Source organism: Saimiri boliviensis, chromosome 12 (genome assembly GCF_048565385.1).
Source record: "Saimiri boliviensis isolate mSaiBol1 chromosome 12, mSaiBol1.pri, whole genome shotgun sequence".
Lineage (NCBI taxonomy): Eukaryota > Metazoa > Chordata > Mammalia > Primates > Cebidae > Saimiri > Saimiri boliviensis.
The window spans coordinates 21,322,019-21,382,966 of NC_133460.1; the positions used below are offsets into that span (position 1 = coordinate 21,322,019).

General features: G+C 50.9%; 2 protein-coding genes and 3 pseudogenes across 3 annotated transcripts; 3 read left to right on the top strand and 2 right to left on the bottom strand.

Moving 5' to 3' along the window:
- The first annotated feature begins 6,991 nt into the window (after window positions 1–6,991).
- LOC101047897 (trafficking protein particle complex subunit 4 pseudogene) lies at window positions 6,992–7,929 on the top strand (annotated as a pseudogene). Its single transcript, XR_005581746.2, has one exon. The product of XR_005581746.2 is annotated as a trafficking protein particle complex subunit 4 pseudogene (transcript).
- Window positions 7,930–15,151: 7,222 nt separating this feature from the next.
- PRR14 (proline rich 14) lies at window positions 15,152–21,266 on the top strand. The gene is made up of 11 exons (XM_074382027.1): window positions 15,152–15,741; window positions 15,865–16,033; window positions 16,802–16,923; window positions 16,995–17,184; window positions 17,438–17,481; window positions 19,066–19,175; window positions 19,484–20,072; window positions 20,209–20,278; window positions 20,359–20,450; window positions 20,725–20,796; window positions 20,886–21,266. The coding sequence occupies exons 1-11, from the start codon at window positions 15,719–15,721 to the stop codon at window positions 21,148–21,150; spliced, it is 1,746 nt and encodes a 581-aa protein (XP_074238128.1). The 5' UTR covers window positions 15,152–15,718; the 3' UTR covers window positions 21,151–21,266.
- A 2,695-nt stretch (window positions 21,267–23,961) lies between these two features.
- FBRS (fibrosin) lies at window positions 23,962–36,729 on the top strand. The gene is made up of 18 exons (XM_039477938.2): window positions 23,962–25,578; window positions 25,863–26,042; window positions 26,775–26,810; window positions 26,899–26,928; window positions 28,064–28,112; window positions 28,203–28,503; window positions 29,874–30,175; window positions 30,374–30,579; window positions 30,694–30,738; window positions 30,958–31,053; window positions 31,290–31,358; window positions 32,455–32,484; window positions 32,863–32,934; window positions 33,261–33,378; window positions 33,483–33,563; window positions 34,491–34,574; window positions 34,689–34,896; window positions 34,986–36,729. The coding sequence occupies exons 1-18, from the start codon at window positions 25,123–25,125 to the stop codon at window positions 35,566–35,568; spliced, it is 2,946 nt and encodes a 981-aa protein (XP_039333872.1). The 5' UTR covers window positions 23,962–25,122; the 3' UTR covers window positions 35,569–36,729.
- Window positions 36,730–41,880: 5,151 nt separating this feature from the next.
- Window positions 41,881–41,970, bottom strand: LOC120367504 (U2 spliceosomal RNA; annotated as a pseudogene).
- A 2,141-nt stretch (window positions 41,971–44,111) lies between these two features.
- Window positions 44,112–44,210, bottom strand: LOC120367442 (U6 spliceosomal RNA; annotated as a pseudogene).
- Window positions 44,211–60,948: the final 16,738 nt, after the last annotated feature.

Here is a 60,948-nt window from a genome sequence, read left to right on the forward strand (position 1 = left end):
GGTGGCTCAAGCCTGTAATCCCAGCACTTTGGGAGGCCGAGGCGGGTGGATCACGAGGTCAAGAGATCGAGATCATCCTGGTCAACATGGTGAAACCCCGTCTCTACTAAAAATACAAAAAAATTAGCTGGGCATGGTGGCGCGTGCCTGTAATCCCAGCTACTCAGGAGGCTGAGGTAGGAGAATTGCCTGAATTCAGGAGGCGGAGGTTGCGGTGAGCCAAGGTTGTGCCATTGCACTCCAGCCTGGGTAACAAGAGCCAAAACTCCGTCTCAAAAAAAAAAAAAAAGAAAAAAGAAAAAAGAAAAGAACTTTCAACCCAGAATTTCATATCCAGCCAAATTAAGCTTCGGAAAAATAAAATCTTTTGTGAACAAGCAAGTACTCAGAGATTTCATCACCACCAGGCCTGCTTCACCAGTGCTTCTGAAAGAACCACTACACATAGAAAGGAACAACCAATATCAGCCTTTCCAAAAATATACCAAAAAGTAAAGAGCATCAACATAATGAAGCATTTACATCAACTAATGGGCAAAACAACCAGCTAGCATCAAATGGCAGTATTAAACTCACATATATTATTATTAATCTTAAATTTAAATCAACTAAATCCCCCAGTCAAAAGACACAGCCCAAACCCATCGATATGCTGCATCCAGACCCATTTCACATGCAAGGATACACAGAGACTCAAAACAAAGGGATGGAGAAAAATTTACTAACCAAATGGAGAGCAAAAATAAATAAATAAATAAATAAATAAAAAGCAGGAGTTGCAATTCTCGCCTCTGATAAAATAGATTTTAAAGAAACAAAGATCAAAAGAGGTAAAGAAGGACATTACATAATGGTAAAAGGATCAATGCAACAAGAAGAGCTAATGATCTTAGGTATATACACACCCAATACAGGAGCACCCAGATACATAAGACTTATAAAGAGACTTAGACTCCCACACAATAATAGTGGGAGACTTCAACATCAATATTAAACAGATCAACGAGACAGATATCTAGGATTTGAACTCAGATCTAGAACAACTAAACTTAATAAACATTTATAGAACTCTCCACTTCAAATACACAAAATATACACTCTTATCAGTACCACATCACACCTACTCTAAAAGTGAAGTAAATCAGTAATTGGAAAGCATTTCACAGGTTTAAATGAAATATTGGTTGGCTGCTTGTTTGTTATTTTCTTCCCTCGTCTCTTCATGTCTCCATTATTAAGCATAATTATTGGCATAAAAGAGGTTTTCAATACCCATTTTTAGACTGCATTTTAGCCTGGGCAATAAAGCAATACTCCTATTCTCTCTCTCTCTCTTCCTCTTCCTCTTTCTTCCTCTCCTTCATTCTTTTTTTTCTTTCTTTTTCTTTTTTTTAAAAGAATGTTTTGATGAAGCAGTAAAAATTATTAACTTTAATAAATATAGACCCTAGAGTCAACACCCATTCAATATTCTATATGACACCATGGAAATATGCATAAAGCACTCTGATGCACACCAAAGCAAAAAACAAAAAACAAAAAACAAAAAAGTCCTTATGTGGTGGCAGATGACTAGGTAGGTGCTTTCCTGAGAAATCTATTTGGGGGTCTTGTAAGACAGCAAAAAATGGTGAGACCTCATGAGACAATTCTCACGAGGCTGGGCATGAGTGGTGGAAGGGTATGTGGTGACAGCTCACATGACAGGTGACATGACGGGCTTCTCATGGTCGAGCCATCTGATAGAGGTGGCTGTGGGAGGTCCTCACTGGCCGTGTAGCCCACGGGGGCTCAAAGTTCACGGGGCAGGTCTTGGGAAGGTCCCCAGGACAGCACTTCTCCACAGTGGGCCTCTGTTGGAAGGTCGTGTCGGGGGGAACATCCATGGTGGAGGTCTTAAAGAAAAAAAATTAAAACATAAAAACTTAGCCGAGTATGGCAGTGCCTGCCTGTAGTCCCAGTTACTCAGGATGCTGAGGTGGGAGGATTGCTTGAACCCAGGAGCTCGAGTCTTCAGTGAGCCATGAATGCACCATTCACTACACACTACAGCCCGGGCAACAGAGCAAGACCCTGTCTCTCTCTCTCTCTCTCTCTCTCTCTCTTTTTTTTTTTTTTTTTAAATTAAAGCTATCCAAGACCCTGTCTCTTAAAATAAAAATTAGGGCCAGACAAAGTGGCTCACAACTGTAATCCTAGCACTTTGGGAGGCTGAGGTGGGTGGATCACCTGAGGAAGCCATCATGATGAAACCCCATTTTGAAAAAAAAAAAAAAAAAAAATTAGGGACCGGGTGCGGTGGCTCACGCCTCTAATCCCAACACTTTGGGAGGCTGAGGCAGGCAGATCACCTGAGGTCAGGAGTTTGAGACCAACCTGGCCAACATGGCGAAACCCCGTCTCCACTAAAAATACAAAAAAATAGCTGGGTGTGGTGGCTCGTGCCTGTAGTCCCAGCTACTCAGATGAGGCAGGAGAATTGCTTAACCCAGCAGGCAGAGGTTGCCGTGAGCCAAGATCATGTAACTGCATTCCAGCCTGGGTGACAGAGCAAGACTCTGTCTCAAAATAAATAAATAAATAAATTTAAAATGTAGTCAGGCACAGTGACTCATGCCTGTAACACCAGCACTTTGGGAGGCCGAGGTGGGTGAAACTCCATGTCAGGAGTTCAAGACCAGCCTGACCAAAATGATGAAACCCCATCTCTACTAAAAATACAAAAAATTAGCCAGGCGTGGTGGCAAGCGCCTGTAATCCCAGCTGCTCGGGAGGCTGAGGCAGAGAACTGCTTGAACCCGGGAGGCAAAGGCTTCAGCGAGCTGAGATTGCGCCACTGCACTGCCTCCTGGATGACAGAGCAAAACTCCGTCTCAAAAATAAATAAAATGAAATAAAATGCGAATAGTTCCTTATTCTCTGCAGCACTCATTCACTCATTCGCTCGCTTGTTAATTCAACAAACCTTTATGGAGTCAAGCACTGCAAAGCTGGGTAGTCCCCATTTTTCCCCTCTACCTTTTTCTTCCAATTAAGCTGAGCTTCCCTGAACCCCAAATAATCCTTTGACCTCCCAATCCATGCAGATCCCTCCTCAGATGCTGAAGCTCGCACTCTAATTCTGTGGCCTGAACGCAGTGGCTCTCCACAGGGGCAGTGCCACCCCTTAGGGGTTGTTTTGTGAATTTTTAGGAGGGGATGTTTTGGTCACAGTGAGTGATGCTGGACCTCTGGCATTAATGGGGATCAGTTGTGTCCTACACCATGCCGGACAGTCTCACTCAGTGAAAAACTGTCAGTCGTCCACCATCATTTTCAGAATGCCCCATGGCCATCCCTGTACATAAAAACAGGTTAATAATTGAGTAGAGAATCTAAGTTCATTTTTTATATAAACACAAACGTATAAGCATGATTTTAATCCTGACTTTTCCAAGAAGGCAGACACATGTGTAAACTGAAGAAAGATTATATTTTGTTTTGTCTGGAATATTATCAGAAATTGTCGTTTCGCAAAATCTTGACACAGATGGCAGCATTTGTAGAATTTGAATCACCAACACCACTCACCTGTGACACTCTGAAACTGTGGCTGCTATATTCATAGAAATCCTATAAGGCAGTGCAAGCATATGACAACTTCGATATGACCATTTAACCAAATATCCTAGTAAAGCCCTACACAAGCATTTACATACTGACATATACATTACTTAAAATTTTTTTTTTTTTTTTTTTCCGAAACATAGTCTTGCTCTGTTGCCTAGGCTGGAGTGCAGTGGTGAGATCTCGCTCACTGCAACTTCTGCCTCCAGGTTCAGGAGATTCTCCTGCCTCAGTGCCTCTCGAGTAGCTGGGATTACAGGCATGTGCCACCAGGCCCAGCTAACTTACTTTTTAAATTTTTATTTATTTATTTTTTGAGACGGAGTTCCTCTCTTGTTGCCCAGGCTGGAGTGCAGTGGCACAATCTCAGCTCACTGCAGCCTCTGCCTCCAGGGTTTGAGCAATTCTCCTGCCTCAACCTGCCAAACAGCTTGGACTACAGGCATGCGCCACCAAACCTGGCTAATTCTGCATTTTCAGTAGAGACGGGATTTCTCTGTGTTGGTCAGACTGGTCTTGAACTCCTGACCTCAGTTGATTCGCCCGCCTCGGCCTCCCAAAGTGCTAGGATTACAGGCATGAGCCACCTTGTCTGGCCAATTTTCATACTTTTAATAGAGATGGTGTTTCACCATATTGGCCCAGTTGGTCTTGAATGTCTGACCTCATAATTTGCCTTCCTTGGCCTCCCAAAGTGCTAGAATTACAGGTGCGAACAATGGCACCCGGCCAAAAAATAAAAATTTTTTTGAGACAGGTTCTGGCTCTGTTTCGCAGGCTGGATTACAGTGGCACCATCTCAGCTCACTGCAACCTCTGCCTCCTGGGCCTCAGCCATCCTCCCATCTCAGCCTCTGGAGTAGCTGGAACTACAGGCTGACATCACCATGCCCAGCTAATTTTTTTTTTTTTTTTTACTTTTTTTAGAGACATTGCCCAGGATGGTCTCAAACTCCTGAACTTAAGTAGCCCACCTGCCTCAGGTGGAAAGTGTTGGGATTACAGATGTGAGCCACTGTGCCTGGCTGTATTTAAAATTTTTTATAAAGAATAATGTAGCCGGGCGCGGTGGCTCAAACCTGTAATCCCAGCACTTTGGGAGGCCGAGGCGGATGGATCACGAGGTCAAGAGATCAAGACCATCCTGGTCAACATGGTGAAACCCCGTCTCTACTAAAAATACAAAAAAATTAGCTGGGTATGGTGGCACGTGCCTGTAATCCCAGCTACTCAGGAGGCTGAGGCAGGAGAATTGCCTGAACCCAGGAGGCGGAGGTTGCGGTGAGCGGAGATCGCGCCATTGCACTCCAGCCTGGGTAACAAGAGCAAAACTCCGTCTCAAAAAAAAAAAAAAAAAAAAAAAAGAATAATGTAATACAGGCCAGGCATGGTGGCTCATGCCTGTAATCCCAGCACTTTGGGAGGCTGAGGTGGGCAATCACCTGAGATCAGAAGTTTGAGACCAGCCTGGCCAAGATGGTGAAACTCTGTCTCTACTAAAAATACAAAAATTAGCCAGTTGCGGTGGCAGGCACCTATCATCCCAGCTCTCGGTGGGAGGCTGAGGCAGGAGAATCGCTTGGATCTGGGAGGTGGAGGTTGTAGTGAGCCCAGATCATGCCACTGCACTCTAGCCTGGGTGACAAAGCAAGACTCCATCTCAAAAAAAAAAAAAAAAAAAAAAAAAAGAATAATGTAATATGTAATACAGAAAAGTGCACAAATCCTAAGTGAAGGCTCAATGTGTTGTCACAAAGTAAACACACCCACATAACCAGTACCCAGATCAAGAAACCAAAATATTGGCTGGGCATTGTGGCTTATGACTGTCATCCTAGCACTTTGGGAGCTGAGGCAGGGGAGGATTGGGTGAGGCCAGGAGTTCAAGACCAGCCTGAGACCCTCCTCTCTATAAAATTACATATACATATATATATATAGCCGGACGTGGGGGTTCACACCTGTAGTCCCAGCTACTTGGGAGGCTGAGGTGGGTGAATTGCTTGAGATCAGGAGTTCAAGACTGCAGTGAACCATGATCACATCACAACACTGCACTCCAGCTTGGCAACCGAGTAAGACCCTGTCTCCATTTTTTTTTTTTTTTTTTTTTTTTTTACTCTACTTCCCTCTCCAACCAAGACTCTGTCTCTAAAAACGAAACAAAACATTTGTAGCATCCTAAATGTTCTTCACGTCCCTCCTAGTTACCACCCTACCACGAGGGTGACCACTAGTTAAATTTATTTTTCTTTCTTATTTATTTATTTGTGTGTGTGTGACGTAGTCTCACTCCCTCACCAGGCTGAAGTGTAGTGGTGTAATCTCAGCTCATGGCAACCTTGGCCTCCTGGGTTTAAGCAATTCTCTGCCTCAGCTGGGGTTACAGGCACATGCCACCACACCCAGCTAATTTTTGTATTTATAATAGAGATGAGGTTTCACCATCTTGACCAGGCTGGTCTTGAACTCCTGACTTCGTGATCCACCCGCCTCAGCCTTCCAAAATGCTGGGATTACAGGCGTGAGCCACCTTGCCCAGCCTTATTTTTCTTTATTTTCTGGTAGAAATGGGAGTCTTGAATGTCTAGCCTCAAATAATCCTCCCACCTCAGCCTCCCAAGTAGCTGGTATTACGAGTGTCAGCCACCATGCCCACCATGTAGTTGTAATTTTTATTTTTATTTATCTTTTTTTTTTTTTTTTTGAGACAGAGTCTCTCTCTGCTGCCCAGGCTGGAGTGCAGTGACACAATCTTGGCTCACTGTGACCTCTGCCTCCCCAGTTCAAGCGATTCTCATGTCTTAGCTTCCCGAGTAGCTGGGATTACAAGCGCCCACCACCACGTCCAGCAAATTTTTTGTATTTTTAGTAGAGATGTCGTTTTGCTATGTTCGCCAGGCAGCTCTCAAACTCCCAACTTCAGGTGATCCGCTTGCCTTGGCTTTCCAAGGCAAGATCTGCTTGCCTTGGCTTTGTAATGCTGGGATTACAGGCATGAGCCAATGTGTCCAGCTTATATTGATTTTTTTTTTTTTCTTTTTCAAGGTGGAGTCTCACTCTCATCTCGCAGGCCGAAGTGCAGTGGTGGGATCTCAGCTCACAGTAACCTCCACCTCCTGGGTTCAAGTGATTCTCCTCCCTCAGCCTCCCAAGTAGCTGGGATTACAGATGGGTGCTACCATGCCCAGCTAATTTTTGTATTTTTAGTAGAGATGGAGTTTCACCATGTTGACCAGGCTGGTCTTTAACTCCTGACCTCAGGTGATCCACCGCCTTGGCCTCCCAAAGGTCTGGGATTACAGCTGTGAGCCACCACGCCTGACCTATATTGACTTTTTTTTTTTCAAGAGACACTGTTTTGCCGAACGCCAGTCCCTGAGCGGCGGTAGCAGCAATGGCGATTTTTAGTGTGTATGTGGTGAACAAAGCTGGCGACCTGATTTACCAGCTGGACAGCTACTCGCCGCGGGCTGAGGCTGAGAAAACTTTCAGTTATCCGCTGGATCTGCTGCTCAAGCTACACGATGAGCGTGTGCTGGTGGCTTTCGGCCAGCGGGACGGTATCCGAGTGGGCCATGCAGTGCTGGCTATCAATGGCATGGACGGGAATGGCAAAGTACACGGCCGACGGGAAAGAGGTGCTGGAGTATCGAGTAACTCTGCTAATTATCCGGTGTCCATTCGATTTGGCCGGCCCCGCCTCAATTCTAATGAGAAGCTCATGCTGGCCTCTGTGTTCTGCTCGCTCTTTGCCATCGGCTCTCAGCTGTCTCCTGAACAGGGAAGCTCAGGCATTGAGATGCTGGAGACAGATACATTCAAATTGCACTGCTACCAGACACTGACAGGGATCAAATTTGTGGTTCTAGCAGATCCTAGGCAAGCTGGAATAGATTCTCTTCTCCGAAAGATTTATGAGATTTACTCAGACTTTGCCCTCAAGAATCCATTCTACTCCTTAGAAATGCCCATCAGGTGTGAGCTATTTGACCAGAATTTGAAGCTAGCCCTGGAGGTGGCAGAGAAGGCTGGAACTTTTGGACCTGGGTCATAGGCTGAACCTGCGATGGACCCCCACATTCTGAGAGTTCCTGCAACAGGAATACTGTTTCCACTCCGGTGGAGATTCCAGCAGCCTTGTTAGTGCACTTGAAAATGGGAAAATGCTGACCCTGATGACATGTGCTGATTCCTGAGCCTTCACACTATGCTGTTTCCTTCTGTATATATCGTGGTCTTATTTTCCAACTCTGTACAGATTTATTTATGGGGGAGAAAGGTCCATAAATGTTGTAATAAACATTCCTTTGATCTTCAGAAAAAAAAAAAAAGCCAGAGTTTCAGCCATTAGCCAGGATGGTCTCAGTCTCTTAACTTTGTGATCCTCCGGCCTCAGCCTCTACATTGACTTTTAAAAATAGTATTATAGATGTTTTACTTCTCTGTTCATTTATTTCGTCAGAGTAAAAGGAGTGCTCAAAATATCTTTTTTTTTTTTTTTTTTTGAGGTGGAGTCTCTCTCTGTCACAAGTGCAATGCAGTTGTGTGATCTCGGCTCACTGAAACCTCCGCCTCCCAAGTTCAAGCAATTCCCTGCCTCAGCCTCCCAAGTAGCTGGGATTACAGGCACCCACCACCACACCCAGCTAATTTTTGTATTTTTAGTAGAGACAAGATTTCACCATTTTGGCCAGGCTGGTCTTGAACTCCTGACCTCATGATCCACCCGCCTCAGCCTCTCAAAGTGCTGGGATTACAGGCATGAGCCACCATGCCTGGCCCAAAATATTTATTTATTTATTTATTATTTTTTAATTATTATTATTATTTTTTGAGACAGAGTTTCACTCTTGTTACCCTGGCTGGAGTGCAATGGCGCCATCTCGGCTCACCGCAACCTCCGCCTCCTGGGTTCAGGCAATTCTCCTGCCTCAGCCTCCTGAGTAGCTGGGATTACAGGCACATGCCACCATGCCCAGCTAATTTTTTGTATTTTTAGTAGAGACGGGGTTTCACCATGTTGACCAGGATGGTCTCGATCTCTTGACCTCGTGATCCACCCGCCTCGGCCTCCCAAAGTTCTGGGATTACAGGCTTGAGCCACCGCGCCCGGCCCATTTCAGATTTTAACAGGCTGCTCTCCTCATCTTTGCCCTCTCTCCAATCCTCCCTTCTCCCCTCCCGACATCCTCACCTCAGCCCTATCATTTTACCACTCAGCTCCTCCAAACCTGACCCCTGCCAATCATTGCTCCACCAAATAAAGGGGGCAATCACAGAACTGGTGGCAGGTGGCTCTCAACATGGGAAAGAGGAGGTAGGCCATGGACAGGATCAGCTTTCTCACTTCAAAAAACCAAAACAAAATAAAATTTAAAAACTAGCCGGGTAGTGGTTCACACCTGTAATTCCAGCACTTTGGGAGGCTGAGGTAGAAGGATGGCTGGAGGCCAGGAGTTTGAGGCTGTAATGAGCTATGATCACACCACTGTACTCCAGCCAAAGTCTTTATTTTTAGAGACAGAGACAAAGCAAGACTCTGTCTCTAAAAATAAAAATTTAAAAAAAAAAAAAATTAGGCCAGGAGCAGTGGCTCTCACATGTAATCCTAGCTTGGGAGGCCGAGGTGGGCAGATCAGTTGAGGCCAGGAGTTCTAGACCAGCCTAGCCAACATGGTAAAACACAGTCTGTACTAAAAATACAAGAAATTGGGCCAGACGCAGTGGCTCACGCCATAATCCCAGCACTTTGGGAGACCGAGGCTGGTGGGTTACAAAGTTAGAAGTTGAAAACCAGCCTGGCCAAGATGGTGAAATCCTGTCTCTATTAAAAATACAAAAATTAGCTGGGCATGGTGGTGGGCTCCTGTAATCCCAGCTACTCAGGAGGCTGAGGCAGAGAATTGCTTAGGAGGTAGAGGCTGCAGTGAGCTGAGATCGTGCCACTGCACTCCATCCGGGGCAACAGAGTGAGACACCGTCTCAAAAAAAAAAAACTGTCCAGGTGCAGTGGCTCACGCCTGTAATCCTAGCACTTTGGGAGGCTGAGGTGGGTGGATCATTTGAGGTCAGGAGTTCGAGACCATCCTTGCCAACATGGTGAAACCCCACCTCTACTAAAAATACGAAAATTAGCTGGGCGTGGTGACGCATGCCTGTAGTCCCAACTCCTCAGGAGGTTGAGGCAGGAGAATCGCTTGAACCTGGGAGGCAGAGGTTTCAGTGAGTAGAGATCATGCCACTGCACTCCAGTCTGGCGACAGAGTGAGACTCCGTCTCAAATAATAATAATAATAATTAGGCCGAGCGCGGTGGCTCAAGCCTGTAATCCCAGCACTTTGGGAGGCCGAGGCGGGTGGATCACGAGGTCGAGAGATCGAGACCATCCTGGTCAACATGGTGAAACCCCGTCTCTACTAAAAATACAAAAAATTAGCTGGGCGTGGTGGCGCATGCCTGTAATCCCAGCTACTCAGGAGGCTGAGGCAGGAGAATTGCCTGAACCCAGGAGGCGGAGGTTGCGGTGAGCCGAGATGGCGCCATTGCACTCCAGCCTGGGTAACAAGAGCGAAACTCTGTCTCAAAAAAAAAAATAATAATAATAATAATTGGCTGGGCGCAGTGGCTCATGCCTGCAATCCCAGCACTTTCGGAGGCCAAGGTGGGTGGAGCATGACGTCAGGAGACAGAGACTAGCCTGGCCAACATGGTGAAACCCCTTATCTAAAAATACAAAAATTAGCCAGCTGTGGTGGTGGGCGCCTGTAGTCCCAGCTACTCAGGAGGTTAAGGCAGGAGAATCACTTAAACCTGGGAGATGGAAGTTGCAGTGAGCTAAGATTGCACCACTGCACTCCAGCCTGGGCGACAGAGTGAGAATCGTCCAAAAAAAAAAAAAAATTAGCTGGATGTGAAAGCATGTGCCTGTAGTCTTGGCTACTTGGGAGGCTGATGCACGAGAATCACTTGAACTTGAGAGGCAGAGGTTGCAGTGAGCCAAGATTGTGCCACTGCACTTCAGCCTGGGTGACAGAACAACTCTGTCTCAAAAAAAAAAAAAAAAAAAAAAATTTAGCAACCTGAAGTAGCTGGCCAAAGTAGAAGAGCCCCTAGGGAAGTCTTGAAAGCTCCTCAACAGGAGAGTTAAACTGGGCAGGAATGTGCTGAAATGGCTGAACCAAGTACTTCAGGGTACAGAGGGACTGAAGCTCAGAAAAGCAGCAGACCCTGTGATAATCTTGCACACAGGAATATAAATGCAGTGATATAAACTCTAAACTCTCAGGGAGGCAGGCATGGTGGCACACACCTGTGATCCCAGCACTTTGGGATGCTGAGCCAGGAGGATTTATTGAGCCCAGGAGTTTGAGACCAGCCTGAGCAACAGAACAAGACTTTGTCTATACTAAAATTTTTTTTTAGTTATAACATTGGTCAGGCATGGTGGCTCATGCCTATAATTCCAGCACGTTGGGAAGCCAAGGCAGGCAGGTTACCTGACGTCAGGAGTTTGAGACCAGGCTGGCCAACACAGTGAAACCCCGTTTCTATTGAAAATACAAAAATTAGCTGGGCATGGTGGCCTGTGCCTGTAGTCCCAGCTACTCGGGAGGCTGAGGCAGGAGAATGGCTTGAACCCAAGAGGTGGAGGTTGCAGTGAGCCGAGATCATGCCACTGCACTCCAGCCTGGGTGACAGAGCGAGACTCCATCTCAAAAAAATAAAAATAGGACAGGCACAGTGGCTCATGCCTGTAATCTCAGCACTGTGGGAGGCCAAAGTGGGCAGATCACGAGGTCAGGAGATCGAGACCATCCTGGCCAACATGGTAAAACCTTGTCTCTACTAAGAATACAAAAATTAGCGGGGCATGGTGGTGCATGCCTGTAGTCCCAGCTACTCAGGAGGCTGAGGCAAGAGAATCACTTGAACCTGGGAGGTGGAGGTTGCAGTGAGCCAAGATTGTGCCACTGCACTCCAGCCCGGTGACAGAGCGAGACTCTGTCTCAAAAAAATAAATAAATAAATAAATAAATTTAACTTTAAAAATTAGCTGAGTGTGGCAGTGCACACCTGTGATCCCAGCTACTCAGGAGGCTGAGGTGGGAGGATCACTTGAGCCCAGGAGGTCAAGACTGCAGTGAGCCATGATAGCACCACTGCACTTTAGCCTGGACGACAGAGCAAGACCCTGCTTAAGAAAAAAGAAATATGGGCCGCCCCTCGTCTAAACAGACCCTGAGTTTCTGAATCATGACACACTGAAGTGCACCACCAGCCACACCACCAGCCCCACTGGAGGCTGTGTGGGACCTCTTGCTACCGTCGGCACACACTGGGGCATGCCCTTCAGTGTGTCCACCACCTTCATAGGCAATGGGCAAAGTTGAAGTTGTTGAAATGGGAAGTCACAAAAAAAGCAGAGCTGAGACTTCAAGACCACAAGGGCTAACATTTGCTGGCCTGGCTAAGGGCCAAGACTGCCACTGTCTACCTTAGACTTCAATTTGATGAACTCTAGCACCTCAAGTTAGGGTCGCACGGGTAGGCCCCTCCTACCAAATACTCAGGTCCAGGATTTTTCTTTGGACTATATCTTTTGCCCTTGGTGTCATTGACTTCAAAAGATCTAGAGAATTAAAACTCAGATTAAGGCCAGGTATGGTGGCTTATGCCTGTAATCCCAGCACTTTGGGATGCCAAGGCGGGCAGATCACTTGAGGCCAGGAGTTCAAGATCAGCCTAACCAACACGGTGAAACCTCATTTCTACTAAAAATACAAAAAATTAGCCGGTCGTGGTGATGAGCACCTCTAGTCCCAGATACTTGGGAGGCTGAGACATAAGAATCGCTTGAACCCAGGAGGTGGAGGTTGCAGTGAGCTGAGATTGTGCCACTGCAATTCAGCCTGGGTAACAGAGTGTCTCAAAAACAAAAAATAAAACAAACAAAAAAAACAAAAAACTCAGGTTTAGGCCTGCTCTGATTTTGAAGGTTTTTGTGGGGTTTCACTCTTTTTTTTTTTTTTTTTTTTTTTTTTTTTTTTTTTGAGACGGAGTTTCGCTCTTGTTACCCAGGCTGGCGTGCAATGGCTCGATCTTGGCTCACCGCAACCTCCGCCTCCTGGGTTCAAGCAATCCTCCTGCCTCAGCTTTCCGAGTAGCTGGGACTACAGGCATGCACCACTATGCCCAGCTAATTTCTGTATTTTTAGTAGAGATTGGGTTTCACCATGTTGAACAGGATGGCATCGATCCCTTGACCTCGTGATCCACCCGCCTCAGCCTCCCAAAGTGCTGGGATTATAGGCGTGAGCAAGTTTTCTTAATTCGGCAAGGTTGGAAGACTCTCCAAGCACTCACAGCTGGGTGAAACATCGCTGTACCTCCTTAGTCACCGTTATAGCCAGCCCTGAGAGAGAGAGAGAGAGAGAGAGAGAGAGAGAGAGAGAGAGAAACACCACTAGGTGGAAGAACCACCGCCTGCCAACCACCGCCTACTTGCACCAGAAGTCTGAATGGATTTCCAGAGGACTCAGCGGACCTCCTGTTACAGAGATACTGTAGTCCTAGAAGAGCGTCTCTCTGGACGAGTCCTTAGGGACCGACCTGGGGAGCCTCCATTTCCCACAGAAGCTCTTTCCGATTATGCTCTTTCCACATCATCCCTGGTTTGTTTGAGACAGGGTCTCTGTTGCCCAGGCTAGAGTTCAGTAGCGAGATCACAGCTCACTGCAGCCGTGACCTTCCAGGCTCAAGAAAGCCTCCTGAGTAGCCGGGACTACAGGCGTGCACCACCATGCTCGGCTAATTTTTTGTAGAGATGGGGTCTTGCCATGTTGGCCGGGCTGCTCTTGAACTTCTGGCCTCAAGTGATCCGCTTTCCTCTGCCTCCCAAAGTGCTGGAATTAACAGGTGTGAGCCACCACGCTGGGCCCTGTTTTATTACTTTCAACACTCAATGCCCTGAGAAATTATTATGACACCTGGACCAGGAGGTGCCTCTGCACCTTATTTCGGACCTAGGATTCTAGGCTTCAGGATCTCTTGTTCTGATAAAAAAAGAAAATGAGGACTGGGGCTGGGCGCTCAGGCCTGTAATCCCAGCGCTTTGGGACCCCGAAGCAGGAGGACCGCTTAAGCCCAGGTGTTCAAGATCAGTCTGGGCAACATAGCAAAACCCTGCCTCAGGTTAAAAAAAAAAAAAATTTTTTTAAAGAAAGGCCTGGTTTGGACCAGGAAATCTGGGGAAGGAGAACTAGTGCAGGCACGGACTTTGGTTAGGGGGTCTGGGCACCTTCGTAGCACTGCAAGAAGCCACTACATGCACGCCTCCTCCACACCAATAGCCCAGCTCCAGATAAAGGTCCACGACGCAGCCCCTCCAAGCAGCAGCGTCCCACCCTGATCCCTTACTCCTCAGGACTATTTACACCTCCCCCATCAGGCAGGCCTCTCTTAAAAAAGTGGTTCCTTAGAGCTGGGCCCCACGAGCAAGCCAAGGTGTATTCTTGGTCTCCTGCAAGGACGCCCCTGTCCTGAGCCCTGTGCGCGGCCCGCGGACATCCCCACTCCTCCGAGAAGTACGGTAGACAACACTCGGGCGAAGTCAAACTCAGCGCCCCCAGCTTCCTCCCCACTTCGGCTCGGCCCAACCTCTCCAAGACAAGGCGCCAGCAAGGGAGCCACAGGCCGCACCAGCCCGAGCCTTTGATCCCGGGTGTTCAGACTCAGGGCTTCCACCACCCACTCCTAAACTCGGACGCTGGACCGTGGGAACCCCATTGAGGAACCCAGGAAGGTGTGCCGGAACCTTCCCCAAACGAGGCCACTCTAGGAAATTGGGAATTTCACATATCGTTAGCACTCAGTTAACGTTTATTGGCTTAAGAACGAAAGAACCGGAAGATGCCCTTAAAGAACGTGGCGGCACTCTAGCTTCAATCGGTTGCCTCAACATTTCAAGAAACCTGGCACTGTATGTGGCCCTCAAAAGATGACGCCACCCGGTCCACCACGGTTCAACGAGGACTAAGACATCTGCCCTCAAACATCATGGCGGCGCCGCCCAACTTGGCTTCCTGCCCCTAGGGATAATGGCCGCTAGGTGGCTTCACTTAGTTTCTCACCACCCCGGAAGACGGGGATCGGCGATTGGGCGGTGCCCGTAGGCTGCAAGAAGGCCCTCAGCGGTTGGGCAGCGTTGGGTAGGCCTGGTTTTAAACGAGCCGGAGGTGGGAGCTGCGGAAGACCCGGGATTCACGGGAGGCGGCGGTGAGCGGCGCTTGCGGGAGGGCTAGGAGTGGCTGCAGAGGGCGGGAAGGGGGGCGGGGAAGGAAACATCTGAACCTTCTGATCCCGGGCCGGGGAAGACCGCTGGGCGGGGACGCGAGGAGGGAGGGGGCGTCTGTGGGCGGGACCTCCCGGGATTGGCGTGAAGGGGGTATCTGCTTGACAGTGGATCCCTGGGGATCTAGGCTGAGTTCAGAAATGCTCCATCTCGGGCCGCCCCTGTGTGAGCGGAGCTTTGCGGCGCCGAAGCTCACAGGGGAAGCAGAAGCCCCGCCCGGCGTTTGATTGGCGGAACCGCGCTGTAGGATTCTTTTCGCAGGGATCCAGTCTAGGGGATCTGGTGAGGGGGAGGGTCGTGGATGTGTGGAGTATTGCTTTGGAGTCCTCAGCCACTCGCTAGGAGTGGAGGAGTATCGCAGAGGGATCCAGCGGAAATAGCCTCCCAGGACTGGGATTCCCGTAGATCCCGGGCTATTTCGGGGCATAATTTGCAGGGACAAAGGCCTCGAGAGGCTGGGACCGTGGGAGAACTGGGACCGCTGCAGTCCGGGTTCTGGCGGCAGGTGCCGGGCAGGGCGCGAGTGATCCGCTGATCGAGGCGGTGGCACGGGAGGACACCCGCTCCGGGCGGCCGGCCGGGGGCGCCCTTTCGCGCCCCAGGGCTACGGTCGCTGGACTACGGGGAGCTTCGGGTGGACCATGAAGGGCGGAGCCCCGGGGAAGGGGCTAGCCCTCATCCCCCGCTCCCCCGCTCCCCCCTTGCCCCAGGCCTCAGCCTGGGATCCCCCAGGGAACCCCCGGAGCCGCCGCTTCTCCCATGGACTTGCCCGGGGACTCCAGGTGAGAGCGCACCCCGCCTGCCTGTCTTGAGCCTGGGAGATGGGGATCCTGGCGGCCGTGCCGGGAAACTACAGAGCCAGCGACAGGTTCGGGCGACAGTCCTCTGCTTCTTTCACCCTCCAGCCCGCCTGGCCAGCCGCGTCTGTGCCGCCAGCCTCTGACTCGAGCATTATGGGGAGCCACGATCCCGAAACGGCAGAGGCTGCAGCCCCCGGCGGCCCCTTCTCCCCTGGAAAAGGCCTCTCGGCGGGTCCTGGCCGTGGTGCTGGAAGATGTCATGGCTGTTCGAATGGTGAGCCCCCTGAACCAAGAGACCCTCTATTCCCCCATGCCTTTCCTCACTACCAAACTCGGACCAGATCCACTACTGAGGATAACTGAAGTCCAAATCCATCATTCTTGTACCCATCCCTCAGGCAACCTCCCTCATCCTAGAGTCCTGCTTGGCTCCCACTTACTCCAACCTAGAATTGGGCAGTGCCTGTTTCTCCCACCAACCTTTCTGGGCTCAGTCACATCCCTGCAACTCTGAGACACTCTTCTGCTTTTTTTTTTTTTTTTTTTTTTCTATTTCTTTCTTTTTTTGTAGAGACAGGGTCTTGCTATGTTGCACAAGCTGGTCTCAAACTGGCATCAAGAGATCTTCCCATCTCTGCTTCCCAAAGTGCTGGGATTACAGGCGTGAGCCATGGCACCGGGCCGAAACTCTTCCACTTTCTTCCCAGCCCAGCCTCCTTAGGAAGCAGGCTGAGGTCCCTGACTCCACTGCACAGATAAGAAAAACCAAGGCCCAAAAAAGGCAGTGACCACTCTAGTTCACCCTGTCTTTTTCATTTCTCTAAACAGCGTGGGTGAGATTCAGGTCCCACACCTGCAGCTTAGGACTCTTAATATCTGGCCCCTAATTCAGTCCAATTCATCTCTTCTCTGGGGGATCCGAGTGAATTCTAGCCCTCATCTCTGTCATGTTTGTGGCTCAGGGCACTGTTAGGCACAGGGAGACCTTACACAGTCCAGCCTCATTCCATCACCTTGCTCTTGACACCTCTTTCTCTCCCAGGTCCCTGTGGTGCCCCCAAAGGAGACCTCCATCCCACGGCACCAGAGCTACCATCAGGATCCTGTCCACAGGCAGCCGCCTGCCTTGCCACCCCAGCAAGCCATGTGGTCCTCGCAGGCCAGGTGAGCATGGCAGGATGGGAGTAAACCAGGGACCCAATTGAGCCCTTCTAATCTTCCTGTTTCCCCACTAGGCCTCCCGACCCTCTGCATTTGTGCCGGGAGCCCTTGAGCCGAGTCCACCAGACCCCTTCCACCCTGAGGCAGCAATCAAAGACAACCCCTGGCCCAGAGGAGAGCCCTTCACAAAAAGTGGACCGGGCCCCCCAGCCCACCCTGGTGGTGATGCTGGAAGACATCGCCAGTCCTAGACCCCCAGCTGAGGTACGGGAACTGAGGGTACGAATGTCAGGGTTCTGCTGGGTTCCAGCAGGGATAGAATAAGGGCGGGAGGCCTGAGTCTCAGTTGGATTTTTCTCAGACTGAGGAAGGATGGCATTTTAGGTTGCAGACACTGCCTGAGGAAAGACATTTTTGGCCTGAACCCAAGCAGGTATCTGGGAACTGAAAGAGTCAGGATGTGGAGCACTAAGGAGGCTTCCCTGCCTCCCCAGAAACATTCCCTATTTTTATCCAGGGCTTCATTGATGAGACCCCCAACTTCATCATCCCAGCACAAAGGTGAGAGGGCTGGAGAAGGGATTATCAAAGGATCCAGGCAACAGCCTTCATCTGGGTAGCCAGAGCTAGGGGCATCAGGACTGACTGATCCAGTCCTTCTTTGTGTCATTTTTCTTTTTTCTTTTTTGAGACGGAGTTTCGCTCTTGTTACCCAGGCTGGAGTGCAATGGCGCGATCTCGGCTCACCGCAACCTCCGCCTCCTGGGTTCAGGCAATTCTCCTGCCTCAGCCTCCTGAGTAGCTGGGATTACAGGCACGCGCCACCATGCCCAGCTAATTTTTTGTATCTTTAGTAGAGACGGGGTTTCACCATGTTGACCAGGATGGCCTCGAGCTCTTGACCTCGTGATCCACCCGCCTCGGCCTCCCACACCTGGCTTTTTTTTTTTTTTTTTTTTTTTTTTTTTTTTTTTTTTTAAAAGACAGGGTTTCACCATGTTGGCCAGGACTGGTCTTGAACTCCTGACCTCAGGTGATCTGCCCGCCTCGGCCTCCCAAAGTGCTAAGATTACAGGCATGAGCCACCACGCCCGGCCATTGTGGCATTTTTAAAAGCCTTAAGGGGCCAGGCACGCTCACACCTGTAATGCTACCACTTTAGGAGGCCGAGGCAGGAGAACTACTTGAGCCCAGGAGGTTGAGGCCAGCCTGGGCAACATATTGAGACCCTGTCTCTACAAAAACATTGTTTTATTATTTATTTATTTATTTGCTTATGAGATGGAGTTTTTGCTCTGTTGCCCAGGCTGGAGTGCAATGGTGCCATCTCGGTCACTGCAACCTCTGCCTCCTGGGTTCAAGTGATTCTCCTGCCGCAGCCTCCTGGGTAGCTGGGATTACAGGTGTCTGCCACCACACCTGGCTAGTTTTTATATTTTTAGTAGAGTTGAGGTTTCACCATGTTGGTCAGGCTGGTTTTGAACTCCTGACATTAGGTGATCCACCCACCTCGGGCTTCCAAAGTGCTTGGATTACAGGCATCAGTCACCACACCCAGCCAAAATATTGTTTTAAAATAGTTGGAGCCGGGCGCAGTGGCTCACACCTATAATCCCAGTGCTTTGGGAGGCCGAGGCAGGTGGATCACGAGGTCAAGAGATTGAGACCATCCTGGTCAACTAGGTGAAACCCCGTCTCTACTAAAAATACAAAAATTAGCTGGGCATGGTGGCACGTGCCTGTAGTCCCAGCTACTTGGGAGGCTGAGGCAGGAGAATTGCTTGAACCCAGGAGGCGGAGATTGCGGTGAGCCGAGATCGAGCCATTGCACTCCAGCCTGGGTAACGAGAGCGAAACTCCGTCTCAAAAAAAAAAAAAAAAATTAGTTGGATGTGGTGGCCCATGCCTTTGGTTCTAGCCACCTGCAAGGCTTGAGGTGGGAGGATTGCCTGAGCCCAGGAGTTCGAGGCTGCAGTGAGTCAAGATGGTGCCACTGCCCTCCAGCCTGGGCCACAGAGCAAGACTCTATCTCAAAAAAAAAAAAAAAGCAGAAGCAGCAGCAGCAGCCTTAAGGGGCAGAGGAGTTGCTGGCTCAGATGGAATCCCTGGAAGTTCCCCTAGCCTTTACCTTGCCCTTCACCCCAGAGCTGAGCCCATGAGGATAGTTCACCAGCCAATGCCTTCACTCGGGGACCTAGAATCCCCATTCCAGCCATCTACTCTGCCTGCAGACTCTCCGGAGAACCCACCATCGGGTAAGGAACTCGGATAGAGATGGGATGAGACGTGGGGGTCTGAAACATCCTAGTTGAGCTTGGAAGTGTCAGGCACAGAGGTGGGGGTAGGGCTTAACCCCTCCCAGTGCAGGGCTTGGTTTGTGAAGGTGGGGTGTCAATGTCAGAGGCTTGAAGTTCAATTCCTAAATGCAGAATTTAGTGTTTTAGGGGCGGGCTCATTCCTCTGTGTACAAAGTTGAGCATGGGGGGAGGGGCTGAAGCTAGTGAGGAGGGGCTGAGACACTGCAGCCAAGGAATGCCCACCTGTGACCCTCTCCTTTCCTCAGCCCCAGATCCTGCTCTGGAGCTCCCATCCACCCCACCACCGTCCAGCCTTTTACGCCCCCGCCTCAGTCCCTGGGGCTTGGCCCCACTCTTCCGTTCTGTCCGCTCCAAGCTGGAGAGCTTTGCTGACATCTTCCTCACGCCCAACAAAACCTCACAGCCCCCACCCCCGTCCCCCCCCATGAAGCTGGAGTTGAAGATCGCCATCTCAGAGGCCGAGCAGTCTGGGGCTGCTGAGGGCACTGCGTCTGTCAGCCCCCGGCCCCCCATCCGCCAGTGGCGGGCTCAGGACCACAATACCCTAGCACCTCTCCCTAAGCCCTCTCTGGGCCGAAGCTACTCCTGCCCTGATCTGGGGCCCCCTGGCTCTGGTACCTGCACTTGGCCACCTGCTCCATCCCAACCAAGCCAGCCACGGCCACGGCGGCACACTGTGGGTGGTGGGGAAATGGCCCGAACCCCGCCACCCCCTCGGCCCTGTCTCCGGAAAGAGGTCTTCCCTCTCGGAGGAGTGGGGGCCTCCCCTTCTCTCGCCACATCTTGCTCGTCCACGGCATCCACTTCCTCCTTCTCCGAACCAGCAGAACCCAGGTAGTGCTCTCAAAAAACCCCTCTCGAAGCCTGGCTGCAGCCTGGGCCCAGCCTCCTTCCCTGCGTATCCAGCGGGCAGGAGACCGGGATAATGCAGTGAATCTTGTTTGTCCCTGAGCCTTGACCTTCTTGGCAGGTTGGGTTCAACCAAAGGGAAGGAGCCAAGAGCCTCAAAGGACCAGGTGCTTTCAGACCCTGAGACCAAGGTAGGCATGAAGATCAGGGGGAAGAGACCACTGAGGGCCTGAGCCCATTTCACTCTTTCACCTCCTCCCCATTTTTGCAGACCATGGGAAAGGTTTCTCGATTCAGAATACGCAGAACACCAGCCCGTCCTCAGCTAAACCTTACACCAATGGGACTGCCTCGACCAATCAGGTGAGGGGCTCATTGGGCATTGAGCCATCTTGGCCAAACAGATGCAGTCTCATGTCCCCTGAAGTATGACTTTGTCTCCTATCAGGGAGCACAGTCCAGCCTGGAGAATTCAATTCAGTGTGGGCATGGTTTGTGCCCAGAATTGCCTGTCTGCCTTATGTAGCACTCCTGGCCCTGACATGTCCCAGAAACTGAAGTAGAGACCAGGACTTACCTATCCCTTCAGGCCCCACTGGCTCAAGGCTTCTCAGTGGCCTCTGCTCTTTGCTCACAGGTTGAACAAGAAGGAGTTCAGCTTGGAAGAAATTTATACCAACAAGAATTACCAGTCACCCACAACCAAGAGGTGAGACACTTGACAGGCTTGAGGGTGGTAGAGGGAAGCTGGAGCTGTGGGACACGCTGATAACCAGCTCCTCTCCCTGTTTCATCCAGGACCTTTGAGACCATCTTCGAGGAACCTCGGGAGCGCAATGGGACTCTCATTTTCACCAGCTCGAGGAAGCTCCGTCGGGCTGTGGAATTTCGAGATAGCAGCCTTCCTAGATCACGACGGCCGTCCCGTGGGGTCCGGGCTGCAGGGGGCAGGACTGTTCCTCCCAATGTGGCCCCCAGCCCTGATGTGGGCCCCCTGCTGCAGCAGCGGCTGGAGGAGCTAGACGCCTTGCTTCTGGAGGAAGAAACTGTAGATCGGGAGTAGCCCCATTGGACCTAGGTGCGCCATCTGTTAGTCATCCATCCTGAAGTGACGGGAAACCTCCCAGGCCATTATTTTTTTTCTCTATATTTCTAGTAAAGGTTTCGATATGTTTCTGATTCTTTTGTATCTCTAGCTGAGTTCTTTTTTTTTTTTTTTTTTTTTGAGACGGAGTTTCGCTCGTTACCCAGGCTGGAGTGCAATGGCGCGATCTCAGCTCACCGCAACCTCCGCCTCCTGGGTTCAGGCAATTCTCCTGCCTCAGCCTCCTAAGTAGCTGGGATTACAGGCACACGCCACCACGCCCAGCTAGTTTTTTGTATTTTTAGTAGAGACGGGGTTTCACCATGTTGACCAGGATGGTCTTGATCTCTCGACCTCGTGATCCACCCGCCTCGGCCTCCCAAAGTGCTGGGATTACAGGCTTGAGCCACCGCGCCCGGCCTCTAGCTGAGTTCAAGATTGATTTGGCAGTACTACCTGATGTTTCTACATTGGCCCCCAAGGTCTGGGAACTGGGGCTGGTGCCAGGGATGGTGACAGGGGTTGGGCACAGGATACAGGGAAGGTGGAGTGGTCATCGGCTAATTTTTTTTGTTTGTTTTTGAGACAGATCTCACTGTGTCACCAGGCGCCAAGCTGGAGTGCAGTGGTGCGATCTCGGCTCACTGCAACCTCCGCCTACTGGGTTCAAGCAATTCTGCCTCAGCCTCCCAAGTAGCTGGGACTACAGGCGTGCACCACGATGCCCAGCTGATTTTGTATTTTAGTAGAGATGGGGTTTCACCATGTTGGTCAGGACGGTCTTTATCTCTTGACCTGGTGATCCGCCTGCCTCAGCCTCTCAAAGTGCTGGGATTACAGGCATGAGCCACAGCGCCTGGCCCCATTGGCTAATTTTTTTTGTATTTTTAGTAGAGATAGGGTCTTACCGTTTTAGCCAGGATGGTCTCGATCTCCTGATCTCATGATCCACCAACCTTGGCCTCTCAAAGTGCTGGGATTAGAGGCATGAGCTACCATGCCCGGCCCTATTTATTTTTATTTTTTTGACAGTTTCACTCATCACCTAGGCTGGAGTGCAATGGCACGATCTTGGTTCACTACAGCCTCCGCCTCCCAGGTTCAAGCGATTCTCCTGCCTCAGACTCCTGAATAGCTGAGATTACAGGTGCCTGCTACCACAATGCACGGCTAATTTTTGTATTTTTAGTAAAGATGGGGTTTCACCATGTTGGCCAGGCTGGTCTCCAACTCCTGACCTCAAGTGATCTGCCCGCTTCAGTCTCCATAAATTGCTGGGATTACAGGCATGAGCCACCATGCCCAGTCTACAGATACTCTTGATTAGAGAATTCTTCTCTGTGGAAGGACACTTCTGAATCAGTGCCAGATGATACTGTGACCCTAGACCCTGGTCTGGGTTCTCCCAATTCATTTATATAAGGAGACTGAAAGGTCTATAGTGGGCCAAGCCCTTGAAGATCAAGATGGCCCTGAATTCCTGCTAACATGCAGGCCAGGACCTGCTGCTGGATTTAAGAGCTATAGGTAGGCCAGATGTGGTGGCTCATGCCTATAATCCCAGCACTTTGGGAGACCGAGGCCGGTGAATCAGGAGGCTAGGAGTTCGAGACCAGCCTGGCCAACATAGTGATATCCTGTCTCCACTAAAAATACAAAAATTAGGCAGGCGTGGTGATGCACACCTGTAATCCTGGCTCCTGGGGAGGCTGAGGCAGGAAAATCACTTGAACCGGAGAGGCAGAGGTTGCAGTGAGCTGAGATCATGGCACTTCACTGCAGTCTGGGGAACAGAGCCAGATCCTGTCTCAAAAAAAAAAAAAAAAAAAAAAAGTTAAAAAAAAAAAGAGCTAAGCGTAATGGGGTATAATGTAGCACTCAGGACGACTGTCACAGGTACTTGACCGCACATGTCCCTGCGACAGGGAATTAGCCATTTTATGGATAAGAAAGCAAGGCAGGCATGTCGTCCCGCTGTCCACTTTTAAAACGGTAAACCGGGCAACCGGAGGCCAGAAATGGCTTTCTTTCTTTTTTTTTTAAGCCAGTCACACTGAGCACTGGGGTGCATCTTTCATAACTCAGAGGCAGCACAGGGCAGTGGCTGGAACACAGACATGGCTAGGAGACTCCCAGCCTGCCTGTGCGCGCATTCCCGTCCATCCCCGTAAAATGGGGCCGGCAGCATCACCTTCGTGGAATTATTACCAAACGAAGTCACTAACGCGGAAACGCGCTCGGTTCACAAGTTGCGGCAAGGCGTTTTCGAATTGCTAGCGCTCGGGGACCGCTGCCAGCAGCCGCACCTGGAAGGGTAGCGGGACGCGGCTGCCAGTCCGTGCGACCGGCGCTGGAACGGCACGCGGCCGCTCCGGCCACCCCACGCCGCGGAGCAACCCGGGAGCCGCCAGACTGTGGCCGCGTCACGCGCGTGCGCGAGACGCCAGTCGGTCTGTGGGCCGCGCCGAGAGGCGGAAACGCGGCGACGACTCAACTAGCTCCGGAACGTACATCTCGCGCAGCCGCGCGCCTCCCGGCGGCCAACTGCCTCCAACGCCTTGGCTCCGCGTCTCCGCCCCTCCCCTCGACGCCGTCAGGAGACGGACCAATAAGCGAACAGCACGAAAAGGCGGGGCCCTGCAGGGACCGCCCCAAACACCTACTTCTAACCAGTCGAGTCACAAGACTGGGGAAAGGGCGGAGCCAATCTGACGTAACCCAATCTAAGATTTGAGGGCGGTTATATACACCCACTCCCTCGGGTTTGGCTCCGCCCCTCACCTTGGCGTAGCCCTTTCAGCCAATCAGCGACTGCGCCCGTGGAAAGTGAGGGGAAGGGAACGGAGGGTGGGAGGAGGCCGAGAGAGGAAGGAGGCGTAGGCTGAGGAGGAAGAGGGAGGAGGGGCAGGGAAGTCCTGGCGGAGAAGCGCTCCCAAGACTCCAGCGGAGACAACAGGAGTTTGCGCTGGAGCTCCCCCGGTGCCCATCGGCCGTTCCGGACCTCCTAAGGCCCAAGTCGGACAGAGACGGAGGAAAGGAGGAAGAGACTTTTATGTCGGCGGACAGAGAAGCTGTACCCGTCACCGTTGCCTCACATCCGGGGCCTTGGAGGGCTGGCCCCGCGGCCCCGCCCCTCCTCGCGCCTTTCATGGCGTCCGGAGGCGGAGGCTGGAGGAGCTGGGCCCGGAGGAGGGCCCTTTAAATCTCCTTAAAGGGGTGGCCACTGAAATCGGCGGACTCGAACGCCGGCCTTAAAGGGGAAGCCGCCGAACAGACGCTGACAAATTGAGCACTGTGCCGTTGGGAGAACTGGGACGAGTGGGGTTTTTCTTTACCTCCTCCTCCCCCACACGCAAGAAGTCCTTTAAATACAGCTTAAAGGGGAAGTGGCCTCTTGTGGAGGACTAGAAACTAACTACAAGCCTTTAAAGGGACGGTCTACTGTTTGAAGGACTCTGGACTCTAAGCTTAAAGGGGTGGCCTCTTTGAGCCGGAGGACTTTGAGACACTTTTAAAGGGGAGGTCTGCGATTCGGGGCGAGCTTTCGGCCCCTTTTAAAGGGGTGGCCCTTCCTCTTCGGGGAGACTTGCCTCGACCCCTGGCAGGGGGCGGCCACCGCACTAGGCCGCCGGACGCTGTCGGGTCGTCTTAAAGGTGCCAGGGGCTGGACAACTTGGGGCCTCGCCTTAAAGGGACGGCCGCCCCGTTTTCGCCGTCGCGGCCCCGCCGAGCCCGCAGGGGGGGCCCTCGGGCTTGTCGCCCCGGGGGCGGCGCCGGCTCCCCGGGCCGTGGCCTTGGGGCAAGCTTGGAGCCAGCAGATCCGGCTTTAAAGGGGAAGCCGTGGCCCTTTCGTCCCTGTGCAGCCGCCAGCGTCGCGCCTGCGACCCCGGGCCTGCGGACAGGCCGCTTCGGGCCCCGCCGCCTCCGGATGCGGCGCTGAGGGCGGTCGCCATGGAGACGGCAGCGGCCGCGGCCCCGGGCCCGGGCTGGGCAACTGAGGGGGAGCGGCGGCGGCGGCGTTGCTCGCGCCGAGACCGAGACCGGGAGCAGCGGCGCCGCCGAGGTCCAGGCGGCGACGCGCCCCGGGCCCTGTTGGCCGCCCCGCGCGGCTCCTCGTCCTCGTCGTCGCCGCCGCCGCCCGCCAGGCCTTGGTCGTCAGCTTCGTCTGGAGAGCGGCCCGGGGGCCCAAGACGCCGGCGGCCCCGTCCCAGACCTCGACCCCCGCGACCTCGAGCTCGGAAGCGGCCTGCGGGCTCGGGCAGCCGCGGGGAGGAAGAGGAGGAGGAGGAGGAGGGGGGCGCAGACGACGGCGAAGCCGAGGAGGAGCCTGAGGAGGACGAAGAGGAGGAGGAGGACTTGATCGATGGCTTCGCTATCGCCAGCTTCGCCAGCCTCGAGGCCTTGCAGGTGGGGCTTAATGGGGATGGGGGGCTTTGGGGGTTTCCGAGGGGCACCGAGGAGGGTGCAGTGCCCGGAGTGGGTGGAGTTGAGGGGGAATGCTGGCACCCCAAACCAGAGCAACCGGCTCCTCTGGCCAGGCCTCTGCCCCGCCCTGGGGTGGGAGGAGGTAGAGCTCGTCTCCAGGGACCCGGTTTCCTGGCCCAAAGGGCACTTGGGCAGCCTGGTCACTCCTAGAGGACTTGGGAGCCTGCCCCTTTCCATCCACCTCAGCCCCACCTCCTCCTCCACAGAAGGATGCATCTCTTCAGCCCCCAGAGCGACTGGAACATCGGCTGAAGCATTCTGGGAAGCGGAAGAGGGGAGGCTCCAGTGGGGCCACCGGGGAGCCAGGGGACAGTTCTGATCGGGAGCCGAGCAGGCCCCCTGGGGAACGGGCCCGAAAATGGCCCAGTAAGCGGAGAAGAAAAGAGGTGAGTTTGTCCTTTAAAACTCTTTAGGTAGAATGTATTTCTCACGGCCCCGTTTTTCATTAGGAATCCCACTACCCCTTGTAAACAGTGACCCCAGTCTCTTAAGGGCAGAGGCAAGCAGGGCAAATTTGAGCCCTCACCCTCATCTGGTTCTGACAAAGGCCTGTCTACAGTCAGGTGCACCTACTTTGGTTTGGTTTTGTGTCTACTTCAAATGTTTTGATAATTCAGAGAGACGTCACAGGGACTTAGTTGGGACATAAATTAACTGTGGTCTCTGCCCTTCCTCAAGGTGGTGGCAGTCTAGCAAGAAAGAAATAGCAAACACCTAGACCTTAACTTGAGAAGCTACAGAAGGCAAAGATGGGGAGAGATGCTACAGAAACCCACATGAGGAAGCCGTGGTGCTGCCTGGGGGATGGGAGGAGAGTTGTGGTTGGGGAAAGCCCCCTAGGATGTCTTAGTCAGGTCCTGAAGTATAGTCAGAAATTTGCTAAGAAAAGACACGGGGAAAAGTTGTTTTGGGCAAGAGCACGAAGACTTGAGAATCTGGTGTATTTAGGAAATGTCGAGAGCACTGGGACATGGGTGGGCAGTGGCGGGAGAGGCAGCTGGAAGGACAGGCTGAGAGTAAGTAGATCCTGGAGGCCTTGAGTGCCCTGCTGGGAGCTGCGACTTTCCCAGCCGCCTCAGCAGCCACCTCCCTCACCTCTGGACTCTGGTCTTCCTCAGGCGTCCTCCCGTCACTCTCTGGAAGCTGGATACATAGTAAGTGCCATCCACCTGTCCTGGCCTCTCCCCTCTTCACCCCGGGCCTCTTCCCTCTCGTGACGCCTCTGTCTTTCCTTCTCCCCAGTGTGACGCGGAAAGTGATCTGGACGAGAGGGTGAGTGGGGCTAGAACTTGGGTGGGCAGTTGTCACTGCTTGTAAAAGGGACTGCAGCATTAAGGTCTTCTACGTGCAGCAGACAGCCTTCCCTTGAGTAGGAAACATGGTTTAGGTTGAGCCTGGATTAGGTTTTTGGGAGGAAGGGTGGTGGATTGGGAAGGTAAATGGTTTTTTTTTGTTGTGGTTTTTTTTTTTTTTTTTTTTTTTTTGATGACTAGGGCTTAGCTGACTGTGGAATGGAAGGTCCATGCCTTGGTGTGTACCATCCTTTCCAAAGCTTTCAGGCTACTGCTGATTCTCCACAGAAACCCAGAGTGGCTGTGGTGGCACTGAAATGGGCCTTCTGCCGGCCGTCAGCCCTGCTCTTAGAATGAAGATCTCAGATTCAAGTCTGACCGGAGACCACAGATAGAATAGTGAGAATACTAAACCATCGTAATCAGTGTAGGGACTCAGCCCAGAAAGGTCTTTGTGAGTTTATCCTTAGCGGCAATATGCTTGTTGTGTGATAATGTGTCCTAGAAGGTAACGCTCTACCCAGTGGGCCCATGTAAGTAACAAACCCACGTGTGTAACCCATGTGTGTCTTGTTTTTATTTCAAAAGTTGGCTAAACAGGACTGTGGTGAACCAGAGGGTTCTTGTCCATCTCGTTCATCCATCTATCTCCATCTACCTAGTTGGGGCTGATTGTTGCCACAAGAACAGAGGGCCCATTCTTGAGGGAATCTGCAAGCCTGGGTTTTAATGAGGAATCTCCAGATTCTTAAATATCTGCAGTTGGTTTAAAACTTTTACTAACACTTGTGGACCAAATACATCTGTAAGCCAGGGAGGCCTGTGGGCCAGTAGCTAGTGACCTTTGGCGTTTCAGTTTGGTTTGCCTGCTTCTCTGCGCTGCCTCCATTCAGTCCTCCTGGCCTGTCAGATTCTTGGGCTCAGCTGCTCCACTCTGCTCTTTCTCCAGCCTTAGCCCCCTCTAGAGCCCAGTCTTTGATGGATCTCAGCTAAACTGAAGGAACAGACTTGCTACTACCACCGGTTCCTGGCAGCCTCCAGAGGCTATTTGGCCTTCCTGGGTGGAGGCCTGGCCTGCCCACAGCCTAACCCTATCGCTTGCACTTCTTCCCCAGGTCTCCGACGATGACCTCGACCCATCCTTTACTGTCTCAACCAGCAAAGGTTGGTCCCAAGGGATGGGGCTGGAGGCACGGGAGGGAAGTGGGGTAAGCATGAGCCTCAACTGAATGTGTCTGCCATCCTATCCTACAGCCTCGGGCCCCCACGGCGCCTTCAATGGGAACTGTGAAGCAAAACTCTCCGTGGTCCCTAAAGTGTCGGGCCTGGAGCGGAGCCAAGAACAGCCCCCGGGGCCCGACCCGCTGCTAGTGCCTTTCCCCCCAAAGGAACCACCGCCTCCACCAGTCCCTCGGCCTCCTGTCTCACCCCCTGCACCCCTGCCGGCCACCCCCAGTCTGCCACCCCCAACCCAGCCCCAGCTGCAGCTTCGGGTCTCGCCCTTCAGCCTCCGCACTTCTCCCTATGGCAGCAGCCTGGACCTCAGCACTGGCAGGTGAGTGGTCTGAGGGTTTGATGTGGTCCAGAAGGGCCTAGTCAATTTGGTGCCAACCCTTGCTTTCTGTGGTGGGGACACAGGATGGTACCTGTGGGGTGTGACTTGAAAAAGGATTCTGAGGCTGAAAACTTTGAGAAACTTAAACAAATGGAAAGAGATGACCGCAGGACTTACTTGAGTCCGTTATACATTGCCATGCAGGGGAATCCAGGCTGTGCTGTTTCCCAGTCGTATTTGCTGGTGAAAAGGTTTTCTCAGGCACATCTGTTTGGAATAATGTTCTTTGAACATACTTTGGGAAATGCTGACATGATGGTTAAGAGTGCTGGCTTTGGTGTCAGACCCAGATTCAAATTCTTGCTCTGACACTTCTGGCTGTGTGATTTTTGACAAGTCACTTAACCCCTCTGAGCCTCGATCTCTTTTTGTCAAATGGAATGATCATAGTACTTTCATTCTAAAGTTGTTGTGAGGAATAACTGAGTGAATGCAGTGCTTCCCAAAGTGTGTACATTCAGCATTAGTGGTATATGGGATGATTTCAGGTCTTATGTGAGTAAACTTTAAAAAATAGTCATGAGTTAGTGTTTGTGAGCTTTCGAAAGCTGAGTAGCATGCCTCAGCCCCTTGATTTCACACGTGATTGCTTAAGGGGAGGCCAAGTGAAAAAAAGAAAGTAACTGAGTTGAGTTCTCAAAAGAAGGCAGTGGTACAGTTACTCTGCTGGGCAGCAGTGGGGAAGGTGGCATGGAATGTTGGAGACTTGGATTAGCTTTTAAAGCAGGTGCCAGCACTTGGCCTACAGCAGGTGCTCACCACAGGGTAAGAACTGTTGACACTTATTATTGATGCTCTCACTATTACTTTTGTCACCATCATTGTCATTGTTGTTATTATTACTGAGAAAACTAAGGCTCAGAGAGGGGCAGTGACTTGCTCAAGGTCACCCAGGGCATTCATGGCAAGATGGGCCTAGAATTCAGGTCTCCTGACTCCCAGGCCAGGCCAGTGCGGTGCTGCTTCCACTGTTGTAGGGTGGGACCCCAGGTGGCTTGTTCTAATTAAGCGTCAACATGAATGATCTGTTCTGTGCTATGGTTGAGTCAGAAAGGGAAAGTCATCTGACAGAGATGGCAGAGGCAGCTGTGTGGACGCAGAGATCTAGAGAGGGAGAAGTGGGGGTTGCTGGGTGTGGGAGGCACCTCAGTCTTGAGGACGGGTTCCCTGGTGGGGGGATTTCTGGGGCCGGGTTCTGCCACCTCCCATGTTGGAGAACCAGAGTCACGGTATCACCCAGGCGTCTGACCCCCTCCTGTCAGAGCTGGCACCTCCCAACCCCTCACTCATCTCCCCACTTCTCTCCCCAGCTCTTCACGGCCGCCCCCCAAGGCCCCGGCCCCTCCCGTGGCTCAGCCTCCCCCCTCATCATCCTCTTCGTCCTCCTCTTCCTCATCTGCCTCCTCCTCGTCCGCGCAGCTCACCCACCGGCCCCCGACGCCCTCACTGCCCCTGCCTTTGTCCACCCACAGCTTTCCCCCTCCCGGGCTGCGGCCCCCCCCACCACCCCACCACCCCTCCTTGTTCTCCCCTGGCCCCACCCTGCCCCCACCCCCACCCCTGCTGCAGGTGCCAGGGCACCCTGGGGCCTCAGCCGCTAACGCCCTTTCTGGTGAGTTTGGGGTCCTGGCCGGGGGGTGGGGGGCCATGGCCCTGGGCTCGGGCCCAGTTGGCTTTGGGGCACCTGGGCCTCAGCAGACAGCAGGGCTTGAGGAGGGAGTGGCTCAAGGCCAGAGGGAAGGCAGTCACCTGGGCCCAAGGAGGCTGATGTGGCGACAGTATTAAAGCCTTCTCCCCTCCACTCCCACAGAGCAGGACCTGATCGGCCAGGACCTGAACTCCCGCTACCTGAATGCCCAGGGTGGCCCTGAGGTGGTGGGGGCAGGGGGCTCGGCCCGGCCCCTGGCCTTCCAGTTCCACCAGCACAACCACCAGCACCAGCACACCCACCAGCACACCCACCAGCACTTCACCCCTTATCCCCCGGGCCTGCTGCCACCCCATGGCCCCCACATGGTGAGCTCCTCATTGGGCCGGTGATGAGGGTCGGAGGCCTCAGGGGAGGGCATGACTTCCCGGGGAAGGCCCAGGTCTCTGGCTGGCAGCTTATTCTTCCCTTCTCTTCCCTAGTTTGAGAAATATCCAGGAAAGATGGAAGGCCTTTTCCGACATAATGTGAGTGTGCGTGTGTGTGTGTGGGGTGTGTGTGGTGTGGGTGTGGATGCGTCAATCTGTGTGGCCCTGACTGCTGGGGTTCAGTCTTAAGCACAAAAGCAAGAGCCTTGAACCTGGGACAGCACCCTGGGGGGCTTAGGGTGGAGCCCCGTGGACTGGAGGGAGACCACTTGGGCTGCACCTCCACCCCCGCCTGGACTAGTCCCCTTCTCTCCGCAGCCGTATGCGGCCTTCCCTCCCGCAGTGCCCGGGCTGCCTCCAGGCCTCCCGCCGGCTGTCTCCTTTGGCTCCCTGCAGGGGGCCTTCCAGCCCAAGGTGAGCTCCCAATCCAGACACTACCACTGCCTCCCACCTTGACAAACCCAGACACGCTGGGTCCACACACCCTCCTCCCATTCCCCAAAGCCATGCCCATCCTCTCGCCCTGCCCTGCTGCACCCAGGTTTCTCCAAAGCCACGCTCCCTCCCTGCTCCATGTCCCAGCTTGGTTCTGGACCCCTTTGTGCTCGGTGCCAGCTCTCCTGTCTGATCCCTCCACTCCCCTTTCCCAGAGCACGAACCCTGAGCTGCCACCACGACTGGGGCCGGTGCCAAGCGGGCTCCCCCAGAAGGGGACACAGGTGAGGGGGCCAGGGCAGGTCCTGGCGAAGCTGGAAGGTGTGTTGTGGGGAGAGCAGAACTGACTCCAGGAGAGTGAACTACTGATTCCTTCCTTTAATACACAGTTGGGTGTTCTGGGTGTCTAATAAGAGGGAATTTGTGTAAATAACCAACTTTCCCAGGCATGAGGAATGAGAGTTTCATGAGCTTGTCGCAGGAATAAGATGATTAGAACAGTCGTTTTTATAGGGGTTTTCAAACTTTTTTTTTTTTTTTTTTGCGGCGGAGTTTCGCTCTTGTTACCCAGGCTGGAGTGCAATGGCGCGACCTTGGCTCACCGCAGCCTCCGCCTCCTGGATTCAAGCAATTCTCCTGCCTCAGCCTCCTGAGTAGCTGGGATTACAGGCACGTGCCGCCATGCCCAGCTAATTTTTAGTATTTTTAGTAGAGGCGGGGTTTCACCATGTTGACCAGGATGGTCTCGATCTCTTGACCTCGTGATCCACCCGCCTCGGCCTCCCAAAGTGCTGGGATTACAGGCTTGAGCCACCGCGCCCGGCAAACTTTTTAAGTCACAAAACACTTTCCAAATGACATCGTATCAGGAAGCCCTATTTGGAAAACAAAAGGTAAAAGCTGCCCCTTGGTGAAGTGAGGAGAGCCAGAGCCTCCCTCCCCTTAGCACTTGTAGCAGCTTAGACCCCAGGGCTGCAGGAGCACTCTGAAATCAAGGACCAATTTTCTACAGGGGAGACTAGGCCAGAGGTTTTCCAACTTCCTTGAAAGGCATTTTTCCTAAAGAAACCTTAAACAGCCCGAGATAGTCTAAAGCTGGTAATAGGATAGCTTCAGTGAGAAACCTGTCCTGCCTGCCCCTTCACCACCCGCAGCCTCCCAGCAGGGCACCTCCTTGAGGCCTGGTTCAGAAACCTTGTGCTGGAGGAGATGCCCAGAGTGGGAGAGATGGGGAAAGGAGCTTGGGCCTGAGCAGGAAGGGTTTGAGGGAGTTGCAGAGTCTCAGGCATGTGGGTGGGTAAGTGGATGCTGTGGAGATGGAGGCACCTGGCCCAGGACTCCGGTCTGAGTCGCCTCCCATCTCTCCTTTGCCATCCCCAGATCCCCGACCATTTCCGGCCACCTTTGAGGGTGAGTTGTGTGAGGACCTCAGGCTGCATGAAGCTGGGGGCTGGTGTTAGGGTATTTGGCTAAGGGGGGTCTTGCTTGGGAACAAGTGAGAAGCCCAAAACCTGGAGGCAGCCGGGTATGGAACAGCAGAGAGTGAGGGCTTTCAAGTCACAGACCTGGGCTCAGATGGAACTGGCCATGGGACCTTGGGCAAGGCAGTTGATCTCTCTGAGCCTCAGTTTCCTAGGCTGTAAAATGAACCTAGTCATCCCTCGGTTGTAGGGATGATGAGTTAGGGATGTTTTGTGGCGAGCCTGGGCCCAGAGCCAGGCCTGGAGTGGGTGATGAGTGAACGTTCTTTCCTTCCCTTTCCCTTTGGTCATCCTACTGGGGCGGCAGAAACCAGGGAAGTGGTGTGCCATGCACGTGCGTGTGGCTTACATGATCCTGAGACACCAGGAGAAAATGAAGGTACTGGGGCTGGAGGGCTGGGGAGAGTGGGTCTCAGAGTCAGGGGAGGTCTGAGTTCTGGGCATCAACCCTCAACAGAGCTCAGCAGAATCTTGGCCAGAAACATTCTCTCTTGTCCCCCGTCACTGCTGAAGTCCTATGGTTGGCACCTTAGTTCTCTGGCTCATTAGGGGGCTGCTCAGAAAAGGCGCCGAGAGAGGCAGAAGATAGGCATCCAAGCCCCATCTGGGTGCCAGCCAGCCTTTGGAGGGAAACCAGGGAGAGAGAGCAAGAGGAGGACCAGACCCGCTCCTCATGTCCTGCCCCTCTCCCTGTGTCCCACGCAGGGTGACTCCCACAAGCTTGACTTTCGGAACGACCTCCTGCCCTGCCTTCCGGGGCCCTATGGGGCCCTGCCCCCTGGGCAGGAGCTCTCCCACCCGGCCTCCCTCTTCACTGCGACTGGTGAGTCTGGCCAGCCCCCTTGGGCCTGAGGTTCCCTATTTATAGCCCGAGGCCCAGCTCGTGCCCACTCAGCCTCATCAGAATCTCCCACCTCTCTGCCCCAGGTGCCGTCCACGCTGCAGCCAACCCTTTCACGGCAGCTCCCGGGGCCCACGGACCCTTCCTGAGCCCCAGCACCCACATTGGTAAGAGCCAAGGGCATGTTGGGCAACCCAGGCTTTGTCCCTCACTTCCAGGAGATGGAAATCAGACCCAGCAGGCAGCTGGAATGTGGGATAGACCTGGTTCCACTTGCTTGGTGACCTTGGGCAGGTTGTTCTAACCCCTCTGAGCCTTGATTTCCTCATCTGTAAAATGAGTAGGGAAGGGCAGGGCAACTTCAGTCTCTGCCAGCTACAGCCCTGTCTCCAAGTGGCCAGTGGCAGGGGCAGTACGCCACCTGGGAGTAGGTCAGGGGACGGGGCTAGCCTAGGGGAGAGCATGGCCACTGACTCCTAGGATCTTGGCAGGCATCTTGGGGAGGTTTCACCTGGGTTTGGGTGGACAAGGAGGAGTTGAGCCTGGTGGCTTAGAGAATGGTGTTCCTGGCTGGGGGACATGGTGGCGTTCCGGTGGCGGGATAGGTTAGTTGTTCTGTCTGGCTGTGTGACGCATGCATGAAGTTAGGGTCAGGTCGGGAAGGGCCCTGCATGTCAGGTGGGAGGAAGCCAACCAGGTCTTCGAGCGAGTGGCTTGCTATGGAGCAGAGATCTGCTGTGATGGGTCCAGCCGGCTGGTGTGGGGCAGTGGGGGATAAGAGCGTGACGTCGTGTCATGGAGGCCCTGGGTTGGTACCACTCCCTGGCTAGATGACCACTGGCAAGTCATTTCACCTCTCTGAGCCTGTTTCATCATCTTCAAGTGGGCATGATCCTAACCATCTCTTGGGCTTTTTGTGAGGCTAACTGACAAGGTGCTTGTCAAAGCTCAACACCTTCCTGGCCCAAGAAGTGCTCAGCTGAAAGGAGGCAGCTGAGGGCTCCGGGCGCCGGTTCTGCCTCTGCCCGGACAGGCCTCATGCGTGCTCAACACTGGCTGCCTACTGCTCTGACCAGCCCCCTTTCCTCCCACAGATCCCTTTGGGCGTCCCACAAGCTTCGCCTCCTTGGCTGCCCTCTCCAACGGGGCCTTTGGAGGACTGGGCAGCCCCACATTCAGTGAGTGCGGGCGTGGTGGGGTGGGGGGCTGCAGCTGTGGATGACCTGGCAGGAGGCCTGAACGGGGCCTCCCACTCCTGGCCCGTCACTCTCTCTGCTTCACCCTCTGCCCAGACTCCGGCGCCGTCTTTGCCCAGAAAGAAAGCCCAGGGGCCCCACCAGCCTTTGCCTCCCCTCCGGACCCATGGGGCCGCCTGCACCGCAGTCCTCTGGCCTTTCCTGCCTGGGTCCGGCCCCCTGAGGCCGCCCGGACTCCAGGCTCAGACAAGGAGCGGCCTGTGGAGCGGAGGGAGCCCTCCCTCACCAAGGAGGAGAAGGACAGGTGCGCCTCCCACCTACCCCACCCCTGCCCCACCCTCAGCCCCTGTTGCCCATGGAGAATTTCATTCTCTCCCCACACCTGCCTTCCAGGGACCTCCCCTTCTCACGGCCCCAGCTCCGAGTTTCTCCTGCTACTCCCAAGGCCCGGGCTGGCGAGGAGGGGCCTCGGCCAGCCAAGGAATCCGTGCGGGTAAAGGAAGAGCGGAAGGAGGAGGCTGCTGCTGCTGCCGCTGCCGCCGCTGCTGCTGCCGCCGCTGCCGCTGCCGCCGCCGCAGCCACTGGGCCCCAGGGCCTTCACCTGCTGTTTGAGAGGCCCCGGCCACCCCCGTTTCTGGGCCCTAGCCCATCAGAGCGCTGTACTGGCTTCCTGGAGCCAACCTGGTTGGCTGCACCGCCACGCCTGGCAAGGCCACCTCGGTTCTATGAGGCGGGTGAGGAGCTGACTGGACCCGGGGCCGTGGCTGCTGCCCGCCTCTATGGTCTGGAACCTGCTCACCCCTTGCTCTACAGCCGCTTGGCTCCTCCACCACCACCTGCTGCAGCCCCAGGAACCCCTCACCTTCTCAGCAAGACCCCACCGGGAGCCCTTTTGGGGGCACCACCTCCACTTGTGCCCGCCCCCCGGCCCAGTTCCCCACCTAGGGGCCCTGGCCCAGCTCGGGCTGACAGGTGAGGGGAGGGGAGGGGCTGGGGCAAAGCTCCATCTCCCCTTCCTTTAACCAGGTCCTAGGGCTGAGGTTTTAAGCCAGGGCTGGAGGGCAAAGGTCATAACCTCACCAGCCACCTCTGAGGTCATGGAACCTGGGAACAGAAGCCTCAACCCCCATGAGACAGAGCATCACGTGGAGTGTGGGGTCACTGGGAGAGCAGAGATCACAGCCTCTAGAGAGGGAGAGGAGCGTGTGCATGGGAGTGTGGCTCATCTCAGGAGCCATGAGGCCTCATGAGGTGCACCTTTGCCCCTCTAAGGGCCTCTAGGCCCTGGGCCTGCCTCCCCAAGGGCTCACTAAGCCAGAGGCCAAAGTGCCCCTTCCCCTTTTCCTATACCCAAGTCCTCACGCCCTCCGAGGGCTGGGGGAGGAGGGGCTCAAGGAAGGGGGGTTCCATGTACATATTTATCACCCCTTTCACATAGTCCCCAGACCTTTTGTACATTTTTACAGGGGTGCCCCTCCCAACAGTCCCCTTCCTGGTTAATTAAATCCTCAGACTGGTGCTGTGTTCCTAGCCTCTGGCCTCTCTGTGGGGGAGGGGGGACTGCAGGCAGAAGTGCCGGGAGGGGTCAGGCCGGCCTCTCCCTGGAAAGGTGGGGCCAGCAGGAGATGACCAACGTAGGGCAGGACCTAGGGACCGGTGCTGGAGGGAAGGGCAGAAGTTTCTTGCTTGGTTGACAGCCCTGGTCCCCCTTACTGTTCCCATTCACTCTGCCCCCACCCCCAAAGGCTCAGCCTCTTAAGTCTCAGACTCCACCACTTCTTAATGGCTCAGTCCCCCTCACCCCATTTCCAAGTGCCCCCAGGACTCCTGGGCCCTGCTTCCCTGAACCTTGTTCTCCAAAACCCTGCCCCAGGCTAAGGGTGGCCAGAGAAGGTCACCATGTACCACACACCAAAGAAGGGGGTCGGCCCAGGGGTGGGCGACACAGGCAGCTTCTTCGGCAGCCTCACGGCAGCAGCCCCAGCCTTCCCAAAGCAGCAGGCGCCTCCAGGCTGGGGCCCAACCTAGAAGGCAGGGGTCAATCTAACAAATACGTAACGTTGACTTTTTTCCCCGGTGGGGCTTATTCTGTAACATGACTTGCGGATATTTATATAAAAATGAGTGTTACAATGAGGCCCCGGGCTCTTCTTTGAGTGTGTGTGGGGTGGGGTGGGCCAGGGTGGGTTCGGTGGGTTCTGGGGTAAGGGAGGGATGAGGACAGTGCTGTCCGTATCTGGCCAAGGTTTGCCCTTCTCCCACCCACCTGGGCAAGTTGGTCAGCTACTTCTGGAGGGATGGGTTTGCGGATTGAGCAGTGTAGTTTTTCACATTATTTTTCTATAACCCAGGAATACATATTGTGTAAGATTCCAGCAACCTAGCAAGACACTGAGCAAAACTAAATTTCTCCCTCACCTGTCAACCTTCCCAAGTACCATCCCCTTCCCCAAGGTAACTGCTGTCAGTCATTCAGTGTGTATTCTTCAGGTCCTTTCTATGTGTATACCACACATGTCTGCACAGGCAGAGTATGTTAAAAAAGATTATAATTTTTTGTTTGTTTGTTTCTGTTAAGTAATACATAGCCATTAGTCATTATGAAATCATTCAAATACAGAGCATGGAGAGAAAGTGCCCCATCATCCCACCTCTTGAGGATAAGTGCTGTTCATTGGAGAAATTCCTCCAGTTACTTTTTTACTACAGGCCACTGCAACAAAGGGAGGCACATGAATTTTTTCATTTCCTGGTGCATATAAACAATGGTTCCAGCCTAGTGCAGTAGCCCAAGTCTATAACCCCAGCACTTTGGGAGGCCGAGGCCGGTAGATCACCTGAGGTCAGGAGTTCTAGACCAGCCTGGCCAACATGGTGAAACCCTGTCTCTACTAAAAATACAAAAATTACCTGCGCATAATGGCGGGTGCCTGTAATCTCAGCTACTCTGGAGGCTGAGGCAGGAGAATTGCTTGAAACCAGGAGGCGGCAGTTGCAGTGAGCCGAGATTGCCCCACTGCACTCCAGCCTGGGTGAAAGAAGGAAACTCCATCCAAAAAAAAAAGCACACTCTCTTTGCTCGAAGCATAATAAAATGAAGCAGCACAACAGAATGAGACATATACCCGTATCTCTTTAAAGTATTTCAAAAAAAAAAAAAAAGGGATCCTGTGAAGTGTACTGTTTTGCAACTTTATTTTTATGCTTAGCAATATTCTTTGATGTAATCATTAAAAAGCAAGTCACACCAGGCGTGGCTTATGCCTGCAATCCCAGCACTTTGGGAGGCCAAGGTGGGTGGAGCATGACGTCAGGAGACCAGCCTGGCCAACATGGTGAAACCCCTTATCTAAAAATACAAAAATTAGCCAGCTGTGGTGGTGGGTGCCTGTAGTCCCAGCTACTCAGGAGGCTGAGGCAGGAGAAGCTCTTGAACCCAGGAGGTGAAGGTTGCAGTAAGCCAAGATAACACCACTGCACTCCAGCCTGGGTCACAGAGCAAGAGTCTGTCTAAAAAAAAAAAAAAAAAAAAAGGCCGGGCGCGGTGGCTCAAGCCTGTAATCCCAGCACTTTGGGAGGCCGAGGCGGGTGGATCATGAGGTCGAGAGATCGAGACCATCCTGGTCAACATGGTGAAACCCCGTCTCTACTAAAAATACAAAAAAATCAGCTGGGCATGGTGGCACATGCCTGTAATCCCAGCTACTCAGGAGGCTGAGGCAGGAGAATTGCCTGAACCCAGGAGGTGGAGGTTGCCGTGAGCCGAGATCACGCCATTGCACTCCAGCCTGGGTAACAAGAGCGAAACTCCGTCTCAAAAAAAAAAAAAAAAAAACAAGTCACTACTAAGCTGTGCTGCCAGGGCTGGCCCCAACCTGAGCCCCTATAGAATTAATTGGATGGCCTTATTCTAAGTATGCCTGCTTTTTATCTTTTTTGAGACGGCGTCTCACTGTGTCACCCAGACTACAGTGCAGTAGTGTGATTTCAGCTCACTGGAACCTCTCTGCCTGCTGGGCTCAAGCAGTCCTCCTGTCCCAGCCTCCTGAGTAGCTGGGACTATAGGCATGCGCCACCACGCCCGGCTAATTTTTGTATGTTTTGTAGAAATGGGATTTTGCCATGTTGCCCAGGCTGGTCTCAAACTCCTGGACTCAAGCCATCTACTCCCTCAGCCTCCCAAAGTCCTGGGATTACAGGTGTCAGCCACTGCACCCAGCCTTCTTTTACTTTTGAGGCAGTTTCATTCTGTTGCCCAGGCTAGAATGCAATGGTAGGATCACAGATCGCTTCAGCCTTGAACTCCTGTTCCCAAGTGATCCTCCTGCCTCAGCCTCCGGGGTAGCTGGAACTACAAGCCTGTGTCACCACACTCGGCTAGTTTTAAATTTTTGTAGAGACATGTTTCTTGCTGTGTTGCCCAGGCTGGTCTCGAACTCCTGGCCCCAAGCAATCCTCCCGCCTCAACCTCCCAAAGCACTGGGATTATAGGCGTGAGCCACTGTGCCTGGCTCATAAATGTACCTGTTGCCTTAGGAAAAATGCAGCCAACATTCCCTGCCACCACCACACATACCCAGGACATGTGGGGAAGGCTCGAGCCTGGATTGCTCCAGCAAAGTCAGAAACAGGTGACCAGAAGATGAAAGTTGGCTTGCAGAAAAGATTTTATGTGGAAATTCTTATTTTCAGCTTCTCTTGAAAAATCAAGAAATGTATGGTCACTAGACCTGCTTACCCCAGGCTTTTCCTTTGAGGTGGGGCATAATCTCACCTGATTGCCACAATCCCTCCACTCTGTTGTCTTAGACCAGCACTATTCAAGCTACCTCTCTGGCCCCTATAGGCATTTGAGAGTGAAACTCAGTGAAATTTTTTTCCTTCCTTCCTTCCCTCCCTTTCTTCCTTCCCTTTCTTTTTCTTTCTTTTTTTTTTTTTTGAAATGGAGTCTTGCTCTGTTTCCTAGGGTGGAGTGCAATGGTTCCATCTCATGTCACTACAGCCTCCACCTCCCAGGTTCAAGCGATTCTGCTTCAGCCTCCCGAGTAGCTGGGACTACAAGCACCAGCCACCATGCTCGGCTAATTTTGTATTTTAGTAAAAAACAGAATTTCACCATGTTAGCCGAGATGGCCTCGATCTCCTAACCTGGTGATCCATCCGCCTTGTGCTGGGATTACAGGCATAAACCACCATGCCCGGCCTCTTTTTTTTTTTTTTTTTTTTGAGATGGAGTTTCGCTCTTGTCACCCAGGCTAGAGTGCAATAACGCAATCTCGGCTCACTGCAACCTCTGCCTCCTGGGTTCAGGCAATTCTCCTGCCTCAGCCATGCCCAGCTGATTTTTTTGTATTTTTAGTAGAGACTATTTTTAGGGGTTTCACCATGTTGACCAGGATGGTCTCGATCTCGACCTTGTGATCCACCCGCCTCAGCCTCCCAAAGTGCTGGGATTACAGGCTTGAGCCACCGCACCCGGCCTCTTTTTTTAAGACCGAGTCTCGCTCTGTTGCCTGGGCTGGAGTGCAATGACGCAATCTCAGGTCACTGCAACCTCCACTTCCCAGGTTCAACAGATTCTCCTGTCTCAGCCTCCCAAGTAGCTGGGAATACAGTCATGCATCACCATGCCCGGCTAATTTTTTGTATTTCTAGTAGAGACTGGGGTCTCACTAAATGTTGGCCAGCCTGGTCTTGAATGCCTGACCTCAGGTGATCCTCCTGCCTCAGCCTCCCAAAATGCTGGGATTACAGGGATGAGCCACTGCACCTGGCACAATTAAATATTTTCTTTTTGTTGTTGGTTTCTGTTTTGGTGATAAAATCTTGCTCTTGTTGCCCAGGCTGGGGTGCAATGGAGCAATCTCGGCTCACTGCAACCTTTGCCTCCTGGGTTCTAGCGATTCTCCCACCTTAGCAGCTCTACTAGCTGGGATTACAGGCATGCGCCACCACGCCTGGCTAATTTTTTGTATTCTAGTAGAGACAGGGTTTCACCGTTGGCCAGGCTGGTCTTGGACTCCTGATCTCAGGTGATCTGCCTGCCTCAGCCTCCCAAAATGCTGGAATTACAGGCGTGAACCACCGCGCCTGGCACAAATATTTTCTAGACATGCCTATCCCCTTTCTTAGATCTCTTCCAAGCACCTCAGATATCCCAAATTGAGTCATCTTTGAGATCTGATGCCCCCCTTCCCCCACGGTTTCCATCTCTGTGTCAACTAGAACTCAAGTCAAAAACCTCCCTCTTCCCTCACTTAATGCCTTGAGCTGCCTTTGATTCTTTCAACCACTGTTGACTTCATCTATGGTGCCAGGCACTGCACCTAGTGGCTGGGGATACAAGGGTACACAAAACAAACCCCAGCCTCCCTGGAGCTTACATTAGACTGTGAGAGAGGACGATTACAGAAGCTAATGAGAAAGAATTCCAAGGGCCAGGCGTGGTGTCTCATGCCTGTAATCCCAGCACTTTGGGAGGCCAAAGTGGGCAGATCATCTGAGGTCAGGAGATCGAGATCATCCTGGCCAACATAGTGAAACCCTGTCTCTACTAAAAATATGAAAATTAGCCAGGTGTGGTAGCGCACATCTGTAATCCCAGCTACTTGGGAGGCTAAGGCAGGAGAATCGCTTGAACCTGAGAGGCGGAGGTTGCAGCGAGCCGAGATCACGCCACTGCACTCTAGTCTGGTGAACAGACTGAAACTAAAAAAAAAAATTAATAATAGAATGATTTTTATTCCTTTGGGTATATACCTAGTATTGGGATAGACTGCCTTAACTTGGATGTGTATGTTGTTTTCAGATTTAGACTAGAATTAAGCAGAGATCAAGTACCCTTTTCATCACATCACATCACATCACATCAAGGTTCCAGCTCTCAAGCTGGCCTCCTCCTGCCACTGTCGCCCTTCATCACCCAAGTGAAGTCAGAGTCCACTGCTAAGTCATTTTGTCATTTTTTAAACCTTTATTTAATCCTTTTCATTTATTTATTTTCTTTTCAACACAAGAGATCTGTCGCCCAGGCTGGAGTTCAGTAGTAGCACAATCACAGTTCACTGCAGCCTCAACCTCCTGTGCTCAAGTGATCCTCCTGCCTCAGCCTCCCAAGTAGCTGGGACTAGAGGCATGTGCCGCCACACCTGACTGATGTTTTATTTTTTGTAGAGACAGGCTCTCCCTATGTTGCCCAGGCTAGTCTGGAACTCCTGGCCTCAAGCAATCCTCCCACTTCAGCCTTCCAAAGCACTGGGATTACAGGAGTGAGCCACTGCACCTGGCTACAAAGTCATTCTTTTCTTTAAAATCAGATATTAAACTGATAAGAACAGATACTACACTTGATCTTAGCCAACAGGATCAAAGAAGCGATACAAAGTCACTCTTTTTACAAAGTCATTCTCTTTGCCCCATCTTTCTATACTGTACTCTTTGGAAGGAAGTCACTATGCACTGTGCATGCTAAAGGAATTATGTTCCACCTCTTCAAAGGCAGAGTCTCTGTGTAGGTTATTTGGAATTCATCCATATAGGAGATTAGTCTCTTCTCTCCCATTTGTTTATTTATTTTGAGACAGAGTCTAGCTCTGTCGCCCAGCCTGGAGTGCAATGGTGTGATCTCAGTTTACTGCAACCTCTGCCTCCTGGGTTCAAGCGATTCTCCTGTCTCAGCTTCTCAAGCAGCTAGGATTACAGGCACACGCTGCCAGGCCCCAGCTAATTTTTTGTATTTTTAGTAGAGTCGAAGTTTCACTGTGTTCCCCAGGTTAGTCTCAAACTCCTGAGCTCAGGCAATCCACCTGCCTCAGCACCCTCAAAGTGCTAGGATTACAGGTATGAGCCACCATGCCTAGCCTTCTCCCATTCATTTATTCAACTTATTGGATATTGAATTTATTTAATCATATATTATATTAGTATGAGTTCATACTAATGGACTTTAGGTTATAATCTAGTACTACTTTATTTATTTATTTATTATTTTTTGAGAGTCACCCAGGCTAGAGTGCAGTGGCGTGATTACAGTGCACTGCAGCCTCTATCTCCTGGGCTCAAACAGTTCTGCCACCTCAGCTCCCAAGTAGCTGGGACCACAGACATGTGCCACCACACCTTGCTAATCAAAAAAAAAAAATTTTTTTTTAGAAATAGAGTCTCCCTGTGTTGCCCAGGCTGGTCTGAAACTCTTGTGCTCAAGTGATACCCCACCTTCAGGCTCCAGAGAAGTTGGGAACACAGGCCCATGCCACCATGCCCCGCTAATTTTGTGTATTTTTGGTGGAGACAGGGTTTCACTATATTGCTCAGGCTGGTCTCAAACTCCGGAGCTCAAGTGATCCACCTGCCTCAGGCTTCCAAAGTGCTGGGATTACAGCAGTGAGCCACTGTGCCTGGTCTTTTTTTTTTTTTGAGATGGAGTTTCACTCTTGTTACTCAGGCTGGAGTGAAATGGCGAGATCTCGGCTCACTGCAACCTTTCCCTCCCAGGTTCGAATGATTCTCCTGCCTCAGACTCCCAAGTAGTTGGGATTATAGGTGCCTGCCACCAAGCCTGGCTAATTTTTTTTTTTTTTTAGACAGAGTCTCACTCTGTCAACCAGGCTGAAGTGTAGTGGTGTGATCTCAGCTCACTGCAATCTCTGCCTACTAAATTCAAGCGATTCTCCTGCCTCAGCCTCCTGAGTAGCTGGGACTACAGACGTGCCACTATGCCCTGCTAATTTTTGTATTTTTAGTAAAGACAGGGTTTCAACATGTTCACCAGGCTGGTCGTGTTTGATCAGGAGATCAAACTCCTTATTTCAGGTGATCTACCCACCTCAGCCTCCCAAAGTGCTGGGATTACAGGCTTGAGCCACCACATCTGGCCAGATATTTGTATTCTTTTGTGAAGAAAAGGTTTCCCTGTGTTGCCCAGGCTGGTCGGGAACTCCTGGGCTCCAGCCAGCTGCCTGCCTCAGGTACTTTCTTTACTATGCTCAAGTTTTTCCAGTTTTCAGTTGGCTCCTGTGTTCCACTGACATACTGCATCATTGTGCTTTTTATTTGTTTTTAGCACTAAGACCTACTTTTTTTTTTTTTTTTGAGACGGAGTTTCGCTCTTGTTACCCAGGCTGGAGTGCAATGGCGCGATCTTGGCTACCTCCGCCTCCTGGGTTCAGGCAATTCTCCTGCCTCAGCCTCCTGAGTAGCTGGGATTACAGGCATGTGCCACCATGCCCAGCTAATTTTTTGTATTTTTAGTAGAGACGGGGTTTCACCTTGTTGACCAGGATGGTCTCGATCTCTCGACCTCGTGATCCACCCGCCTCGGCCTCCCAAAGTGCTGGGATTACAGGCTTGAGCCACCACGCCCGGCCAAGACCTACTTTTTAAAAGTTTTCTTCATTTAAAATTTTCCTGGTTACAGAGTAGGTGTGTATATTTATGCGTTTCATATTTTGTTTTTTTTTTTTGTCGTTGTTGTTGTTTTTTCTTATTTCATGAGCTATTTTGATACAGACATGTAATCACAAAAATATGCAAAGCTTCACAAATTTGCATGTCATCCTTGCTCTGGGGCTATGCTAATCTCTGTATAATATTTTCATATATGTGGCCAGTGTGGTGGCTCATGCCTGTAATACTAGCACTTTGGGAGGCTGAGGCGAGCAGATTGCCTGAGCTCAGGAGTTCAGACCAGCCCAGGCAACATGGTAAAACCCTGTGTATATGAAAAATGCAAAAATTAATAGGATGTGGTGGCCTGCGCCTGTAGTCCCAGCTACTTGGGAGACTGAGGTGGGGGGATCACTTTAGCCCAGGAGGTTGAGGCTATAGTGAGCAATGATGGAGCCACTGCACTCCAGCCTGGGTAACAGAGCAAGAGATTGTCCAAAAAAGAAAAAGAAAGAAAGAAAAGAAAAGCCAGATGAGGTGACTCACACCTGTAATCCCAGAGCTTTAGGAGGCCAAGGCAGGCAGATGACCTGAGGTTGGGAGTTCAAGACCAGCCTGACCAACATGGTAAACCCTGTCTCCACTAAAAATACAGAATTAGCCAGGCGTGGTGCCACATACCTGTAATCCCAGCTACTTGGGAGGTTGAGGAGGAAGAATCACTTGAACCTGGGAGGCAGAGGTTTCGGTGAGCTGAGATGGTGCCATTGCACTCCAGCCTGGGCAATGAGAGCAAAACTCCATCTCAAAAAAAAAAAAAAAAATGAAAGTTATATATATAAATGTTTGTCATTTAAAAGTAGAGATGGGAGCTAGGCACAATGACTCCTACCTGTAATCCCAGCACTTCAGGAACTGAAGAAGTAGGATCCCTAGGGCCGGGCGCGGTGGCTCAAACCTGTAATCCCAGCACTTTGGGAGGCCGAGGCGGGTGGATCACGAGGTCGAGAGATTGAGACCATCCTGGTCAACATGGTGAAACCCCGTCTCTACTAAAAACACAAAAAAGTAGCTGGGCATGGTGGCGCTTGCCTGTAATCCCAGTAATCCCAGCTACTCAGGAGGCTGAGGCAGGAGAATTGCTTGAACCCAGGAGGCGGAGGTTGCGGTGAGCTGAGATCGTGCCATTGCACTCCAGCCTGGGTAACAAGAGCGAAACTCCGTCTCAAAAAAAAAAAAAAAAAAAAAAAAAAAAAAAAAAAAAAAAAAAAAGTAGGATCCCTTAAGCCCAGGAGTACAAGACGGGTCTTTATGTAAAAACAAAACTGGTAGGGCAGGGTGGCTCACGCCTGTAATCCCAGCACTTTGGGAGGCCAAGACAGGCAGATGACAAGGTCAGGAGTTCAAGACCAGCCTGGCCAATATCATGAAGCCTCATTTCTACTAAAAATACAAAAATTAGCCAGATGTGGTGGTGCTCGCCTATAGTCCCAACTACTCGGGAGGCTGAGGCAGAAGAACCTCTTGAACCTGGGAGGCAGAGGTTGCAGTGAGCCAAAATCGTGCCATTGCACTCCAGCCTGGGTGACAGAGTGAGACTATCTCAAAAAACAAAACAAAACAAACACATGGCCAGGCTTGGTGGCTCATGCCTATAATCCCAGCACTTTGGGAGGCAGAGGGAGTCAGATCACCTGAGGTCAGGAGTTTGAGACCAGCCTGACCAACATGGTGAAACCCCATCTCTACTAAAAAAATTAGCTGGACATGGTGGCGCATGCCTGTAATCCCAGCTACTCCAGAGGCTGCAGCAGAAGAATTGCTTGAACCCAGGAAGTGGAGGTTGCAGTGAGCTGAGATCCTGCAGATCCACTGCACTCCAGCCTGGTGACAGAGCAAGATTCCATTTCAAAACAAAACAAAACAAAACAAAACAAAACAAACTGGCCATCTCTGTGAGTCACACCTATAATCCCAGCACTTTGGGATGCTGAGGCAGGAGGATCACCTGAGATCAGGAGTTTAAGAGCAGGCTGGTCAACATCATGAAACCCTCTCTCTACAAGAATATAAAAATTAGCTGGGTGTGGTGTCACACATCTGTAATCCCAGCTACTTGGGAGGCTGAGGCATGAATCATTTGAAACTGGGAGGCAGAGGTTGCAGTCAGCTGAGATCCTGCCACTGTACTCTGGCCCAGGCAACAGAGATTCTGTCTAAAAAAAAAAAAAACAAGATCTCTGTGGCTATAGACATTTAGGTTGTTTCTAGTGTTTGTGTTATGACAAACAGGATTTCTGAGAATATTTTTATTATTTTATTATTATTGCTAACATAAAATTCACATACCATAAAATGTACCTTTTAAAGTGTGCTATTTGGAGGCTGGGCATGGTGGCTCACACCGGTAATCCCAGCATTTTGTGAGGCCAAGGCAGGTGGATCACAATGTCAGGAGTTCAAGACCAGCCTGGCCAATATGATGAAACTCCATCTCTTGGGGAAAAAAAAAAAAAAAAAAAAAGGTAAAGTGTGCTATTTGGTAGTTTTAGTATATTCACAAAGTTGTACAACCGTTGCCATTACCTGATTCTGGAGCCATTTGGAAACACCTATTTTTTTATGGCTATGTGCACGTGTGAGCAGAAGGCACCCATGGAGGTGCAGCTGATGGGCTTTGTGGTGATGAGTCCTTCCAACGCAAAGAAAGCTGGGCCCAGAGGCTCCAGATCACCCCATTACCCCTGCTACACTGAGCAATTTGCAATGACTGCCGGTTCTTCAGGGAAAGTTAGTTCTATTTGGATTTTTGCACATTGGATTTCCTTAAAGCAGGCTAGGCCCCTAAATATTCTAGTTAGAACAGGTGAATAATAGAAAATGCCCCAGTAACATGGGAGTTGTAATATCTCAATTCACAGACCTTGCACTTGTGTGGTCCTTTAAAAACCTAAGTCAGGTGATGTCATTTCTTTGCTTTCAAAACTCTCAAAAAATAACAGGAAAAAAATGGCCAGGCGTGGTGGCTTACGCCTGTAATCCCAGAACTTTGGAAGGCCGAGGTGGGCAGATCACAAGAACTGGAGTTCGAGACCAGCCTGGCTGATATGGTGAGACACCATCTCTACTAAAAAAAAATAATAACAAAAATTAGCTGGGCGTTATGGTGAGCACCTGTAATCCCAGCTACTCGGGAGGAGGAGGCAGAAGAATCACTTGAACCCAGGAGGCAGAGGTTGCAGTGAGCCAAGATCATACCACTCCAGCCTGGGCAACAGAGTGAGAATTCGTCTCAAAAAAACCAAAAAACAAAACAGAACAAAAGGCCGGGTGCAGTGGCTCACACCTGTAATCCCAGCACTTTGAGAGGACAAGGCAAGTGAATCACAAGGTCAGGAGTTCAAGATCAGCCTGGCCAAGATGGTGAAACCGCACCTCTACTAAAAATACAAAAATCAGCGGGGTGTTCTGGCGGTCACCTGTAATCCCAGCTACTTGAGAGGCGAGGCAAGAGAATCACTTGAACCTGGGAGCCAGAGGTGGCAGTAAGCTGAGATCGTGCCACTGCACTCCAGCCTGGGCAACCAGAGTGAAACTCCATTTCCAAAAAAAAAAGAAAGAAAGAAAAAGCCTGCTGCAAAGGAAAAAGACCTCCCACAGCACCAGGAGCATGGTCGAGATCCACAAAACAGTAGCTATCAGGGCGATTCTTATGTAAATGCTCTGAATAATAATACCGTCAACATTTATAGAATTAGGTGTCAGGTTCTGTTAGGTGCCCACATCAAGGGCAGATCTTCTAGTCCCTAACTCTTTCCCTAAAACCAGCTTCTGCTCTCCAGGTCCCAATGGGAATGAGGAGGAGGGGCTCTCGGTGATGCAAATAAGTGTTGACTTTTTTCATTAACAAAACAATGAGTCCTTGGAAAGTATACAAGGGAAATGTTTAGTACTTTGAAAGGAGAGAAATCAGTTAACAAGTGCTTACTGATACACTCACACCCAGCTCTACTGGTCAATAAACATTTCCCAAAGCCTGCAGATTGGAATCCAGGCAAGGGCCCTAAGGGGGATGTGAATTTCAGCCTGTTACTTGAGGTCACTGTTTCAGGTTAATGCAGGAAAACAGGGAGATAATGAGGCTGACCTCTTCGGGCTTTGGAGAAACGTTTATGAAGTTTGGCACTTACTAGAAAGGAAGTAGTTTTCCTTATCCAAGGAAATAATTTAACCCCAAACCTCCCTACCTCACTCTTACTACAGAAGTTTAGGAGACTCCCCTAGATTTCTAAGACTTAATTCTGGCATCACAGAGCCACTGTCAGTTTCCTGGGGGAAGACAGGAGGGAGGAATAATGTGTGAAATCAAGACTGAGGATGCCAACCAGACGCGGTGGCTTATGCCTGTAATCCCAGCACTTTGAGAGGCCGAGGTGGGCAGATCACCTGAGATTCAGAGTTTGAGACCAGCTTGGCCAACATGGTGAAACCCAGTCTCTACTAAAACTACAAAAATTAGCTGGGTGTGGTACCGCATGCCTGTAATCACAGCTACTAGGGAGGCTGAGGCAGGAGAACTGCTTGAACCCAGGAGTTCAAGAAGTGAGCCAAGATTGCACCACTACTCTCCAGCCTGGGCAACAGAGTGAGACTCCATCTCAAAAATAAATAAATAAATAATAAAAAAGACTAAGGATGCCTAGAGCCACTGTGCTAGGCGCAGAACAAGCTAGTTAAACAAGCAACAGAGAGATGAGATACCTAAATGCACGTATAAGTATTTTAAAAATAGAGACAGGGTCGGCTGGGCGAGGTGGCTCATGCCTATAATCCCAGCATTTTGGGGAGGCTGAGGCAGGCAGATCATCTGAGGTAAGGAGTTGAAGACCAGCTTGGCCAACATGGTAAAACCCCATCTCTACTCAAAATACAAAAAATTAGCTGGGCATGGTGGTGGGCACCTGTAGTCCCAGCTACTCGGGAGGCTGAGGCAGAATTGCTTGAACTCAGGAGGTGGAAGGTTCAGTGAGCCATGGCACTCCAGCCTGGGCACCAACAGTGAAACTCCGTCTGGAAAAAAAAAAAAAAAATAGAGACGGGGGTCTCATTATGTTGCCCAGGCTAGTCTTTTTTTTTTTTTTTTTTTTGGAGGCAGAGTTTCGCTCATTACCCAGGCTGGAGTGCAATGGCACGATCGATCTCGGCTCACCAAAACCTCCGCCTCCTGGGTTCAGGCAATTCTCCTGCCTCAGCCTCCCGAGTAGCTGGGATTACAGGCACGCGCCACCATACCCAGCTAATTTTTTCTATTTTTAGTAGAGATAGGGTTTCACCATATTGACCAGGATGGTCTCGATCTCTTGACCTTGTGATCCACCCGCCTCAGCCTCCCAAAGTGCTGGGATTACAGGCGTGAGCCACCGTGCCCGGCCTAGCCCAGGCTAGTCTTATACTCCTGGCCTCAAGCAATTCCCCCACCTTAGACTCCCAAAGTGATGGGATTACAGGAGTCAGCCTCTGTGCGTCATGGAGATTTACTTTTTAATCTAATTAAATTAATTTACTTATTTGACATGGAGTCTTGCTGTCACCCAGGCTGGAGTGTGGTGGCATGATCTTGGCTCACTGCAACCTCCATCTCCTGGGTTCAAGCGATTATCCCGCCTCAGCCTCCCAAGTAGCTTGGATTACAGGTGCCTGCCACCACACCTGGCTAATTTTTGTACTATTTATTATTAATTAATTTTATTTTTGAGACAGAGTCCTGCTCTGTTGCCCAGGCTGGAGTGTAGTTGTATGATCTGGGCACTGCAGCCTCTGCTTCCTGGGTTCAAGGGATTCGCCCGCCTCGGCTTCCCATTACAGGTGTGAACCACTGAGCCCAGCTATGGACAGATTTTTATTTATTTATTTTTTTTGAGACGGAGTTTCACTTTGGTTACCCAGGCTGGAGTGCAATGGCGCGTTCTTGGCTCACCTCAACCTCCACCTCCTGGATTCAGGCAATTCTCCTGCCTCAGCCTCCTGAGTAGCTGGGATTACAGGCACGCGCCACCCTGCCCAGCTGATTTTTTGTATTTTTAGTAGAGATGGGGTTTCACCATGTTGACCAGGATGGTTTTGATCTCTTGACCTCATGATCCACCCGCCTCGGCCTCCCAAAGTGCTGGGATTACAGGCGTGAGCCACTGTGCCCGGCCCTATTTTTATTTTTTTAATTTTTTTTGAGACAGTCTTGTTCTGTCACCCAGGCTGGAGTGCAGTGGTATGATCGAAGCTCACTGAAGCCTCTGCTTCCCAGGTTCAAGAGATTTTCCTGCCTCAGCTTCCTGAGTAATTGGGATTACAGGTGTGCACCTGGCCTGTAGAAATACTTAGTTCTAACAAAACAAGGCTGGGCGAGGTGGCTCACACCTGTAATCCCAGCACTTTGGGAGGCTGAGGTGGGCAGATTACCAGAGGTCAGGAGTTCAAGACCAGCCTGGCCAACATGGTAAAACCCCATCTCTACTAAAAATACAAAAATTAGCAGGGCGTGTTGGTGGGCACCTGTAATCCCAGCTACTTTGGAGGCTGAGGCAAGAGGATTCCTTGATCCCAGAAAGTGGTGGTTGCAGTGAGCTGAGATCACACCACTGCACTCCAGCCTGGCGGACAAGAGACTGAGTCTTCAAAAAAAAAAAAAAAAAAAAAAAAAAAAAGGCAAAAAACAATCAACTCTAGTTGAAGAAAACAAACAAACAAAACAGCGGAACTGGGTGGCTCACGCCTGTAATCTCAGCACTTTGGGGATCTGAGGCGGGCAGATCACCTGAGGTCGGGAGTTCAAGAGCAGCCTGGCCAACATGGAGAAACCCCCATCTCTACTAAAAATATAAAATAAGCCGGGCGTGATGGTGAATGCCTGTAATCCTAGCTACTTGGGAGGCTGAGGCAGGAGAATTGCTTGAACCCAGGAAACGGGGGTTGCGGTGAGCCGAGATTGTGCTATTGCAAGCCAGACTGGGCAATAAGAGTGAAAAGATGTCTAAAAAAAGAATAACAAAACAAAAAACCTTACAGTGTTTCCTTATGTGTGAAGATATTCACTACAAGGATACTGGCTGCTATGATATGTATTGGTTTTCACCTGTGGTTCTTGGCTCTTAACTCCCTGTCCCTTATTACAGGCTTTTGTTACAATGTTTGGTGTGTTAGGCCTTAGGAAACAGTCTCTCTCCTGCCCTCCTTTCACCTTCACCTGCCCCAAGGGAATACTCTAATCTACCTCTGCCTTTCTGATTGTGGGATTTTTGTTGTTGTTGTTGTTTTTAGACTGTGGGCTTTTTTTTTTTTTTTGAGAAGGAGTTTCGCTCTTGTTACCCAGGCTGGAGTGCAATGGCGCGATCTCGGCTCACCGCAACCTCCGCCTCCTGGGTTCAGGCAATTCTCCTGCCTCAGCCTCCCGAGTAGCTGGGATTACAGGCACGCGCCACCATGCCCAGCTAATTTTTTGTATTTTTGGTAGAGACGGGGTTTCACCATGTTGACCAGGATGGTCTCGATCTCTCGACCTCATGATCCACCCGCCTCGGCCTCCCAAAGTGCTGGGATTACAGGCTAGAGCCACGGCGCCCGGCCCTCTGGGAGAGTTTTAAAGCCCAGAGTAGGCCCAGAGTAGGCCGGGCGCGGTGGCTCAAGCCTGTAATCCCAGCACTTTGGGAGGCCGAGGCGGGTGGATCATGAGGTCGAGAGATCGAGACCATCCTGGTCAACATGGTGAAACCCCGTCTCTACCAAAAATACAAAAAATTAGCTGGGCATGGTGGCGCGTGCCTGTAATCCCAGCTACTCGGGAGGCTGAGGCAGGAGAATTGCCTGAACCCAGGAGGCGGAGGTTGCGGTGAGCCGAGATCGCGCCATTGCACTCCAGCCTGGGTAACAAGAGCGAAACTCCTTCTCAAAAAAACAAACAAACAAACAAACAAACAAAAACTCTCCCAGAAAAGGGTTCTGAGGGCAGAATTCCTGATGCCATGAAGCTTCCATAAAAACCCAAGAAATGCGTGGCTCACACCTGTACTCCCAACACTTTGGCAGGCCTAGGTGGGAGGATTGCTTGAGCCCTGGAGTTTCAGATCAGCCTGGGCAACATAGGGACATCTCATCTCTACAAAAAATTAGGCAGGCATGATGGTGCATACCTTTAGTCCCAGCTACTCAGGAGGCTGAGGTGGGATGATCCCCTGGCCCAAGAGGTCAAGGCTATAGTGAGCCATGATCATGGCACTGCACTCTAGCCTGGGTGACAGAGCGAGATCCTGCCTCAGAAAAAGAAAAGAAAGAAAGAAAGAAAGAAAGAAAGAAGGCCAGGTGCAGGCTCATGCCTGTAATCCCAGCACTTTGGGAGGCCAAGGTGGGTAGATCACCTGAGGTTAGGAGTTTTAGACCAGCCTGGCCAACACGGTGAAACCTCATCTCCACAAAAAATACAAAAATTAGAGAGAGAGAGAGAGAGAGAGAGAGAGAGAGAGAGAGAGAAAGAGAGAGAAGAAAAAAGAAAAGACCCAAGAAGACAAGGTTCAGTGAGCTTCTGGTTAGCTGAACATGCTCCTTCCCCCATACATCAACCTACATGTCTCTTCATCTGTATCCCTCACAATATCCTGTATAACAAACCAGTAAATGTGTTTCCCTGAGTTCTGTGGGCCACTCCTGCAAATTAATTGAACCCAGAGAGGGGGCCATAGGAATCCCAACCTGGAAGCCAGTGGGTCAGAAGCCCAGAGATCCAGACTTGGAACTGTTACGTGTAGGGGGACAGTCTTGGGACTGAGCCTCAACCTTTGGGATCTAACGCTATTTCCAGATTCAGTGTCAGAGCTGAGTTAGAAGACACCCAGCTGGTGTCCTTGGCTTGTTATGGGGAAAAATCCGACACACATTTGGCCACAGACATCTTCTTCTGTTTTGACGACTGCCGTGGTGGGAGAGAAGAGAAACATGGTTAGAGAGAGTTTTCCCTATACTGAAATATTATTCCACTGAAATATTGATTCTAGGTCAGGCACAGTGGTTCCTGCCTGTAATCACAGCATTTTGGGAGGCCGAGGTGGGTGGATCACCTGAGATCAGAAGTTGGAGACCAGCCTGGCCAACATGGCAAAACACTGTTTCTACTAAAAGTACAAAAATTAACTGGGCGTGGCAGCAGGTGCCTGTAATCCCAGCTACTCCGGAGGCTGAAGTAGGGAGAATCACTTGAACCCAGGTGGTGGAAGTTGCAGTGAGCCGAGATTGTGCCATTGCACTCTAGCCGGGCGACAGATCCAGACTCCATCTCAAAATATATGTATACAAGCTGGGCGCGGTGGCTCAAGCCTGTAATCCCAGCACTTTGGGAGGCCGAGGCGGGTGGATCACGAGGTCGAGAGATTGAGACCATCCTGGTCAACATGGTGAAACCCCGTCTCTACTAAAAATACAAAAAATTAGCTGGGAATGGTGGCGTATGCCTGTAATCCCAGCTACTCAGGAGGCTGAGGCAGGAGAATTGCCTGAACCCAGGAGGCGGAGGTTGTGGTGAGCCGAGATCGCGCCATTGCACTCCAGCCTGGGTAACAAGAGTGAAACTCTGCCTCAAAAAAAAAAAAAGTCAGTAAAGCCAACCTGGGCAACATAGTAATACTCTGTCTCTACGGGAAAAAAAAAAATTAGTCAGGCTTGGTGGTGCACACCTGTAGTCTCAGCTACTCAGAAGGCTGAGGAGAGAGGATTTTTTTAGCCCAGGAGTTAGTGCTGCAGTGAACTATAATCATGCCACTGTACTTTATTAGCCTGGGTGACAGAGCAAGACCCTGTCTCAAAAATAAATAAATAAATAAATGACATCCGGGTGCAGTGGCTCACGCCTCTACCTAGCACTTTGGGAGGCCGAAGTGGGTGGATCACCTGAGGTCAGTTCAAGCCCAGCCTGGCCATCATGGTGAAACCCCATCTTTGAAAGAAAAAAAAAAAAAAGTAGGCCGGCCATGGTAGCTCATGCCTATAATCCCAGCACTTTGGGAGGCTGAGGCGGGTAGATTACAAGGTCAAGAGATCGAGACCATCCTGGTCAACATGGTGAAACCTTGTCTCTACTAAAAGTACACAAATTCTGGCATGGTGGCGCGCCTGTAATTCCAGCTACTCGGGAGGCTGAGGCAGGAGAATTGCTTGAACCCAGGGGGCGGAGGTTGCAGTGAGCGGAGATTGCGCCATTACACTCCAGCTTGGGTAATAAGAGCAAAACTCCATCTCAAAAAAAAAAAAAAAAAGAAAAGAAAAGAAAAGAAAAAAAAATACAAATAAGCCGGGCGCGGTGGCTCACGCCTGTAATCCCAGCACTTTGGGAGGCCGAGACAGGTGGATCACAAGGTCAGGAGTTCGAGACCAGCCTGGCCAAAATGTTGAAACCCCGTCTCTACTAAAAATACAAAAATTAGCTGGGCGTGGTGGCATGCGCCTGTAATCCCAGCTACTCAGGAGGCTAAGGCAGGAGAATCACTTGAACCTGTGAGATGGAGGTTGCAGTGAGCCGAGATCGTGCCATTGCACTCCAGCCTGGGTGACAGAGTGAGACTCTGTCTCAAAAAATAAAAAATAAAATAAAATAAATAAATAAATACAAATAAATAAATGACAATATGCTAGTAGAAAAATGGACAAAAGACTTGAACATGCATTTTGACAAGGAAGAAACATGGCTAAAAAGCTTATGAAGAGACGCTCAATATCATTAGCGATCAAGGAAATATAGATTGAGATTATAATGAGGTACCATTTTATATCCAGTGTAAGGCAAAAATTAAGACGTTAGATAACACCAAGTATGATCGACAGATCTTCTATACATTGTTGGGGGGAATATGTATCCGTACCACCATTTGGAAGAAGATTATCTTTTTTTTTTTTTAGACAGAGTCTTGCTTTGTCGCCCAAGCTGGAGTACAGTGGTAGATCTCAGCTCACTGCAACCTATGCCTGAGCCTCCTGAGTAGCTGGGGACTACAGGCACTCGCTACCACACCCAGCTAACTTTTGTATTTTTTGGTGGAGACTGGGTTTCACCATGTTTCCCAGGCTGGTCTCGAACTCTTGGCCTCAAATGATCCACCCACACATCGGCCTCCCAAATGCTGGGACTACAGGTCTGAGCCACCACACGCAGCCAAAAATTATCATTCTCTTGTCAAATTGAACATTTACATACCTTAAATCCCAGCAGCTCCACTTTTGGGCAAATATCCAGGAGCAAGTCTTGCTCAAGCGTTCCAGGAGACATGTACATGAATATTCATAACTGCAGTCAACATATGGCAGAAACACCCAGAAAGAAACCAAAATGCCCTTCAACAGGAGAATGGATAAATACATTGAGGTACCTTGACAAAACAGAATATTACAAAGCAGTGAAATTTCAATGAACCATAGCCACACATAAAAGTTTGAATGATTTTTTTCAGTACAATATTGAGTGTAAAAAAGAAACAGCTAGAAGATTACTTTTTTTTTGAAACGGAGTCTTACTGTATAACCCAGGCTGGAGTGCAGTGTCGTGATCTCTGCTCACTGCAACCTCCGCCTCCCAGGTTCAAGAGATTCTCCCACCTCAGCCTTTGGAGTATCTGGGACAACAGGCGCACACCACCATGCCTTGCTAATTTTTGGTATTTTTAGTACAGACGGGGTTTTACCTTGTTGGCCAGGCTGGTCACAAATTCCTAACCTCAGGTGCTGCCCACTTCAGCCTCCTAAAGTGCTGGGATTACAGGCATGAGCCACTGCTCCAGCCATAATATTGTTTTTATAAAATTAAGAAACAGGCCAGGCACAGTGGCTCATGCCTGTAATCCCAGCACTTTAAGAGGCCGAAGCAGGCAGATCACCTCAGGTCTGGAGTTCGAGACCAGCCTGGCCAACATGGTGAAACCGTCTCTACTAAAAATACAAAAATTAGCCAGGTGTGGTGGCGGGCACTTGTAATCCCAGCTACTTAGGAGCCTGAGGCAGGAGAATCGCTTGAATCCGGGAGGCAGAGATTGCAGTGAGCTGAGATCACGCCACTGCACTACAGTCTGGGCAACAAGAGCAACACTCCATCTCAGAAAAAAAAAAAAAAAAAAAAAAAAAAAAAAAAATTGAGGGCCAGGTGCGGTGGCTTACGCCTCTAATCCCAGCACTTTGTGAGGCCTAGACAGGCAGATCATGAGGTCAGGAGTTCAAGACCAGACTGGCCAACAAGGTGAAACCCTGTCTCTACTAAAAAATACAAAAATTAGCCAGGCGCGGTGGTTCAAGCCTGTAATCCCAGCACTTTGGGAGGCCGAGGCGGGTGGATCACGAGGTCGAGAGATTGAGACCATCCTGGTCAACATGGTGAAACCCCGTCTCTACTAAAAATACAAAAAATTAGCGGGGCATGGTGGCGCATGCCTGTAATCCCAGCTACTCAGGAGGCTAAGGCAGGAGAATTGCCTGAACCCAGGAGGCGGAGGTTGCGGTGAGCCGAGATCGCGCCACTGCACTCCAGCCTGGGTAGCGAGCGAAACTCCGTCTCAAAAAAAAAAAAGAAAAAAAAATACAAAAATTAGCTGGGCGTGGTGGCTTGTACCTGTAATCCCAGCTACTTGGGAGGCTGAGGTAGGAGAGTTGCTTGAACTGGGACCTGGGAGGCAGAGGTTGCAGTGAGCTGAGATCATGCCACTGCTTTCTAGCCTGGGCTACAGAGTGAGACTCCATCTAAAAAAAAAAAAAAAAAAAAAAAAATTAAAAAATTGAGAAACATTAAAACTAAAGAAAATAGGTTTTTGTTTGTTTGTTTGTTTTGCTTTTTTTTTGAGACAGAGTTTCACTCTTGTTACCCAGACTGGAGTACAATGGCGCAATCTTGCTCACCAAAACCTCCGCCTCCTAGGTTGAAGCAATTCTACTGCCTCAGCCTCCCAAGTAGCTGGGACTACAGGTGCGCGCCACCATGCCCAGCTAATTTTTGTATTTTTTTTTTTTTTTTTTTTTTTTTTGAGACCGAGTTTCGCTCTTGTTACCCAGACTGGAGTGCAATGGCGCGATCTCGGCTCACTGCAACCTCCGCCTCCTGGGTTCAGGCAATTCTCCTGCCTCAGCCTCCTGAGTAGCTGGGATTACAGGCACATGCCACCACGCCCAGCTAATTTTTTGTATTTTTAGTAGAGACGGGGTTTCACCATGTTGACCAGGCGGTCTCGATCTCTTGACCTTGTGATCTACCTGCCTCGGCCTCCCGAAGTGCTAGGATTACAGGCTTGAGCCACCGCGCCCGGCTAATTTTTGTATTTTTAGTAGAGATGGGGTTTCACCATGTTGACCAGGATGGTCTCGATCTCTTGACCTCGTGATTCACCTGCCTAATACTGTTTAATCCTCACATAGAGAACAAAAGTACAAAACTAAAGGCAAGGAAATAATAAAACACAAACTTCAAGATAGTGGTTTCCTGGCTTGGGATGGGAGGAAGCAGCTTGAATGGGAAAGAGATAGAACCCATCAGAAAATGGAATTATTGGCTGGGTGTTGTGGCTCATGCCTGTAATTCCAGCACTTTGGGAGACCGAGACAGGCGGATCACGAGGTCAAGAGATCAAGGCCATTTTGGCCAACATGGTGAAACCCCGTCTATACTAAAAATACAAATATTACCCAGGTGTGGTGGGGTGCACCTTTAGTCTCAGCTACTTGGGAAGCTGAGGTGGGAGAATTGCTTGAAACAGGGAGTCGAAGGTTGCAGTGGGCCGAGATCGCGCCACTGCACTCCAGCCTAGTGACAGAGAGAGACTCTGTCTCAAAAAAAAAAAAAAAAAAAAAATGTGTTGGGTTCAACCCATGAAGGATCTGTGCTTGGCTGTGTTCTGAGAAGTTTGCAGTCCTTGAGGAGAGGTATTCTAGCATCTCCCTACCCTCTCCTAGCCTGCTAAGACCTCAGCCACCCACAGCTGTCTTCTGGAGTTTCTTCCCAAAAGTTCCCCAGAAGAGTTATTTGCTAAATCTGACAACCCTACTACCACATTCCCTTTCTACTTAAAGATTTCAATCTCTGTCTAGCGATAGAGTTTTGCTCTTGTTGCCCAGGGTAGAGTACAATGGCACAATCTTGGCTCACCGAAACCTCTGTCTCCTGGGTTCAAGAGATATTCACCTTTCTTTTTTTTTTTGAGATGGAGTTTTCGCTCTTGTTACCCAGGCTGGATTGCAATGGCGTGATCTTGGCTCACCGCAACCTCCGCCTCCTGGGTTCAGGCAATTCTCCTGCCTCAGCCTCCTGAGTAGCTGGGATTACAGGCACACGCCACCATGCCCAGCTAATTTTTTGTATTTTTAGTAGAGACGGGGTTTCACCATGTTGACCAGGATGGTCTCGATCTCTTGACCTCGTGATCCACCCGCCTCGGCTTCCCAAAGTGCTGGGATTACAGGCTTGAGCCACCGTGCCCAGCGATATTCACCTTTCTCAGTTTCTCGTGTAGCTGGGATTACATGTGCTCAACATCACGCCCAGCCAAATTTTTGTATTTTTAGTAGAGATGGGCTTTTACCATGTTGGCCAGGCTAGTTTCGAACTCCTGACTTCAGGTGATCCACCTGCTTCAGCCTCCAAAGTGCTGGGATTACAGGAGTGAGCTACCACACGTGGCCCCTTTATACTTATTTACCTCTACTTAGGATGCTTTTCCCCCAAAGCATCTCTGTTCAAATGTCACCACACTAGAGAGGCCCTTCCAGACGACCTTGTCTAAAATAGCAACTCTTCTGCCCCTCGCCCCATCTCATCTACCCCACCTTATTTTTTCATAACACATATCAGCCATTATTATTTTATTTTATTTATTTATTTTTTTAGATGGAATCTCACTCTGTCGCCCAGGCTGCAGTGCAGTGGTGCAATCTGGGCTCACTACAACCTCTACCCCCTGGGTTCAAGCAATTCTCCTGCCTCAGCCTCCTGAGTAGCTGGGACTACAGGCAGGGGTCACCATGCCCAGAGAATTTTGGTATTTTTGGTAAAGATGGTTTTTTGCCATGTTGGCCAGGTTGGTCTCAAACTCCTGGCCTCAAGGGATCTGCCTGCCCCGCCCTCCTAAAGTCCTGGGATTACAGGTGTGAGCCACCACCCCCGGACAGCCATCATTATTTTATATTCATATTTATTTATATGTTTGTTTTTTGTCTTCTTCCGCCAGGAATGTAAGCTTGATAAACTGAAATTTTGAGTTTTTCTACTTGTTTTTCCAACATTATCTCCCGAGTGTCTAGAATAATGCCTGGCACATGGTAGATGGGCTCAGATGATAGACCTGGGTTTGACAAGCTGTATTGCACAGCAGTTAAGAGCACAAATATGGGCCAGACACGGTGGCTCAAGCCTGTAATTCCAGCACTTTGGGAGGCTGAGGTGGGTGGATCACAAGGTCAAGAGATCGAGACCATCCTGGCCAACGTGGTGAAACCCCATCTCTACTAAAATAAAAAAATTAGCTGGGTGTGGTGGCACATACCTATAGTCCCAGCTACTTTGGGAGGCTGAGGCAGGAGAATGGCTTGAATCCGAGAGGCGGAGGTTACTTACAGTGAGCCGAGATCACACCACTGCACTCCAGCCTGGTGCCTGGTGACAGAGAGAGACTCTGTCTCAAAAATGAAAGAACAGCACAAATGTGATTGGGCACAGTGGCTCATGCCTGTAATCCCAGCACTTTGAGAGGCCAAGGCAGGAGGACTGCTTGAGGCCAGGAGTTCAAGGCCAGCCTGGGGAACATAGGAAGATCTCATATCTTTTTCTTTTTTTTTTGAGATGGAGTTTTGTTCTTGTTGCCCAGGCTGGAGTGCAATGGGGTGAACTTGGCTCACTGCAACCTCTGCCTCCCAGGTTCACGCTATTCTCCTACCTCAGCCTCCCAAGTAGCTGGGATTTTAGGCATGCACCCCCATGCCGGCTAATTTTTTATATTTTTAGTAGAGATGGGGTTTCACCATGTTGGCCAGGCTGGTGGTTTCCAACTCTTGACCTTAGATGATTCACCTGCCTCTACCTCCCAAAATGCTGGGATTATAGGCATGAGCCACTGTGCATGGCAAGACTCCTTTTCTTTTTTTTTTTTTTTCTTGAAACGGAGTCTTGCTTTTGTTGCTAAAGCTGGAGTGCAGTGGCACGATCTTGGCTCACTGCAACCTCCGCCTCCTGGGTTCAAGCAATTCTCCTGCCTCAGCCTCCCAAGTAGCTGGAATTACATGCATGTGCCACCACGCCCAACTAATTTTTCGTATTTTTAGTAGAGACAGGGTTTCTCCATGTTGGTCAAGCCAGTCTTGAACTCCTGACCTCAAATGATCCACCTGCCTCGGTCTCCCAAAGTGCTGAGATTACAGGCATGAGCCACTGTGCCCGGCCTCATTTTTTATTTATTTATTTTTTAAATTAAATTACATTTATTTATTTATTTATTTAGACAGAGTTTCGCTCCTGTTACCCAGGCTGGAGTGCAATGGCACGATCTCGGCTCACCGAAACCTCCGCCTCCCGGGTTCAGGCAATTCTCCTGCCTCAGCCTCCTGAGTAGCTGGGATTACAGGCACGCGCCACCATGCCCAGCTAATTTTTTGTATTTTTAGTAGAGACGGGGTTTCACCATGTTGACCACGATGGTCTCGATCTCTTGACCTCGTGATCCACCCGCCTCGGCCTCCCAAAGTGCTGGGATTAGAGGCTTGAGCCACCGCGCCCGGTGTTTTTTTTTTTTTTTTTTTAGACAGAGTTTTGCTCTAGTTGCCCAGGCTGGAGAGCAATGGCACGATCTCAGCTCATCTCAACCTCTGCCTCTTGGGTTCAAGGGAATTCTGCCTCAGCCTCCCAAGTAGCTGGGATTACAGGCATGTGCCACCATACCTGGCTAATTTTGTGTTTTTTAGTAGAGACAGGGTT

Excerpts from the sequence above, each read along its gene's own strand:
- FBRS (XM_039477938.2), top strand. The coding sequence starts at position 25,123 with ATGGAGACGGCAGCGGCCGCGGCCCCGGGCCCGGGCTGGGCAACTGAG. Across the intron at positions 30,176-30,373 it reads AGCCGCTAACGCCCTTTCTG|AGCAGGACCTGATCGGCCAG; the intron begins GTGAGTTTGGGG and ends CCACTCCCACAG. Across the intron at positions 30,580-30,693 it reads CACCCCATGGCCCCCACATG|TTTGAGAAATATCCAGGAAA; the intron begins GTGAGCTCCTCA and ends TCTCTTCCCTAG.
- PRR14 (XM_074382027.1), top strand. The coding sequence starts at position 15,719 with ATGGACTTGCCCGGGGACTCCAG. Across the intron at positions 15,742-15,864 it reads GACTTGCCCGGGGACTCCAG|CCCGCCTGGCCAGCCGCGTC; the intron begins GTGAGAGCGCAC and ends TTCACCCTCCAG. Across the intron at positions 17,185-17,437 it reads GTCCTAGACCCCCAGCTGAG|GGCTTCATTGATGAGACCCC; the intron begins GTACGGGAACTG and ends ATTTTTATCCAG.